This window comes from Hyla sarda, chromosome 9, assembly GCF_029499605.1.
Source record: "Hyla sarda isolate aHylSar1 chromosome 9, aHylSar1.hap1, whole genome shotgun sequence".
Classification (NCBI taxonomy): Eukaryota; Metazoa; Chordata; class Amphibia; order Anura; family Hylidae; genus Hyla; species Hyla sarda.
In genome coordinates this window covers 168,284,948-168,347,903 of record NC_079197.1, presented here as the reverse complement: position 1 = coordinate 168,347,903, position 62,956 = coordinate 168,284,948, and the positions used below count along the sequence as shown (strand labels likewise).

At 44.7% G+C, this 62,956-nt stretch overlaps 1 protein-coding gene across 1 annotated transcript; it reads left to right on the top strand.

The window, feature by feature from the left end:
• Positions 1-23,352: 23,352 nt before the first annotated feature.
• Positions 23,353-59,792, top strand: LOC130291061 (complement C2-like). The gene is given in 19 exon segments (XM_056539419.1): positions 23,353-23,513; positions 29,581-29,766; positions 29,769-29,795; positions 30,200-30,382; positions 30,685-30,858; positions 31,796-31,882; positions 34,107-34,237; positions 34,336-34,471; positions 34,575-34,712; positions 36,995-37,084; positions 38,936-39,073; positions 41,034-41,125; positions 47,094-47,205; positions 49,317-49,464; positions 51,434-51,510; positions 52,743-52,852; positions 55,479-55,590; positions 57,312-57,367; positions 59,222-59,792. Coding segments are annotated over 19 exon segments (2,274 nt in total). The 5' UTR covers positions 23,353-23,428; the 3' UTR covers positions 59,414-59,792.
• Positions 59,793-62,956: the final 3,164 nt, after the last annotated feature.

Genomic DNA, 62,956 nt, shown 5'->3' with positions numbered 1-62,956 from the left:
GCCGAGCGCTCCGGGTCCCCGCTCCTCCCCGGAGCGCTCGCTACACTCTCCCCGCTGCAGCGCTCCGGTCAGATCCACTGACCCGGGGCGCTGCGATTCCGCTTCCAGCCGGGATGCGATTCGCGATGCGGGTAGCGCCCGCTCGCGATGCGCACCCCGGCTCCCGTACCTGACTCGCTCTCCCTCGGTCCTGTCCCGGCGCGCGCGGCCCCGCTCCCTAGGGCGCGCGCGCGCCGGGTCTTTGCGATTTAAAGGGCCACTGCGCCGCTGATTGGCGCAGTGATTCCAATTAGTGTCTTCACCTGTGCACTTCCCTATATCACCTCACTTCCCCTGCACTTCCTTGCCGGATCTTGTTGCCATCGTGCCAGTGAAAGCGTTCCTTGTGTGTTCCTAGCCTGTGTTCCAGACCTCCTGCCGTTGCCCCTGACTACGATCCTTGCTGCCTGCCCCGACCTTCTGCTACGTCCGACCTTGCTTCTGCCTACTCCCTTGTACCGTGCCTATCTTCAGCAGCCAGAGAGGTGAGCCGTTGCTAGTGGATACGACCTGGTCACTACCGCCGCAGCAAGACCATCCCGCTTTGCGGCGGGCTCTGGTGAAAACCAGTAGTGTCTTAGAACCGGTCCACTAGCACGGTCCTCGCCATCCCTCTCTGGCACAGAGGATCCACCTCCTGCCAGCCGGCATCGTGACAGTAGATCCGGCCATGGATCCCGCTGAAGTTCCTCTGCCAGTTGTCGCTGACCTTACCACGGTGGTCGCCCAGCAGTCACAACAGATAGCGCAACAAGGCCAACAGCTGTCTCAACTGACCGTTATGCTACAGCAGTTACTACCACAGCTTCAGCAGTCATCTCCTCCGCCAGCTCCTGCACCTCCTCCGCAGCGAGTGGCCGCTCCTGGTCTACGCCTATCCTTGCCGGATAAATTTGATGGGGACTCTAAGTTTTGCCGTGGCTTTCTTTCCCAATGTTCCCTGCATCTGGAGATGATGTCGGACCTGTTTCCCACTGAAAGGTCTAAGGTGGCTTTCGTAGTCAGCCTTCTGTCTGGAAAAGCCCTGTCATGGGCCACACCGCTCTGGGACCGCAATGACCCCGTCACTGCCTCTGTACACTCCTTCTTCTCGGAAATCCGAAGTGTCTTTGAGGAACCTGCCCGAGCCTCTTCTGCTGAGACTGCCCTGTTGAACCTGGTCCAGGGTAATTCTTCCGTTGGCGAGTATGCCGTACAATTCCGTACTCTTGCTTCAGAATTATCCTGGAATAATGAGGCCCTCTGCGCGACCTTTAAAAAAGGCCTATCCAGCAACATTAAAGATGTTCTGGCCGCACGAGAAATCCCTGCTAATCTACATGAACTTATTCACCTAGCCACTCGCATTGACATGCGTTTTTCCGAAAGGCGTCAGGAGCTCCGCCAAGATATGGACTCTGTTCGCACGAGACGTTTCTTCTCCTCGGCTCCTCTCTCCTCTGGTCCCCTGCAATCTGTTCCTGTGCCTCCCGCCGTGGAGGCTATGCAGGTCGACCGGTCTCGCCTGACACCTCAAGAGAGGACACGACGCCGCATGGAGAACCTCTGCCTGTACTGTGCTAGTACCGAACACTTCCTGAGGGATTGTCCTATCCGTCCTCCCCGCCTGGAAAGACGTACGCTGACTCCGCACAAAGGTGAGACAGTCCTTGATGTCTACTCTGCTTCTCCACGTCTTACTGTGCCTGTGCGGATGTCTGCCTCTGCCTTCTCCTTCTCTACGGTGGCCTTCTTGGACTCTGGATCTGCAGGAAATTTTATTTTGGCCTCTCTCGTCAACAGGTTCAACATCCCAGTGACCAGTCTCGCCAGACCCCTTTACATCAATTGTGTAAACAATGAAAGATTGGACTGTACCATACGTTTCCGCACGGAGCCCCTTCTTATGAGCATCGGATCTCATCATGAGAGGATTGAACTTTTGGTCCTCCCCAATTGCACCTCGGAAATTCTCCTTGGACTTCCCTGGCTTCAACTTCATTCCCCAACCCTGGATTGGTCCACTGGGGAGATCAAGAGTTGGGGGCCCTCTTGTTCCAAGGACTGTCTAAAACCGGTTCCCAGTAACCCTTGCCGTGACTCTGTGGTTCCTCCAGTAACCGGTCTCCCTAAGGCCTATATGGACTTCGCGGATGTTTTCTGCAAAAAACAAGCTGAGACTCTACCTCCTCACAGGCCTTATGATTGTCCTATCGACCTCCTCCCGGGCACTACTCCACCCCGGGGCAGAATTTATCCTCTCTCTGCCCCAGAGACTCTTGCCATGTCTGAATACGTCCAGGAAAATTTAAAAAAGGGCTTTATCCGTAAATCCTCCTCTCCTGCCGGAGCCGGATTTTTCTTTGTGTCCAAAAAAGATGGCTCCCTACGTCCTTGCATTGACTACCGCGGTCTTAATAAAATCACGGTTAAGAACCGCTACCCCCTACCCCTCATCTCTGAACTCTTTGATCGCCTCCAAGGTGCCCACATCTTTACTAAATTGGACTTAAGAGGCGCCTATAACCTCATCCGCATCAGAGAGGGGGATGAGTGGAAAACGGCATTTAATACCAGAGATGGACACTTTGAGTATCTGGTCATGCCCTTTGGCCTGTGCAACGCCCCTGCTGTCTTCCAAGACTTTGTTAATGAAATTTTTCGTGATCTGTTATACTCCTGTGTTGTTGTATATCTGGACGATATCCTAATTTTTTCCGCCAATCTAGAAGAACACCGCCAGCATGTCCGTATGGTTCTTCAGAGACTTCGTGACAATCAACTCTATGCCAAAATGGAGAAATGTCTGTTTGAATGCCAATCTCTTCCTTTTCTAGGATATTTGGTCTCTGGCCAGGGACTACAAATGGATCCAGACAAACTCTCTGCCGCCTTAGATTGGCCACGCCCCTCCGGACTCCGTGCTATCCAACGCTTTTTGGGGTTCGCCAATTATTACAGGCAATTTATTCCACATTTTTCTACCGTTGTGGCTCCTATCGTGGCTTTAACCAAAAAAAATGCCGATCCCAAGTCTTGGCCTCCTCAAGCGGAAGACGCCTTTAAACGACTCAAGTCTGCCTTTTCTTCAGCTCCCGTGCTCTCCAGACCTGACCCTTCCAAACCCTTCCTATTGGAGGTTGATGCCTCCTCAGTGGGAGCTGGAGCTGTTCTTCTACAAAAAAATTCTTCCGGGCATGCTGTCACTTGTGGTTTTTTTTCTAGGACCTTCTCTCCGGCGGAGAGGAACTACTCCATCGGGGATCGAGAGCTTCTAGCCATTAAATTAGCACTTGAGGAATGGAGGCATCTGCTGGAGGGATCAAGATTTCCAGTTATTATTTACACCGACCACAAGAACCTCTCCTACCTCCAGTCTGCCCAACGGCTGAATCCTCGCCAGGCCCGGTGGTCTCTGTTCTTTGCCCGATTTAATTTTGAGATTCACTTTCGTCCTGCCGATAAGAACATTAGGGCCGATGCTCTCTCTCGTTCCTCGGATGCCTCAGAAGTTGAACTTTCTCCGCAACACATCATTCCTCCTGACTGCCTGATCTCCACTTCCCCTGCCTCCATCAGGCAAACTCCTCCAGGAAAGACCTTTGTTTCTCCACGCCAACGCCTCGGAATCCTCAAATGGGGTCACTCCTCCCATCTCGCAGGTCATGTGGGCATCAAGAAATCTGTGCAACTCATCTCCCGCTTCTATTGGTGGCCGACTCTGGAGACGGATGTTGTGGACTTTGTGCGAGCCTGCACTATCTGTGCCCGGGATAAGACTCCTCGCCAGAAGCCCGCTGGTTTTCTTCATCCCCTGCCTGTCCCCGAACAGCCTTGGTCTCTGATTGGTATGGATTTTATTACTGATTTACCCCCTTCCCGTGGCAACACTGTTATTTGGGTGGTCGTTGATCGATTCTCCAAAATGGCACATTTCATCCCTCTTCCTGGTCTTCCTTCAGCGCCTCAGTTGGCTAAACAATTTTTTGTACACATTTTTCGTCTTCACGGGTTGCCTACGCAGATCGTCTCGGATAGAAGCGTCCAATTCGTGTCTAAATTCTGGAGGGCTCTCTGTAAACAACTCAAGATTAAATTAAATTTTTCTTCTGCATATCATCCCCAGTCCAATGGACAAGTAGAAAGAATTAACCAGGTCTTGGGTGATTATTTGCGACATTTTGTTTCCTCCCGCCAGGATGACTGGGCAGATCTCCTTCCATGGGCCGAATTCTCGTATAACTTCAGAGTCTCTGAATCTTCCTCCAAATCCCCATTTTTCGTGGTGTACGGCCGTCACCCTCTTCCCCCCCTCCCTACCCCCTTGCCCTCTGGTCTGCCCGCTGTGGATGAAATTTCTCGTGACCTTTCCATCATATGGAGAGAGACCCAAAATTCTCTCTTACAGGCTTCATCACGCATGAAGAGGTTCGCGGATAAGAAAAGAAGAGCTCCTCCCGTTTTTTCCCCTGGAGACAAGGTATGGCTCTCCGCTAAATATGTCCGCTTCCGTGTCCCTAGCTACAAGTTGGGACCACGCTATCTTGGTCCTTTCAAAATTTTGTGTCAAATTAATCCTGTCTCTTACAAACTTCTTCTTCCTCCTTCTCTTCGTATCCCTAATGCCTTTCACGTCTCTCTTCTTAAACCACTCATCCTCAACCGTTTTTCTCCCAAATCTGTTCCTCCCACTCCTGTTTCCGGCTCCTCGGACATCTTCTCTGTCAAAGAAATCTTAGCTTCTAAAAAGGTCAGAGGGAAAACTTTTTTTTTAGTGGACTGGGAAGGTTGTGGTCCTGAAGAGAGATCCTGGGAACCTGAGGACAACATCCTAGACAAAAGTCTGCTCCTCAGGTTCTCAGGCTCTAAGAAGAGGGGGAGACCCAAGGGGGGGGGTACTGTTACGCCGAGCGCTCCGGGTCCCCGCTCCTCCCCGGAGCGCTCGCTACACTCTCCCCGCTGCAGCGCTCCGGTCAGATCCACTGACCCGGGGCGCTGCGATTCCGCTTCCAGCCGGGATGCGATTCGCGATGCGGGTAGCGCCCGCTCGCGATGCGCACCCCGGCTCCCGTACCTGACTCGCTCTCCCTCGGTCCTGTCCCGGCGCGCGCGGCCCCGCTCCCTAGGGCGCGCGCGCGCCGGGTCTTTGCGATTTAAAGGGCCACTGCGCCGCTGATTGGCGCAGTGATTCCAATTAGTGTCTTCACCTGTGCACTTCCCTATATCACCTCACTTCCCCTGCACTTCCTTGCCGGATCTTGTTGCCATCGTGCCAGTGAAAGCGTTCCTTGTGTGTTCCTAGCCTGTGTTCCAGACCTCCTGCCGTTGCCCCTGACTACGATCCTTGCTGCCTGCCCCGACCTTCTGCTACGTCCGACCTTGCTTCTGCCTACTCCCTTGTACCGTGCCTATCTTCAGCAGCCAGAGAGGTGAGCCGTTGCTAGTGGATACGACCTGGTCACTACCGCCGCAGCAAGACCATCCCGCTTTGCGGCGGGCTCTGGTGAAAACCAGTAGTGTCTTAGAACCGGTCCACTAGCACGGTCCTCGCCAATCCCTCTCTGGCACAGAGGATCCACCTCCTGCCAGCCGGCATCGTGACAGTAGATCCGGCCATGGATCCCGCTGACGTCCCTCTGCCTTATATCTCTGATATCACCACGGTGGTCGCCCAGCAATCCCGACAGATCGCCCATCTAACCCACCAGCTGTCGGAAGTATTCACCATTGTGCAGCAACTTCAGTCACAACTTCAGCAGCAATCATCTCCTCCGCCAGCTCCTGCACCTCTTCCGCAGCGAGTGGCCACTCCTAGCCTCCGCCTGTCCTTGCCGGACAAATTTAATGGGGACTCTAAGTTTTGCCGTGGCTTTCTTTCGCAATGTTCCCTGCACATGGAGATGATGTCGGACCAGTTTCCTATATGTATATAGGAGCAGTATTATAGTAGTTATATTCTTGTATATAGGAGCAGTATTATAGTAGTTATATTCTTGTATATAGGAGACAGTATTATAGTAGTTATATTCTTGTATATAGGAGCAGTATTATTATAGTAGTTATATTCTTGTACATAGGAGCAGTATTATAGTAGTTATATTCTTGTATATAGGAGCAGTATTATAGTAGTTATATTCTTGCACAAAGGAGCAGTATTATAGTAGGTATATTCTTGTATATAGGAGCAGTATTATAGTGGTTATATTCTTGTATATAGGAGGAGTATTATAGTAGTTATATTCTTGTATATAGGAGCAGTATTATAGTGGTTATATTCTTGTATATAGGAGGAGTATTATAGTAGTTATATTCTTGTATATAGGGGCAGTATTATAGTAGTTATATTCTTGTATATAGGAGCAGTATTATTGTAGTTATATTCTTGTATATAGGAGCAGTATTATAGTAGTTATATTCTTATATATAGGAGCAGTATTATAGTAGTTATATTCTTGTATATAGGAGCAGTATTATAGTAGTTATATTCTTGTATATAGGAGAAGTATTATAGTAGTTATATTCTTGTATATAGGAGCAGTATTATAGTAATTATATTCTTGTATATAGGAGCAGTATTATAGTAGTTATATTCTTGTATATAGGAGCAGTATTATAGTAGTTATATTCTTGTATATAGGAGGCAGTATTATAGTAGTTATATTCTTGTATATAGGAGCAGTATTATAGTAGTTATATTCTTGTATATAGGAGGCAGTATTATAGTAGTTATATTCTTGTATATAGGAGCAGTATTATAGTAGTTATATTCTTGTATATAGGAGCAGTATTATAGTAGTTATATTCTTGTATATAGGAGGCAGTATTATAGTAGTTATATTCTTGTATATAGGAGCAGTATTATAGTAGTTATATTCTTGTATATAGGAGCAGTATTATAGTAGTTATATTCTTGTATATAGGAGCAGTATTATAGTAGTTATATTCTTGCACAAAGGAGCAGTATTATAGTAGTTATATTTTTGTAGTCATGACTAGCACTGCTGGAGAGTTCACTGGAAATATCACACAGTGAGAACTCTCCATTTTCTGCGGTTTATAATCTCCACCATAGCTAAATATTTAATGTTGGTAGATTTATTATACAATGACATGGAGGTCTGGATATATTTTATAATATGAGGATGTAATCCTTGTGGAGAAGGTACATTTGCTTAGTAAAGCTGCAGGTCCTGCACCTTTATATGGGGATTTCTGTTTTCCATGGTTCATGATGCAGAGTTTACATGTAACCTTATGGATAAGGCTCCTTTCACACTATAAAAATACTTCCGTTATGAAAAGCCTGGAAATTGGCAGTTATACGGCCGGTACAAAATCACTAACGGCCATTAGAGAATCCCATTATAGTCTATGGGCCTTTTCTAATAGCCTTTTTATAGGCTGTTAGTGATTTTGTACCAGCCGTATAACTGATGATTTCCAGGCTTTTTATAACGGGCGTTCATAACGGAAGTATTTTTATAGTGTGAAAGGGGCCTAAATCAGGCCATGGCTGGTGACATACAGTACCATATCTTTTCTTAAAGAAGCTGCCATGTTTGGACCATTTTTGGGCCCATAGCTGATTTTCCGTAAGTAGTATAGAATTGCACATGTGGACAATTTCACAACCAAACATGTCTAATAGGGAAGTCTTCTTATATTACTCAAGAAGTTTTAGATCTTAAAACATCCTCCAAAAATGCCAGATAAGCAGTGTTGCTGCAAGAACCAGTCCCTCCACCCAAAGGCTGTTTACAACCATATTTTGTTCCGCTAAATCTAAAATGTATTATACTCCAGAGCTGTACTCACTATTCTGCTGGTGAGGTCACTGTGTACATACATTACATTACTTATCCTGTACTGATCCTGAGTTATATCCTGTATTATACTCCAGAGCTGTACTCACTATTCTGCTTGTAGAGTCACTGTGTACATACATTACATTACTTATCCTGTACTGATCCTGAGTTATATCTTGTATTATACCCCAGAGCTGTACTCACTATTCTGCTTGTAGAGTCACTGTGTACATGCAAGGTAAGTTATGTGATAAATGTACATAGTGACCCCACCAGCAGAATAGTGAGCATAGCTCTGGAGTATAATACAGGATATAACTCAGGATCAGTACAGGATAAGTAATGTAATGTATATACACAGTGACCTCACCAGCAGAATAGTGAGTACAGCTCTGGAGTATAATACAGGATATAACTCAGGATCAGTACAGGATAAGTAATGTAATGTATGTACACAGTGACCTCACCAGCAGAATAGTGAGTACAGCTCTGGAGTATAATACAGGATATAACTCAGGATCAGTACAGGATAAGTAATGTAATGTATATACACAGTGACCACACCAGCAGAATAGTGAGTACAGCTCTGGAGTATAATACAGGATATAACTCAGGATCAGTACAGGATAAGTAATGTAATGTATGTACACAGTGACCTCACCAGCAGAATAGTGAGTACAGCTCTGGAGTATAATACAGGATATAACTCAGGATCAGTACAGGATAAGTAATGTAATGTATGTACACAGTGATAAGTAATGTCTGACCTTACAGTACATAAACAGCCTATTGACTAAATAGGAAACATGTCATTCTTAATTTTTCCTGTGGCGGCGCTACAGGATAATTGAACATCCTTGTTGAGATCCTTGTTGAGATCCTTGTTGAGATCCTTGTTGAGATCCTCTGTGTTTTCTTTCTTAATAATAAGGAGCCTAACAGTAAGACATGTTGTGGTCAATTAATAAGGGATTATCCAAAGTGGACGCCCCCCCATTGTGTCCCTGAGGTTATTTTGTGAAGGAATCTTTTATCCAGATATAATCTGGCATTGTGACATACACCCATCAGGGGGTCGCTAGTTCCCAAGCCCGATCTTTGATCATAGTCCAAATGACATAAAAGTGCAAATAATTTTAACCTTATTAAACCCTTACATAAACAATTCCCGTAAGGTCCATCTTATCAGCCACTGCTGACCTCGACAACATTACGGTAAACAGATGAAATCGGAGAAAAGAAAGTGAGAGTAAGAATGAAACTGTACACATTCCAGAGAATTAAAATAAAAAAAGAATGGTTTAATAGTTAAAAATGGTTTAATCTGTTAAAAATAAATCCAAAGTTTCCGCTTTAAAATTTATTGCGGAAAATTCTGCGCTACTTTCCTGCAAACCGTAGTCCACAATTTCCCAACCAGGGTGCCTCCAGCTGTTGCAAAACTACATCTCCCAGGATTGTGGAAAATTTTGGGCTACTTTTCTGCAAACCATATTCCAGTGTTTCCCAACCAGGGTGCCTCCAGCTGTTGCAAAACTACAACTCCCAGCATGCCCGGACAGCCAACGGCTGTCCGGGCATGCTGGGAGTTGTAGTTTTGCAACAGCTGGAGGTGCCCTGGTTGGGAAACACTGGCTTCTTTAGATGATTTGGACAAATATGTGCACCTAATCTGCAGCGTGTAAATTCACCCTTAGCGGTTCCTTAATAAAACTTTATTTGTAGTTGCCTAGCAACAGGCACTGTCGGTACCCTTGGTCTAAGTGCACTTCATTATGGTGATTCAACAAGTGGCAGAATTTTTTCATGCATAATTGTCCATATACGCAGCAAAATGTGGGGATTTTGTTGCAGATTCACTGTAGATCTCTTCCCTATACACAGCTGTGTGGATTTACCCAAAGGAGAAAAGGGCACAGCATGGTGGCAGCAACTACATAATTTTTTTCTACTCATTGTAGTGTTGCCCCGCCGCCCCATCAACATTGGTGCCCTAGACAGAGGCGTAGCTTGTAGCTTATGGGCCCCGATGCAAAATCTGCAACAGGGCCCTGTATGCCAATTATAATACTGGTCTCTTAAGGGGCAGATGTGCTTTGGGGCCCCCTTAGGCACCAGGGCCCGGTGCTACCTCTATAGCTACGCCTCTGGACATAGGCACAGGCCAATGGGTGGCCAAAGAACGGGTGCAGGGTGTCGGTGACAATCTTTTGGAGACGTGTAGGTGTCACAAGCATTTTAGGTGATGGCATATACTGAGGCTCCATCAGAGAAACATGGCGGCCTGAATGATTTAAAGGGGGCTTTGAAAAGGGATTTGTATTTTCTTCAGGTGCAGGTCTTCTGTCAGGTGTCATTTTTTTGACTGTTTATCTTTATCCAAGGGTACATGTGACATGAGGAGTTGTTTGTGTAATGCTGGAGGTCCTACAGGCATACTGCTCTTGCCGTCTGGCCCACCATGGCCTGTGTTCCTCCTCAGAAATGAGGTGACCGGAGTCACTATCTGACTCTGGCTCATTCAAATGAATGGAGTGTGGTGGGGATACGGCAGAGGAAATTTTTTTAATTCTCCCACCGGATCAGGCAGTGGGATCCCCCAAAACGTGGTGTGAATGCACCCTAACATTGATTCCTACAATGCTGTCCCATGTATGGTAGAGGGTGTGATGCAAAGGGCAGATGGCACTAACACCTTGTATTCGTGACGCCAGGGCATATATTTTTTTTAGTACCGCTCCACAGTTCTGATACATTTTAGAGTTCTTAGTAAAGAATCACGGCTAAAAGCCGGGCACATACACTTACGCAAATGGTTACAAATAAACTTCTTGACAATTTCGTCAGGCACTCCTTTTTAAACATTGCATAACCTGTAGACAACAAAAGTACTTCACAAAGTAAAGTTAGTGACACATAGCAAAGCAGATTCTTCAACCTGGAAACTTGCCATCCCAGCCTCGCCGGTTGGACTGCTTCCGAGGCTGGGATATGTAGCGGGGTGCACGGGGCTGTGCCTCCTCCATTGGACTCACTCGGGTGTTCCATGACAAAGTGGACTCTGTACTGATGGGGCTGATGGTGACCACCATTTGTACATCAGTAGCTTGCGCCATTGGGGGAACAGCAGTTGGTGCCTGCTGGGCTGGCCAAACCTCCTCTGTGGGAGTAGGCTGAGGCACTTCAGTTGGTGCCCGCTGGTTAGGCCAAACCTCCTCGACCACAGGAGTAGACCTGGGTACATTCACAGATGACTTAGGACGGTATTTTGCTGCCACAACAGGTGCCTCGGGCATGTAGATTTCTTCCTCTGGATGCGACTTCCTGAGTTGAGGAGGTAGTAACCCGAAGGGATCTGCATCCCAATCATCAGAGCAAAAGTATGCAAAAGGAATCTGCGTGGGGTTCTTCAGACGGGTCACCACTGCTGCCCACTCTCCTCGCATGCTCTGTACAGGAGTATACTCCACGATCTCCCTGCTCTCTAGAGAATTCAATGATGGGGGAAGATAGTCTCTCTGCACTGCCCGACGATTGACCAAAATAGTCCCTCAATGATGACAGTGCATGAGAGTCCCAAACCCCCGCAAAATTTATGACCATTTACATTTTATGTGGTGGCTCTCCCTCTTGGGGATGTGCTGCAGACTTCTGGACCTGGGGGGTTTCCTCTGGGATAGGGGTAGGAAGAGGGGTACAGAAAGCAGCCTCAGTCGGGGTACTCACTTCTGACTCCTCGGTGTGGATTTCGGCCTAGGACCCCCAGGTCCGGTGGTGAGGGGACAGCCTCACCGGCGATGATCCGCGGGAAGATGCCGGCATGCCCTCCATCGTCCTCGGGCAGCGGGACTTGGTAGCAGGCCTCTTCGGCCCCGATGGAGATCTTCTGGAGATGGTCAGCTTACTCTTGCAACATGTGCGCCGCTGCGGCTTTCCCGGCCTCCGGCGCCATCTTGGGACTCTCTGCACGCTTGCTTGCCTATGTTGCTCCACTTGTTGAATTCCGGCAAACTGGGAGGTCCCGGCAGCGCTGCTCCTTTTATGCAAGGCTTCAGGAAAATGGCCGCTGGGCGGAAGTGCATCAATGCTGCAGGACTGACTTCCGCTCCCCCGACAACAAGGGGCAGATCTTTACAGTTCCACTTTGGCATCAATACAGCAACACGGTTTCCACGCCCAGGGGCGGAACACTGACCAGCATTGACTAGACAGAGTTGACTAGACAGATGACTTTGACATGACTGACTTGTGACTGACAAGACTGTGACTGTGGCTTACTTGTAGGTTTGTAGCTTGTGGCTGCAGACTGGACTTAAGGCCTCCTATGACTCTGCACACACACTTAGGCACAACTTGACTGGACCTCAGCAAAGACTAAGAGAACATGCAGAGGCTCCACCCAGGGCTTATATGGGGGGAGGCTCTAGTGAGGTCCCATTGGTCACCCCCAGGTCACCTGGTCACTGATACTTCCTGGGTAACAATCACATGACAAATCACATGGTAAACAGTCTTTTTATATAACTGTTTACTTTTATATTTTATAAACAATTTTTCATTTTAACAGTAAGGAAATCAAAAAAGAATAAACAGACATTGAAAACAAATAAAAAGAAAATATATCGGTATTATCTTAATCCGAACCAATAAATTGTTAGTCCTCTAATTGTATAATTCACTTAGACATGTCTTGTAATCATAACTTTCAGTTTCATGAAAGTACATATCTAATTACAATAAGGAATAAGATTTGGCAGATCACTATATGATACAGCAAGGTTGCCATGTGATGATGCCTTTCAAAATTATTAACAGTGTTCATCCAACCTAACCATTATTCTCTATAACGGTAATAAAGAACATATTATATATGCAAATAGAAGTATAATCCTCTCTATCATTTATAACAAGATTTATAATGGACTTGTCACGATTCGGCTGGCTGGAGGTGGATCCTCTGTGCCAGAGAGGGATTGGCGTGGACCGTGCTAGTGGACCGGTTCTAAGTCACTACTGGTTTTCACCAGAGCCCGCCGCAAAGCGGGATGGTCTTGCAGCGGCGGTAGCAACCAGGTCGTATCCACCAGCAACGGCTCAACCTCTCTGACTGCTGAAGATAGGCGCGGTACAAGGGAGTAGACAAGAGCAAGGTCGGACGTAGCAGAAGGTCAGGGCAGGCAGCAAGGATCGTAGTCAGGGGCAACGGCAGGAGGTCTGGAACACAGGCTAGGAACACACAAGGGAACGCTTTCACTGGCACAATGGCAACAAGATCCGGCGAGGGAGTGCAGGGGAAGTGAGGTATACATAGGGAGTGCACAGGTGATAACACTGATTAGGCCTGCTGCGCCAATCAGTGGCGCAGTGGCCCTTTAAATTGCAGAGACCCGGCGCGCGCGCGCCCTAAGGAGCAGGGCCGCGCGCGCCGGGACAAGACAGACGGGGAACGGGTCAGGTACGGGAGCCGGGACGCGCATCGCGAGCGGGCGCCTCCCGCGTCGCGAATCGCATCCCGGCTGGGAGTGATATTTCAGCGCACCTGGTCAGCAGATCTGACCGGGGCGCTGCGAATGAGAGGATGCTGCGAGCGCTCCGGGGAGGAGCGGGGACCCGGAGCGCTCGGCGTAACAGGACTGTGGATAAAAGAATTATAAGATCACATATTTTGGCTAAAATGTGGTTCAGAGAATGGAGAAAAAAAAAAGGGGGGGGGAAGATAACAGTAGAAAAATTATAGTTAGAAAGACAGACAAATTAAGAAACATAAGATACTATAATGAAAAGTATATCATGCAAGCTCATGTGGTAGTATCCGGACCTCCTCTGCCGCACCGGGGGATGGTATTCTCCATAAAGTCGTCCCAGTCCTTCCATATATTGTTAAACGTGGGTAAGGGTGGGTTCACACTACGTTTTCTCCCATACGGGAGCGCATACGGCAGGGAAGAGCTAAAACCTCGCGCTCCCGTATGCCACCGTATGCGCTCCCGTATGTCATTCATTTCAATGAGCCGGCCGGAGTGAAACGTTCGGTCCGGTCGGCTCATTTTTGCGCCGTATGCGCTTTTACAACCGGACCTAAAACCGTGGTTGACCACAGTTTTAGGTCCGGTTGTAAAAGCGCATACGGTGCAAAAATGAGCCGACCGGACCGAAGGTTTCACTCCGGCTGGCTCATTGAAATGAATGACATACGGGAGCGCATACGGTGGCATATGGGAGCGCAAGGTTTTAGCTCCCCCCTGCCGTATGCGCTCCCGTATGGGAGAAAACGTAGTGTGAACCCAGCCTAAGTCTATTTTCAGAAATCGTTGATAAATATTCCATTCGTCTGACCTCAAGGATTCTATCAGTAAGTGATTGGGCTGATGGGGGTTCGGATTTTTTCCATTTTTGAGCCAATAAACATTTAGCTGCGGTAAGTATGTAATGGAAAAGCCTAAAATTATGTTTTCTTACACCTGGAGGTGGGACGTTCAGAATATAAGTAAGAGGACATAAGGGAATATGTATCCCTATAGTCCTCGCTACCAGAGATTGAACTTCCAGCCAATAATGGCGAAGGGATTGACAATCCCAAAATATATGTGGCAGGGTTTCGGAAACCGAGCCACATTGCCAAACATCTTGACGATACCTGTGGGTAAAAACGGTTCAGCACATCTGGTGTATGGTACCAATGGAAGAGAATCTTATATTGATTCTCTTTGTGCGTTATACACGAAGAGGATTTCACAGCTTGAACCCATATATTCCGCCAAGTAGACATAGAAAGTGAATTCCCTAAATAATCCTCCCATTTCTTCATGTAGTTATGTTTCGGGTTGTCTTGGTATACGAGGGAATTTAATATGCTATAAATGGTTGAGATTAATCCCTTCGTAGATACTTCCCCCCTACATTGTGTCTCAAAGAGAGTTGGTTTAGAAACAGGGATATCGCTTGTTGGTAAACATGAATGTAGTAAAACGTCCTGATATTAGCAGAACTAGGGAGGTGATGTTTATCTTTCAAGGTGTGGAAGGGAAGAATTGTCCTCCTGATAGGGTCCACTAAATCCGCTAGGTGAAATAATTTAGCATTTACCCAAGGGGATATCGTATCTATGTCGTCACTGTTAGGAAAGGAAGGATTAAATATGAAAGGAGTCAGTAGAGCGTTAGCCGATTTTAGGGAATATTTAGTGTTGGCTAGTTCCCAAACCTTCAAAGTTGCTCTCATAGGACCTAGTAGGTTCCTTGAAAGATTAGGAGGGTTAGGACTCCAAATTAGAGCACATAAATGAATGGGGGCCGACCACAGCTTTTCCACATCCGTCCATTTCTTATACGCTAAGAAGCGTGACCATGAGAGAACTGCTCTAAGATGTGTAGCGTTATAATATTGGTAGACATCTGGCAAAGCCAGACCTCCAAAATTTATTTTCGCTGTTAAAACAGATACGGCCAACCTGTGGCGACCCCCCTTCCAAATTAATTTAAGTATGGATGATTGAAACTTTTTCAGAGCCCTTTCAGGTATCAACACAGGTAGAGTTTCTAATAAATACAAACATTTCTAATAAATACAAAAAATACAAAAAATGGTAAACAGTCTTAAAGATACAACACTCTTATATATATAACATAGGGATTATATACAATTACAATAAACAGATGCAGGGGGGCAGGGGACACTGCAGGGGGCTGCCAGACAGGGCAGCAAGGGTACGGGGTGTCCATAAATATAAGGCAAAATGATACCCATGAATACATTGTTACGCCTAGCGCTCCGGGTCCCCGCTCCTCCCCGGAGCGCGTACGGCGTCTCTCTCTCCGCAGCGCCCCGGTCGGTCCCGCTGACCGGGAGCGCTGCACTGTCATGGCCGTCGGGGATGCGATTCGCACAGCGGGACGCGCCCGCTCGCGAATCGCATCCCAGGTCACTTACCCGTTCCCGTCCCCTGCTGTCATGTGCTGGCGCGCGCGGCTCCGCTCTCTAGGGCGCGCGCGCGCCAGCTCCCTGAGACTTAAAGGGCCAGTGCACCAATGATTGGTGCCTGGCCCAATTAGCTTAATTGGCTTCCACCTGGTCCCTGACTATATCTGACCTCCTCCCATGCACTCCCTTGCCGGATCTTGTTGCCATTGTGCCAGTGAAAGCGTATTGTGTGTCTAAAAGCCTGTGTACCAGAACTTCTGCTATCCACCCTGACTACGAACCTTGCCGCCTGCCCCCGACCTTCTGCTACGTCCGACCTTGCTTCTGTCTACTCCCTTGTACCTCGCCTATCTTCAGCAGCCAGAGAGGTAGAGCCGTTGCTAGTGGATACGACCTGGTCACTACCGCCGCAGCAAGACCATCCCGCTTTGCGGCGGGCTCTGGTGAAAACCTGTAGTGACTTAGAACCGGTCCACTAGCACGGTCCGCGCCAATCCCTCTCTGGCACAGAGGATCCACCTCCTGCCAGCCGGCATCGTGACAGTAGATCCGGCCATGGATCCCGCTGAGGTCCCTCTGCCTTATATCTCTGATATCACCACGGTGGTCGCCCAGCAATCCCGACAGATCGCCCATCTAACCCACCAGCTGTCGGAAGTATTCACCATTGTGCAGCAACTTCAGTCACAACTTCAGCAGCAATCATCTCCTCCGCCAGCTCCTGCACCTCTTCCGCAGCGAGTGGCCACTCCTAGCCTCCGCCTGTCCTTGCCGGACAAATTTAATGGGGACTCTAAGTTTTGCCGTGGCTTTCTTTCGCAATGTTCCCTGCACATGGAGATGATGTCGGACCAGTTTCCTACTGAAAGGTCTAAGGTGGCTTTCGTAGTCAGCCTTCTGTCTGGAAAAGCCCTGTCATGGGCCACACCGCTCTGGGACCGCAATGACCCCGTCACTGCCTCTGTACACTCCTTCTTCTCGGAAATTCGAAGTGTCTTTGAGGAACCTGCCCGAGCCTCTTCTGCTGAAACTGCCCTGCTGAACCTGGTCCAGGGTAATTCTTCCGTTGGCGAGTACGCCATACAATTCCGTACTCTTGCTTCTGAACTATCCTGGAATAATGAGGCCCTCTGCGCGACCTTTAAAAAAGGCCTATCCAGCAACATTAAAGATGTTCTGGCCGCACGAGAAACTCCTGCTAATCTACATGAACTCATTCATCTAGCCACTCGCATTGACATGCGTTTTTCTGAGAGACATCAAGAGCTCCGCCAGGAAAAAGACTTAGATCTCTGGACACCTCTCCCACAGTCTCCACTGCAATCTGCGCCTAGGCCTCCCGCCGAGGAAGCCATGCAAGTGGATCGGTCTCGCCTGACCCTGGAAGAGAGGAATCGCCGTAAGGAAGAGAATCTTTGTCTGTACTGTGCCAGTACCGAACATTTTTTGGTGGATTGCCCTATCCGTCCTCCACGTCTGGGAAACGCACGCTCGCACCCAGCTCTCGTGGGTGTGGCGTCTCTGGATGCTAAGTCGGCTTCTCCACGTCTCACGGTGCCTGTACGGATTTCTACTTCAGCCAGCTCTTCCCTCTCAGCCGTGGCCTGCCTGGACTCTGGTGCTTCTGGGAATTTTATTCGGGAGTCCTTGGTGAATAAATTCCGCATTCCGGTGACCCGTCTTGTCAAGCCACTCCACATTTCCGTGGTCAACGGAGCCAGGTTGGATTGCACCGTGCGTTACCGCACGGAGCCCCTCCTAATGTGCATCGGACCTCATCACGAGAAAATTGAATTTTTTGTCCTTCCCAATTGCACTTCCGAAGTTCTCCTTGGACTACCCTGGCTTCTACACCATTCCCCAACCCTGGACTGGTCCACTGGGGGGATCAAGAGTTGGGGTCCCTCTTGTTCCAAGGACTGCCTTAACCTCTTAAGGACCCAGGACGTACGGGGACGTCCCCGCACCCTGGGCCTTAAGGACCCAGGACGTCCCCATACGTCCTGGCGTTTTCCGGTCTCTGCCGCTCGCCAGGCAGAGATCGGAACTGGATGCCTGCTGAAATCCTTCAGCAGGCATCCAGGGCAAACGCCGAGGGGGGCCATGTAGGCCCCCCATGTCGGCGATCGCCGCAAATCGCAAGGGAAATCGCCCTTGCGATCTGCGGCGATACCGGGCTGATCGGGTCTCTGGGACCCGACCGCCCGGTAATTTCGCATGATCCCGGCTGTCACAGACAGCCAGGACCACGCTGAAGTATCGGAGCGAGGTGGCAAGCCGGCCACCTCCTCCGATCCCCTGCGATCTGTCGGTTAGTGAACCGACCAATCGCAGGAGGGGGGGCGGTTACTTCCTCCCGCCCTGCCCGGCCCCTGAAAGTCGGGACAGGACGGGAGGAAGACCGGAGGACGCGGCGGGGGACGGGGGAGTGCTGGGGACCGGCCCCGGTACTTACCTCGTCCCTGAAGACCCGGATCCCGGCGAGGAAGATGGCGGCGGCGGCGGCGACAGGTGAGTTGATCTTCAGCCGCGGTCGGGCCCTTTACAGCAATGCACGTCGCCGTAAAGCGACATGCATTGCTGTAATAGGACCCTGTAAACTACAACTCCCAGCATGCCCAGACAGCCCTTGGCGTCTGGGCATGCTGGGAGTTGCAGTTTTGCAACATCTGGAGGTCCACAGTTTTTGGACCACTGTGCCCTTCCAGATGTTGCAAAACTACACATCCTCAGCATGCCCTTACTGTCCAGGCATGCTGGGAGTTGTAGTTCTGTAACATCTGGCCCTTCAGATGTTGCAGAACTACAACTCCCAGCATGCCTGGACAGTTTTGGCATACTGGGAGTTGTAGTTTTGCAACATCTGGAAGGGCACAGATTGGGAACCACTGTATTAGTGGTCTGCAAACTGTAGTCCTCCAGATGTTGCAAAACTACAACTCCAAGCATGCTGGGAGTTGTAGTTCGGCAACATCTGGCTCTAAAGATGTTGCCGAACTACTACTCCCAGCATGCCTGAGAATGTTTGGGAGTTGTGGTTTTGCAACAGCTGGAGGCACACTGGTTGGGAAACATTGTTTCCTAACTCAGTGTTTCCCAACCCGTGTGCCTCCAGCTGTTGCAAAACCACAACTCCCAAACATTCTCAGGCATGCTGGGAGTAGTAGTTTTGCAACAGCTGGAGGTCCCCCCCCTGTGAATGTACAGAGTACACTCACATGGGCAGGCGGCTTACAGTGAGTATCGGGCTGCAAGTTTGCAATGCAGCAAATTTTGCGCGGCAGCTCAAACTCGCTGTAACCCCCCCCCCGCCCGTGCGACTGTACCCTAAAAACACTACACTACACTACCACAAAATAAAATAAAAAGTAAAAAACACTACATATACACATACCCCTACACAGCCCCCCTCCCTCCCCAATAAAAATGAAAAACACCTGGTACGCCACTCTTTCCAAAATGGAGCCTCCAGCTGTTGCAAAACAACAACTCCCAGTATTGCCGGACAGCCGTTGACTGTCCAGGCATGCTGGGAGTTTTGCAACAGCTGGAGGCACCCTGTTTGGGAATCACTGGCGTAGAATACCCCTATGTCCACCCCTATGCAAATCCCTAATTCAGGCCTCAAATGCACATGGCGCTCTCACTTCGGAGCCCTGTCGTATTTCAAGGCAACAGTTTAGGGCCACATATGGGGTATCACCGTACTCGGGAGAAATTGACTAACAAATCTTGGGGGGCTCTTTCTCCTTTCACCCCTTATGAAAAGGTGAAGTTGGGGTCTACACCAGCATGTTAGTGTAAAAAAAATAAACTTTTTACACTAACATGCTGGTGTTGCCCTATACTTTTCATTTTGACAAGAGGTAAAGGGGAAAAAAGCCCCCCAAAATTTGTAATGCAATTTCTCCCGAGTACGGAGATACCCCATATGTGGGCACAAACTGCTCTGGGGGCACACAACAAGGCCCAGAAGGGAGAGTGCGCCATGTACATTTGAGGTGATTTGCACAGGGGTGGCTGATTGTTACAGCGGTTTTGACAAATGCAAAAAAGAAAAAAAAAACACATGTGACCCCATTTCGGAAACTACACCCCTCACGGAATGTAATAAGGGGTGCAGTGAGAATTTACCCCCCACAGGTGTCTGACGGATCTTTGGAACAGTGGGCTGTGCAAATAAAAAATGTTGTACAGCCCACTGTTCCAAAGATATGACAGACACCAGTGGGGGGTAAATGCTCACTTTACGCCTTCTTACGTTCCTCAAGGGGTATAGTTTCCAAAATGGTATGCCATGTGGGGGTTATTTTGCTGTTCTGGCACCATAGGGGCTTCCTAAATGCGACATGCCCCCGGAGCAAAATTTGCTCTCAAAAAGCCAAATATGACTCCTTCTCTTCTGAGCATTGTAGTTCGCCCGTAGTGCACTTCAGGTCAACTTTTGGGGTACCTCCATACTCAGAAGAGATGTGGTTACAAATTTTGGGGGGTATTTTCTGCTATTAACCCTTGCAAAAATGTGAAATTTGGGGGGGAAACACACCTTTTAGTTATTTTTTTTTATTTTTTTTTTACGTATGCAAAAGTCGTGAAACCCCTGTGGGGTATTAAGGCTCACTTTATTTCTTGTTACGTTCCTCAAGGGGTATAGTTTCCAAAATGGTATGCCATGTGGGGGTTATTTTGCTGTCCTGGCACCATAGGGGCTTCCTAAATGCGACATGCCCCCGAGCAAAATTTGCTCTCAAAAAGCCAAATATGACTCCTTCTCTTCTGAGCATTGTAGTTCACCCATAGTACACCTCAGGTCAACTTATGGGGTACCTTCATACTCAGAAGAGATGGGGTTACAATGTTTGGGGGGTATTTTCTGCTATTAACCCTTGCAAAAATGTGAAATTTGGGGGGAAACACACATTTTTGTGAAATTTTATTTTTATTTTTTTACATATGCAAAAGTCGTGAAACACCTGTGGGGTATTAAGGCTCACTTTATTCCTTGTTACGTACCTCAAGGGGTCTAGTTTCCAAAATGGTATGCCATGTGGGGGATTTTTGCTGTTCTGGCACCATAGGGGCTTCCTAAATGCAACATGCCCCCCAAAAACCATTTCAAAAAAACGTACTCTCCAAAATCCCCTTGTCGCTCCTTCGCTTCTGAGCCCTCTACTGCGCCCGCCGAACACTTTACATAGACATATGAGGTATGTGCTTACTCGAGAGAAATTGGGCTACAAATATAAGTATACATTTTCTCCTTTTTCCCCTTGTAAAAATTCAAAAATTGGGTCTACAAGAACATGCGAGTGTAAAAAATGGAGATTGTGAATTTTCTCCTTCACTTTGCTGTTATTCCTGTGAAACACCTAAAGGGTTAAAACGCGGACTGAATGTCATTTTGAATACTTTTGGGGGTGCAGTTTTTATAATGGGGTCATTTGTGGGGTATTTCTAAAATGAAGACCCTTCAAATCCACTTCAAACCTGAACTGGTCCATGAAAAATTGTGTGTTTGGAAATTTTGTGAAAAATTGGAAAATTGCTGCTGAACTTTGAAGCCCTCTGGTGTCTTCCAAAAGTAAAAACACGCCAATTTTATGATGCAAATATAAAGTAGACATATTGTATATGTGAATAAAAAAAAAAATTATTCGGAATATCCATTTTCCTTACAAGCAGAGAGCTTCAAAGTTAGAAAAATGCAAAATTTTCAAATTTTTCATAAAATTTGGGGATTTTTCACCAAGAAAGGATGCAAGTTACCACAAAATGTTACCACTATGTTAAAGTAGAATATGTCACGAAAAAACAATCTCGGAATCAGAATGATAACTAAAAGCATCCCAGAGTTATTAATGTTTAAAGTGACAGTGGTCAGATGTGCAAAAAATGGCCGGGTCCTGAGGTGTAAAATGGCTGGGTCCTTAAGGGGTTAAACCAGTTCCCAGTACTCCCTGCCGTGACCCTGTGGTTCCTCCTGTATCCGGTCCCCCTAAGGTCGTTATGGACTCTGCCCGCCTTAAGAAGTGCCTCTCCCCCCCTCCCAGTCCAGTCAGTCAAGCCTCGGTGCCTCCTCGTGGCCCTCGTCCTGGTGTCACACTGCCCCGTGCCAGGCCTCGCCCCCTGCCCTCCCTCCCCATTCCCACTCCTGCTGTACTGCCTGCCGTTGAGGAATCCCTCCATCCTTTCCCGGTGTCCTCATCCCAGGGGGGGCAGTTACCGGACAAAGAGAAGGGGAGACCTAAGGGGGGGGGTACTGTTACGCCTAGCGCTCCGGGTCCCCGCTCCTCCCCGGAGCGCGTACGGCGTCTCTCTCTCCGCAGCGCCCCGGTCGGTCCCGCTGACCGGGAGCGCTGCACTGTCATGGCCGTCGGGGATGCGATTCGCACAGCGGGACGCGCCCGCTCGCGAATCGCATCCCAGGTCACTTACCCGTTCCCGTCCCCTGCTGTCATGTGCTGGCGCGCGCGGCTCCGCTCTCTAGGGCGCGCGCGCGCCAGCTCCCTGAGACTTAAAGGGCCAGTGCACCAATGATTGGTGCCTGGCCCAATTAGCTTAATTGGCTTCCACCTGGTCCCTGACTATATCTGACCTCCTCCCATGCACTCCCTTGCCGGATCTTGTTGCCATTGTGCCAGTGAAAGCGTATTGTGTGTCTAAAAGCCTGTGTACCAGAACTTCTGCTATCCACCCTGACTACGAACCTTGCCGCCTGCCCCCGACCTTCTGCTACGTCCGACCTTGCTTCTGTCTACTCCCTTGTACCTCGCCTATCTTCAGCAGCCAGAGAGGTAGAGCCGTTGCTAGTGGATACGACCTGGTCACTACCGCCGCAGCAAGACCATCCCGCTTTGCGGCGGGCTCTGGTGAAAACCTGTAGTGACTTAGAACCGGTCCACTAGCACGGTCCGCGCCAATCCCTCTCTGGCACAGAGGATCCACCTCCTGCCAGCCGGCATCGTGACATACATATCCTGGTGGAGGTCCTGGGATGACGCCACCCAAACACTGTTTTGGAATTGCACCTTCTTCAGGATGTCCACTCCTAGAAGCAAGGTAGTATCCCAGATCCTTGTATGTGGGAAGAATGAAAACCAGGGGACCACTTAGGGAATGCCCTTTAGGAGTTGCTCAAAGTCACACTGGTTAGGTGGCATGGAGGGTGTACGCTCAATGGTCATTACATTTTGGTGGGGTTCTCAGACCGTAGGGAGGTATTAGCTGTCCATGTACTGCCTGTAATGTGGAGAGCAAACTAGGGTCACTGGGTAATCTCTTTCCAAAAATAACCAAACAGGGTCAGAGTTGATCAACATTTGACTCTTTAACCCTATAGCACAGTGGTCTTCATCCCAGTCCAAAATTACCCGCCAACATTCCAGTATTTCCAGTTACTTCATTGGAAACCCTGGACTTTTGGTGGGCCTTGAGGACTGCAAACCCTGGACTTTTGGGGGGTTGGAGACTGCTGCTATAGCACACCAGCTTGTCAGAAGAGACATAATACTAATATCCTGTGGGGGCGACACATTTTCTCTTTACCCCCCATATTACAGTTTACTCTGCAGCTTTTCTTCCTCAGTTCCTTGTGGTTCACTCCTCCCCGGAGGTGTAGTCTACACTGCACTATTCTCATTGCTCTGCAACCCGTACAGCAGAGCTGAGGGACACTCGAGGCTGAAATGAGGCACAGGCTACAGGCAGAGTATATCTCCTCAGGTGGCCACCTCCAGGTCCTCCTCCTTTTGGGGTTAATATTTGTCGCAGGTATGTACACACCTTTATATATTTGGCTTTTTGTTCTTTTTTGACCCTTAATTTGATGACAATAAGCCGGGGATACTGCAATAACAGTGTGTGTCAGAAATGTGACCCACACGTGTACCCCAATAAGGGGTTAATTAAACATTTCACCCGTGTTTGGACCATCTTCATCTGGCATGCTGGGAGTTGTAGTTTTGCAACAGCTGGAGGCACCCTGGTTGGGAAACACTGCCCGATTTAGATGAATTGGACAGTCGGAGAAATATCTGCACTTAATCTGCAGCGTGCAAATTCATTCTTAGAGGTCCCTTAAAGGGGTACTCCGCTGCCCCAGTGTTCGCCCCATCCCATTAATTTTCATTGAGGGGGCGTGGTGTGACATCACAACCCCGCCCTCCACACTCAGCTGCACAGTGATTGGGGGGGTCTCAGCAGCAGGACCCCGGCGATCAGACATCTTATCCCCTATACTTTGGATGGGGATAAGGGGGAAGATTCATCAAGAACTGTGCAGAGGAAAAGTTGACCAGTTGCCTATAGCAACCAATCTGATTGCTTCTTTCATTTTTCAGAGGCCTTTTCAAAAATGAAAGAAGAGATCTGATTGGTTGCTATGGGCAACTGATCGACTTTTCCTATGCACAGCTTTTGATACCTGTGCACAGTTTGGAGTACCCCATTAATAAAACGTAATTTGTAGTTGCTCAGCAACAGTCACTGTCCGCAGGGCCATATTTCCAGCTTGTGCCGCCCTAGGCCCTTCGACTGAATGCTGGGAGTTGTAGTTTTGCAACAGCTGGAGGTGTAAAGTTTTGAGACCTAGAATCTAAAATACTAGAAGAAGAAGGCTGACATGACTGCTTATCAGGGATTACCCTAGAGTACCACATGGCTACCAAATGGGGGGAATAGCTATGTTTGAGATTCTGAGACATATGGATAACAGTCTGTCCCATTGCTAATGGGTGACTTTATGCCACTTCTGGTACAAAAATTTAGGTAGCTCGGCTTTGTTTGATGGCTTGTGACCAGGAGGCGGATTAGAAATTCACATGCCTTATCTGGCTGCACAAAATGAAATGTGAATGAGCCATTCCTCTAGATCAAATTCCAGAGGTTTTATATGGGGTTCAGGTATGGAAATTCGTCAGTCCATGAGAGGGTCTTGATCTGGTGGTCCTCCTCCATCCACACCTTGATTGACCTCGCTGTGTGACAAGATGCATTATACTGCTGAAAAAAACAAAAACAATTCTCATACTTGGGGGACACTGTCAAAGCAGATGGAAGCCGTAGTTCTTCCAGGATGTGTCCTTCACAAAGACAAATCTGCCCGATCCAGCCTTTGGAGAAGCATCCCAAGATCACTGATCCTTTACCAAATTTCACAGTGAGTGTGAGGCACTGTGACTTGTAGGCCTCTGTATGTCTCCATCTAACCATTAGATGACCATGTGTTGGGTAAAGCTGCAAATTTGACTTGTCAGAGAAGATGACCTTACTCCATTCCTCTATGGTCCAATCCGTATGGTCTTTTGCAGACTTGAGCCTGGCCAGTCTTTGCTTCTCATTGATGAAGAGCCTTGCATAAATTGAGCCCTCCCCCTAAGGGCTTCACCGTTCTTCTTGTAGGTCACTTGATGTCATCCTACAGTTGTTAAGTGACATTCGAATGAGTTGGCTTCACCTTGGCCAGTGGACAGTCATTTTTGCCTTCTGCCAGTCTGTAGCTTTGATGCCCCTAATGTCTGTTACTTGACCTAATTTTTATGGACTGTGTGTACTCTAACACCTCCTTAACACCAACGTGCAGCTAGGCACCTATTGTGATAACCAATAAATAACTGACACAACAACTTTTTAACTTTGTTGGACACGGGGGTCGGCCACAGCTTTATTTTAAAACAGTAAGTTAACAATGGTGTAAATACCGCCTAAAGGTTGTGTGGTGTCCCAGTACCGTATTGCATACCGTACCTAGTGTAGAGGTCCCCAAGTCAGAGTAACTATGTTCAGGTAGGGTTCCTCAGGTGGGACAGCCCCTAATCGTCTCTCTTTAACCCCTTAAGGACCCAGCCAATTTTCACTGTAGGACCCGCCCATTTTTTGAACATCTGACCACTTTCACTTTAAGCATTAATAACTCTGGGATGCTTTTACCTTTCATTCTGATTCCGAAATTGTTTTTTCGTGAAATATTCTACTTTATGTTAGTGGTAAAATTTTGTCGATTCTTGCATCGTTTCTTGGTGAAAAATTCCAAAATTTGAAAAAAAAATTGAAAATTTTGCATTTTTTTTTTACTTTGAAGCTCTCTGCTTATAAGGAAAATGATTATTCCAAATAAATTATATAATGGTTCACATATACAACATGTCTACTTTATGATTGCATCATAAAGTTGACATGTTTTTACTTTTGGAAGACATCAGAGGGCTTCAAATTATAGCAGCAATTTTCCAATATTTCAAAAAATTTTCAAAATCTAAATTTTTCAGGGACCAGTTCTGTTTTGAAGTGGATTTGAAGGGCCTTCTTATTAGAAATACCCCACAAATGACCCCATTATAAAAACTGCACCCCTCAAAGTATTCAAAATTACATTCAAAAGGTTTGTTAACTCTTTGGGTGTTTCACAGGAATAGCAGCAAATTGAAGGAGAAAATTCAAAATCTTCATTTTTTTACACTCGCATGTTCTTGTAGACCCTGTTTTTGAATTTTTACAAGGGGTAAAAGGAGAAAAATCTTCCTAAAATGTGTAACCCAATTTCTCTCGAGTAAGGAAATACCTCATATGTGTATGTCAAGTGTTTGGTGGGTGCACTAGAGGTCTCAGAAGGGAAGGAGTGTCAGTGGGATTTTGGAGAGTGAGTTTTTCTGAAATGGTTTTTGGGGGGCATGCCGCATTTAGGAAGCCCCTATGGTGCCAGGACAGCAAAAAAAAACCACATGGCATACTATTTTGGAAACTACACCCCTCAAGGAAGGTAACAAGGGGTACAGTGAGCCTTAGCACCCCACAAGTGTTTGACGACTTTTCGTTAAAGTTGGATGTGTAAATTATTATTATTTTTTTTTTCACAAAAATGCTAGTTTTCCCCCAAATTTACAATTTTTGCAAGGGGTAAAAAGAGAAAATGCCCCCCAAAATTTGTAACCCCATCTCTTCTGAGTATGGAAACACCCCATATGTGGATGTCAAGTGCACTGCGGGCACACTAAAATGCTCAAAAGAGAAGGAATCACATCTGTCTTTTGCAAAGCAATTTTTCCTGAAATGGTTTTTGGGGGGCATGTCCCTTTAAGGAAGCCCTTATGGTGCCAGGACAGCAAAAAAAAAACCACATGGCATACTATTTTGGAAACTACACCCCTCAAGGAACGTAACAAGGGGTACAGTGAGCCTTAACACCCCACAGGTGTTTGACGACTTTTCGTTAAAAGTTGGATGTGTAAATTATTTTTTCTTTTTTTTCAGTAAAAAGCTAGTTTTCCCCCAAATTTTCAAGTTTTGCAAGGGGTAATAGGAGAAAATGCCCCCAAAATTTGTAACCCCATCTCTTCTGAGTATGGAAACACCCCATATGTGGACGTCAAGTGCACTGCGGGCGCACTACAATGTTTAGAAGAGAAGGAGTCACATTTGCTAATTTTGCTGAAATGGGGGGGGGGGAGCATGTCACATTTAGGAAGCCCCTATGGTGCCAGGACAGCCAAAAAAAAAACACACATGGCATACTATTTGGAAACTATACCCCGCAAGGAACGTAACAAGGGGTACAGTGAGCCTTAACCCCCCACAGGTGTTTGATAATTGTTCATTAAGTGGGATGTGAAAAGGAAAAATTTGATTTTTTTACCCCAAATTTTTCATTTTCACAAGTGGTAAAAGGAGAAAATGTCACTGTAAATTTGTAAGTACATTTTTTTGGAGTAAGGACATACCTCATGTCTGGGCGTAAACAGCATGCACACCGGTCTCAGAGGTGCCAGAGATCAGTCAGGGTCCTTGAGCTGTGTATTTCTCCTATGGAGCCAGAACAGTGGGACCCCCTCTCAAGGGGCATTACATGGGGTAAATAACTGGGGTACATTAAATAACTAAAATGGGGTACAGTGGGACATAAAATTATAAAACAGGTTATGTTCCCAGAATGATGATCCAGAGCATAGCCAAAACTAAAAAATATGCCCACGCCAAACCCTATGCTCCGAATCATCATTCTGGGAATGTGATGTGTGTGGCCGTCCCTAACCTGTTGCCTCAAATGCGCACCCGCTCAAGTGGAGAGAGAGCGCTGCGCATTTGAGGCAACATAAAAAGTCCCCGATGATAGTGACTCAGTGACCCATGACCCATTTTTTATAAAAAAAATACCCCCAGAGGTCTTATCAGTTTTTTTTTTTATTAAACATTTTTTTTTGGGCAATTTAGTGGTTTTATGGGGTTAAAACTTGGAATGTACTCTGGACTTGGTACATTGGGGTCAAATTGTGGAAAATTAAAATGAAGAGGGAAAATTTAGTACTGCATGGAAGTGTGATACTCCCTGAAGCAATCCTTAATGCAGAGGCCCGGCTGATCGGGGCAAGTGTCACATTGAGTGATGGTATCCTTCCGGCGGTGTTTGTGTGTGTGTGGGGGGGGGGGGGGGGGGGGGGGGGTGGTGTTACTATGTATAACAGTGTGTGATTGGAAATCACACACTGTTATATGGGGGGGGGGAAAATGCTGCAGCCCAAAAAAAAAATGGGGGGGGGGGGGGGCTAATGCAGCGCCCTGAACCCACAATAGGGCCCGGGTCACACTGAAAAACTGCAGAAGACCCTTGGGGACCTATTAGGGGGTCGGGGGGGGGGGGGAAATGTTTTTATTTTTTTAATACTTTTTACCCTACCTTTCCCTGGATTGTATTCTTTCCCTGATCTATGGGGGGCTTCTTTTCTTCTGTGGGGGCTCCGATCTCGGCAGAGGGGGGTCCCGGTCTTCCTCCAGCAGCTCTGACCGCTGACTGAACTCAGCCAGAGGCGGGAGCTGCGGGAAGATGCTGTTAACCCCTCCCCTGCCGGCTGCTATTGTCCAGCCAATAGCAGCGATCCTGGGGGGGGGGGGGGGGGGTGACGAAATCGCCACCTCCCCATAGATACAGTGGGTGATAGGGGGTGTATCATACACCCCCGATCACCTTGTATCTCCGGGTCAGCGGGTCACACGATCGCCGACATGGGGGGTCTGATGACCCCCCTGGGCATTTGCACGGGATGCCTGCTGAACGATTTCAGCAGGCATCCCGGTCCGATCTCTCACATGTTACCCACAAATCTCTGTAATGGTGATTGACATCAGTAATGGACCAATTAGGGTTAGTCCAGCCCCCTGCCCATATAAGGGAGCTGCATCCAATTATCGCTCTCTTGGGTTGCTGCTCTCGTGGATGCCGGACTAACAGGACGGTTTTCTGCGCAACTTTCAAAGACACGCTAGGCCTCAAAACCTACGGCCTCAGCAGGACCAAAATCGTGAGTTCAAACCTAAATTCCTGCTAATGCAGGTTTATTGAGGAGCCCTCACCCTGACGTCACGAATATCAAGGGTTGACAAGCACCCTTTGATTACCACACAGCTACACTCCCCATACCCTACACCCCCCCCCCCCCAGGCTATCACAGTTGACCATCAGGGGAAGCACACAGTCAGCCGCCAACGGCCTAACAGCCTTCCACCTCCGCTTACAATGATTTTTCTCTCCTGTACCGCCACAGGAGGAGCTCAGAATCCTCATATTGAGCTCCGACCCCCACGCATAATGTAAAGGGCTTGTTCAATGCCATCTTGTAGACCCGATAAAAATATATCTAGGCCGATGTCATTTAGGTGCCTAACAACCACCCCGCTCTAGCCCTAACATAACGGATTTCCCCTTCAACATTACCACATTACCACTGTAAGCAGTGGATCTTGGAAGTGTAATGGTTGCTATATGTGTTGTCACCTGTCACTGAGCTAAACAGTATTTTTAGCAGCTTGTTAACCCTCTAATACTCTATTCTCTTCCAATCTCATATAGTGTGCAAATCCGTGGTTCACTGCCCCCAAAACCTTGGCAACAAGATCGCTACTGTTGACTTTACAAATGGACTGAATGTGGGAAGCACTGCCAAATTCCATTGCCCCTCAGGGCAGTATGCCTGGCCCCAAAGCAGCCGCATATGCCAAGAAAACGGCAAATGGACAGATATTAAAAACAGCTCTGGAGGAAGATGAGAGAAATATCATGCAAAAGTATGTAATAATGAATATACAGTATGTTACAGTCCTGTAGTAGTAGAAGATTGAATAGATATAAACAGTTACTGGGAATAGTAATGGCAATAAACTCTTGGTTCTTAAGAATGTAACATACTTTTACTGTGGATGGTAAATGGCATGGAAATGGGCACAGATTCTGTAGATAAACAATTACTAGAGGTTTAAATTGATATGGTGATTGGTCACATAGTTAAGAAGGTAGCGTCACAGAATTATTACCAAGTCAGTGTCGGGGACCGCTATGGGTACTTACCTTAGTCCATGAATTTCCCCTTTATGAGTAGACCTGATTAGTAATGATTATTAGTTTAGTTTATTAGCTTTCATACTGACACATATTTAAACCTTACACTTTTAATATTCTGTTGTATTTTTAGAAATCAGATGTCCCGATCCTGTTGTGTTTGAAAATGGAGAGTTTTATCCTAGAGGGCCTTTTCATGTGGGCTCAAATATTACCTTCATGTGCAATGATGGGTACATTCCCAGGGGATCTATGGTTAGAACATGTAAGCAAAACGGAAAATGGAGTGGAGAGACAGCAATCTGTGATGACGGAGGTGAGTGTGTGGGTACCATAGATGAATGGTTGATAGATGAACTCATATAAAACACATATACAAAGAGGAGATAAATCAATTGGAATGGGAGAGAATGCTTTGGATTTTCCCAAAGGCCGGGCACCGCAATATAATTGAGAAGCATTCAAGTATAAAATATGTGGGCTCTTAGAGGAGCATGGAAGATATGTGAGCAGTAGGGTCAACATGTTGTTGACATTGTAATAGAAAAATATGGCTTATTATAGGAAATAAATATAATGGTTTATGATATTTGCATTAAGTAGTGTTTTGCTCTACAGCCGGCCACTGCCCTGATCCAGGTTTACCCCCAGGGGCTATGAAAACAGGTATTCGATATGATGTGGATGAAAGTGTCTCATACAAATGTGTCACCGGCCTTACTCTGATTGGATCATCCAAAAGAACCTGTTTAGAGAGCAGGCGATGGAGCGGGACGGAAGTCAGCTGTAATTGTGAGTACTGAGCACAAGAATATCCCAAGAATAAAGCAGTATAGGTGAGGAGTAACTAAATCCAGCGATTGGACCCCCTCACTGATCAAAACAGCATAGGAACTCTGTCTCCTAAATACATGGAGAGGCAGCACACATGCTTGGCCACTACTCAATTCACTTTCCATGGGATTCAAGAAGATAATCAAGTGCAGCACTCGGCTATCTTCTGAATTCCCAGAGTGAGTGAATGAAGCTGAGCATGCCAGATGCCGCACTATTCAACAGTGCCCCCTGACGAAGCCTCTGTGAAACATCCGTTGGGGTTTGTGGGTGCATAGTGGTTGACAACACACATGGCAGGTATTAATGCTTTGCTCCCTTCCTTTTGAGTTCTTTCTCTCTGTGTAGGTGTTGTGTTGCTCACTGTACATTATTGTGTGTCATTCTTTGCCCAGCTATCTTTTTGGTTCTGGTCTTTCTGAACATCGCTCTGGCCCCTATGACATTTTTTCAATATCCTGTGATGTATGTACTGGTCCAAATCCATTGTGTGTACACTACTAGCATCATCATATCTTCCTTACCAGTAACCTTAGTGACATATCTTCATTTTGTGTCTTTTTATTGATGTTTATATCTATTTGTAGTAAGAAATATTTTGCACATGACTTGGTGACTGGTGTCTATATTTTGGGATGTTGGACTATTCGACAGGTGACAAGGGACCCATGATATCATAAACAATTCTCGGCCTAATCAGATGCATATCACTTATCCTGTGGATAGGACATATGTTTTAATCTCAAATAACCCCTTTACAGTAGATCCATAGAATGCCTTTTATCTTAACCCATCATCACAACTACCCACTGCTCTCTCTTTCCCTTCCACTCATGGTAGACTATATATCTCCTCTAGTTGTCCATAGCACATGACCTTCTCTTTCTTTTACCAGTTCCTTATACGTTTGACCTCCCGGAGGAAGCTGGAGAATACTTTGCAGGGTCGCTCTCTGGAATCCTGAGAACTTCTGAAAAGACAGGTAAGTTGCCTATTACAAAACCAATGGTGACATCCCATTAAGTATATGGAAACCGGTGATGTCTGTACCAACGACAGTGATGGTAGTTGGTTCTGTTTCTCATTATAGTTTGCTATTATTATTTGCCTTTTTAACCAGGTCACTTTGATGCAATTTGGCCTTTGAACAGTCCCATCCCTCCTCCTGGTTCTCCTATGACTGTCCTCAGGAGGGGAATTTTACAAGACTGTTCATTAGGCTATAACAACAGAGACCATAATTCTTAGTATCATGATGGTCAACAGTGATGATACAAAGTGTAAAGAGGGTTACAGACAACCATTTTTACTATTGCCATCCTACATTATTATTAAAGAGCCTGACCATGGGCATCTCTTGTCCTAAAATAACCAGATGTAAATCCACAAGTCCTAAGATCTGCAGGCCAGTGACTGCTGCCCTTAATGATCAAGGCCCATATGTGGGGCAGCATAATTATGACATATTGAATGCATCATCCTAAGAGCATTTATGTCCTGGGGGTTTTCTTAGTCTTCTACACGATATAAATGCTAGTACAGAAGACAGGATAGCACTCACCATACAACGTGGCTTTATTCAGGCGTTCCAATGGTGGCAAGCAGGTGGAGTAGTGGAGGTGAGGGGCAGGACCGGGACAGACTGTTTCACGCTTTCACAGCGCTTCCTCAAGCCAGTATGCGACGTCCGCCTGTAGCATGACATCATAAATAGGCGGCACGGACAGCGGCGTCATCGCCAAGAGTCAAAACAATGTGAACATGTGACCAAAACATGTGATACAGAGATCATGTGACTTAAAGTTTCTTCTACACAATATACGCTTTGGGTGATGACTGGTAGAATCCAGTTTTGCACAAAACCTTGAATATAAATGTCAACAATGCAGATTTACATAGCACACATAGTCTGGGGAAAGTTGGGTGCTCTTGCCAATGACAACTGTAATGGCAGCCATTAGTAAGGGTGACCCATCATGTGTTACTCGTAAGGACCAAAGTAACTAAGAAATAAAGAAGAATATTGCAAAAAAGAAAAAAAAGGGAACAATGGGGGCGCTATCTAAGTGCCGTAAATGATGGTAATTCTGATGGATGAAATACAGTGCACGTACAAAAGTTGGTTGATTGAGCAAAAGTGTGATTGGCACACTCACCTTGTTGTGTTGCGCAAGCTCAGGCACAACACTGGTGTTCGCTTAAAGGGGTACTCTGGTGAAAACCTTTTTTCTTTTAAATCAACTTTTGGCAGAAAGTTAAACATATTTGTAAATGACTTCTATTAAAAAATCTTAATCCTTCCTGTACTTATTAGCTGCTGAATACTACAGAGGAAATTCTTTTCTTTTTGGAATGCTCTCTGATGACATCACGAGCACAGTTCTCTCTGCTGACGTTATTATAATAATAATAATAATGCTTTATTTATTGTTGTCCTTAGTGGGATTTGAACCCAAGTCCCCAGCACTGCAAGGCAGTAGTGCTAACCACAGAGCCACCATGCTGCCCTTAGCATACATCTGCTATGCATGGTTGCTAAAATGGACAGAGATGTCATCAGAGAGCACTGTGCTCGTGATGTCATCAGTGTTCCAAAAAGAAAGGAATTTCCTCTGTAGCATTCAGCAGCTAATGAGTACTGGATTACAAATATGTTTAATTTTCCTCCACCAGTTGATTTAAAAGAAAAAAGGTTTTCACCGGAGTACCCCTTTAATGAGTGCATGCACTCTGTGTGTTCCTCTGGGCTGCCGAGCATCTGTCCCGATGTCCCGTGGTGTCAGTCTGGTCAATAGTGGTGTAGGTGCTGGAGAACCTCCGCAAGGTGCTTGTCCAACCCTGGTAAAGTTGATGCTTCTCTGGGGCACCTCAGGATATGCAGGTATTCAAACCTGTATCCGACTCAGGCTTGGGTTACGGAAGGATGATGCAGGAGCAGATCTTGATCTGATGAAGCAAGGGACCCCTTGCGAAACGCATCGTCTAAATAAAGCCTTTTAAATCTATATCTGCTCCTGCATCATCCTTCCGAAACCCAAGCCTGAGTCGGATACAGGTTTGAATACCTGCATATCCTGAGGTGCCCCAGAGAAGCATCAACTTTACCAGGGTTGGACAAGCACCTTGCAGAGGTTCTCCAGCACCTACACCACTAAAGAAGAATATTGAACACACAGTCATCTTCTGTCATATCCATTTGTTTGCAGGTGTTGGAAGAACAGTAAAGATAAAGAAGGATGGGATCCTCAATGTGTATATCCTCTTGGACGCCTCTCAGAGTGTGGGGGAAGATAACTTTAAGCTCTTCAAGGAGTGTGCAGAGATTCTTGTCAGCAAGGTATGTGATGGTCCAAATCTGTAGAATTGTCCTTGTAGCTTTATTATTCCAAAATGATCAAACATGGCACCTCCGTCCCCTTGTTCTTCGCCCACTAGCTCGGGGTGTTCGATATGAAGATTCAGTTCGGCATAATATCTTTCGCCACGGAGCCGAGAGTTATTGTCAGTATTTCTGACAATGAAGACGTTGATGAAGTAGTGGATCACATAAGAGAAGACATGTTATACAGCAGTGAGTGAATACCATATAATGCACAAATAGGGAAAAACCTTTACAGTTTGCAAATTAAACTATTTTAAATGATAAATTATTATTTATTTTCCTTCACCTTTAGGCCACAAGGACAAGTCGGGGACAAATACGTATGCTGCCCTGAGAAAAGTGAATGAGATGATACTTCTTCAAAAGGCGGCCTATGCAAACCCAACGGAGTGGAGTTCTATTCATCATGTCATTGTGCTATTGACCGATGGTGAGAGAGATGAGGAATTAACTGCACTGGGTTTATTTAAAGGGCTACTCCACTGGCAAGCGTTTGGAAATTAATGTTCCGAATGCTGTTTTCGCGCTGCGGGGGTAAACCACGCCCCCTCGTGACATAACGGTCATGCCCCCTCAATGCAAGTCTATGGGAGGGGGCGTGACAGCCGTCACGCCCCCTCCCATAGACTTGCATTGAGGGGGTATGGCCATGACATCACAAGAGGTGTGGTCGACCCCCTGCCCCGCGTAAAAACAGTGTTCTGAACATTTATTTCCCAGCGCTGGCCAGTGGAGTACCCCTTTAAAGATGGTTATACACATTAGATTAAATCTGCTGATCTCAGCACGATTGAGCAACTATCTAAGGTGTATGTATGGCGGCCTATCCACACTCACCTTGGGGGAGAGAAAAATTGGGTATACTGGATTTCATCATGCCCTTTTATTCTCTGGTAATAAGCCACGGCTAGAGGTGTCTGATTGCGCCTTTCTCCCATTTCTCCAATGTGAACACATGCCAAGCTGAGGCTGAGCCAAGCACACATATGTATGGGCGTTTAGGAATAGTGGGATGACAAGCCAACAGATATATTGGTATGGAGGGATGAGTGGAGGCCTAGTAGTGGCCTCATTTGACATCAGACAATCCAAGGCTTTATCTGGCAACTTGGTATAACATGTAGGTGAGAAATCTGAGGCACAATTCTTTACCCGATATGCCGATGCTCCAATAGGAAGATATTAAAGGGGTTATCCAGGAAAAAACTTTTTTATATATATATATATCAACTGGCTCCAGAAAGTTATACAGATTTGTAAATTACTTCTATTAAAAAATCTTAATCCTTTCAGTACTTATGAGCTTCTGAAGTTAAGGTTGTTCTTTTCTGTCTAAGTGCTTTCTGATGACACGTGTCTCGGGAAACGCCCAGTTTAGAAGCAAATCCCCATAGCAAACCTCTTCTAAACTGGGCATTTCCCGAGACACGTGTCATCAGAGAGCACTTAGACAGAAAAGAACAACCTTAACTCCAGAAGCTCATAAGTACTGAAAGGATTAAGATTTTTTAATAAAAGTAATTTACAAATCTGTTTTACTTTCTGGAGCCAGTTGATATATATATAAAAAAGTTTTTCCTGGAATACCCCTTTAACTAAGTAGTTTCTGCATTAAAGTTGGGGGAATCATCTTCCTGTGCACATCCACACCAGGCCTTTTTCCCGAATTCCCAAAGACAAGGGACTAGGTACCTTAGGAACACCAACACTGGCCAAAAGTCTGCTTGTTAACTCGCTCCAGAACTACGACTCATTTGTGAAGGAATATGTTGTTTTTCCATGTCTGACCTTATCTATCCTCCTGACCATCATGGACATCCTGAAACTCCATTAGCCCAGACACTACACAGGGTGTGTCCTGGGGAGACATTATTACCATCACCAGTGATACAGCTAACCCCCCCCCCCCCTTACACTGTGCCAGCCTAGGGGTAGTGTGCGAGGTCTAGTGGAACCATTTAAGGCACTGTGACTATACTGCGATCACTAAAGACTACTACCCAATCATCTCTGTAATTCCAACTGGGCCACCAGTCATTGCCCACTTTACCCCCAGGCTGCTGCATAAGAAATGGTTGAGAATAATATTGCTTAGCCAGTGACTGCACCCATTAACAGCCTCCTAAAGCACCCTCATAGTCACCCTCAGAGCCAACCTCAGTCTTCTGAAGAAACACTAAAGATGCCCATACACATTGGACAATACTGAACTGAAATTGTCCATTTTGGCAGTATGGGCCAGCTAAGCCCTCAGGGCAGATGTTAGCTATAACAAGGATTGGGCATGGTAAAATCCAACATGCCTGATCCTTTGATAAGATAAACCACTGTCAGAATTTACACATAGAGATGTAATGAACCTCAGTGCAAAACCTGTAACAGGGCCCCCAATTATTTACATCACTAATAGTACTTTTATGGGACACAAGGATCTAAGAAAAGTCAAGACGTATAGATGGATGAGGCCTAACCCTGTCATAGACACTAGAACCGGCAAACAAGCAGGTTCATTCCATAGGGGTCTGGGGCATAACAGTCAGCGAGACATCTCCGGAGGAAACATACAACAAACTATTCCCAGTCCACAGCTCCAGGGTCATGAGATTGTCAGCAGCAGATTCACTTCATTTACTTGTCCAGAATAGACCACGACTTATTGTACTGAAGGACTAAGTCATAAAACCACAGCAAATACATTATTATTCATAACAGGAAAAGCCAATATGGGAGGGCGACCTGTGCAAATGATCAGGAACATCAGAAGTGATCTGGACATCACAGACAGAAGGGAAGATCATCTAGGTGAGATCTATTTATTTATCTATCTATCTATCTCATATCTATCTCATATCTATCTCATATCTATCTATCGCATATCTATCTCATATCTATCTCATATCTATCTATCTCATATCTATCTATCTATCTATCTATCTCATATCTATCTATCTATCTCATATCTATCTCATATCTATCTCATATCTATCTCATATCTATCTCATATCTATCTCATATCTATCTATCGCATATCTATCTCATATCTATCTCATATCTATCTATCTCATATCTATCTATCTATCTATCTATCTCATATCTATCTATCTATCTCATATCTATCTCATATCTATCTCATATCTATCTCATATCTATCTCATATCTATCTCATATCTATCTCATATCTATCTATCGCATATCTATCTCATATCTATCTCATATCTATCTCATATCTATCTATCTATCTCATATCTATCTATCTATCTCATATCTATCTATCTCATATCTATCTCATATCTATCTATCTCATATCTATCTCATATCTATCTCATATCTATCTATCTCATATCTATCTCATATCTATCTATCTATCTCATATCTATCTATCTCATATCTATCTATCTATCTATCTCATATCTATCTATCTATCTATCTATCTCATATCTATCTATCTATCTATCTATCTCATATCCATCTATCTATCTATCTCATATCCATCTATCTATTGTTACAGCCTGCGCTCCAGCCGCACATGTCGGCCATGAGCGCATTGTCCCTGCTCCCGGCATGGCCGGGATTCGCATCGCGGGATGCGCCTGTATGCGAGTCCCGGCCTGTCACTTACCTCGCTCCTCTGCCACTTCCTCCACTGTGTCTCAGCTTCAGCGCGCGTGTCCCCCGTCTCTTAGGGCGCGCGCGTGCTGGACCTCTGAAATTTAAAGGGCCAGTGCGCACATAATTATGCGTAACACCTGACACTACTCTATAAGTCCCTGCACCTCCCACACTTCCCTGCAGGATCTTCAGTGCCATTTGCCTGAGAGAAAGCGTTCCCATTGCCTGTTTTGCCATTCCCGTGTATCCAGACCTTCCTGCTATGTTTTTTTGCCTACCTTTGCCGCCTGCCTTGACCTTCTGCTACGTTTGACTACGCTACTGCCTTATCATTTGGTACCTCGCCTTGCCCAGTTACCTGTTTGGTCGAGCCGTGTCAGGGATAGCGACCTGGGTGTCGCCTGCCGCAGCAAATCCATCCTGCCTTGCGGCGGGCTCTGGTGAAAACCAGCGGTACCTTAGACTCGGCTCCCCGATACGGTCCGAATCATCAGCCACACAGGTGGAGGAACCACTTCCAGCTCCGTGACAGCCTCCACCCAGGTGCGTGACATCTATCTCATATCTATCTATCTCCTATCTATCTATCATTTATCTATCTATCTCATATCTATCTATTTATTTATCTATCATCTATCTCATATCTATCTATTTATTTATCTATCTATCTCATATCTATCTATTTATCTATCTATCTATCTATTTATCTATCTATCTCATATCTATCTATTTATCTATCTACCTACATTATTGGATTAGGACATCCCATTCTGAATTCATAGACAATCATATGGAATTGGTTCCACCTTTGCACAGATAACAGCTTCTAATGTTTTGGGAAGATGTTCTATAATATTTTAGTGGTTTCTGTGGGATTTGTGAGGTCAGACAGTGATGTTGGAGGAGAGGACGCGGCTCAGTCTTATTATAGATCATCCCAGAGGTTTTGGATGAATAAGAGTTGGGGTCAAATATTCTCCATTCCTCATTTCTCTCTATATAACCCACATGGTAATATTCACCCATTATTCATGTTCTCCTCAGATGTCTATGCCTTTGGCGTTGGTGAGGACACAGATAAGACCGAGCTGAGTGAACTGGCGTCTCAGAAGGAGAATGAAAAACATGTTTTTATCTTGGAGACTGCAGAAGAAATGAAGAATACATTCGATAAAATCATAAGTAAAGTGCTGCTCGTTCCATCTACTTTATGACAATAAGACACCCAATGAGTAATGCTGGGCATAAACATGGGCTCCTGCCTGCCAGGCATGTGGGAGCCGCTTATCTCCTGATCCTTATTGGCAGATGTTTTACTGTGGATTATGTGATGTAAGAAGAAATAAGCCTAGAAATCAATAGATCATATTTAGACCCTACAGAAGACATAAGATCATATAAAGACCCTAAAGAAATCAATAGATCATATATATAGATCATAGAGAGGACATTAGGGGTGACATCCTCCTGCGCTGTGCGGCACTTCCGCGCGACGTCAGGGGACATCACACATCTCTCCAGCAACCACGCAGCTCCCGCAAAGTAGCCGCGGCCATTCCCTGGCCAATGCATGGCCATTATTTGTCAGTGCATTGCGTACCCCTGCACAACCGGTTGAGAACCCCTGCATTAGATCATATATGGACCTAGAGAAGACATTAGATCATATATAGACCCTAGAGGAGACATTAGATCATATATAGATCCTACAGGAGACATTAGATCATATATAGACCCTAGAGGAGACATTAGATCATATATAGATCCTACAGGAGACATTAGATCATATATAGACCATAGAGGAGACATTAGATCACATATAGACCCTAGAGGAGACATTAGATCATATATAGATCCTACAGGAGACATTAGATCATATATAGACCCTAGAGGAGACATTAGATCATATATAGATCCTACAGGAGACATTAGATCATATATAGACCATAGAGGAGACATTAGATCATATATAGACCCTAGAGGAGACATTAGATCATATATAGACCCTAGAGGAGACATTAGATCATATATAGATCCTACAGGAGACATTAGATCATATATAGACCCTAGAGGAGACATTAGATCATATATAGACCCTAGAGGAGACATTAGATCATATATAGATCCTACAGGAGACATTAGATCATATATAGACCCTAGAGGAGACATTAGATCATATATAGACCCTAGAGGAGACATTAGATCATATATAGATCCTACAGGAGACATTAGATCATATATAGACCCTAGAGGAGACATTAGATCATATATAGATCCTACAGGAGACATTAGATCATATATAGATCCTATAGGAGACAATAGATCGTATGTAGACGACTCGTATGTAGAGAAAAACAGGGCACTCACCAGGATGATATCTTGCTTCAATGTTCATTTATTCATGATAACTTCAAGTACAAAACAGTGACACAAAACAGATGAACAACAAGGGGAGGGGGGGGGGGGGGGTTTCTCTCCGGGCACGGTGCTGTTTCACGCTGAGTTTGCGCCTCATCTGGTCCACCCACCACCCCCAGAGAGAACACCCCTTGTCTGTGATGTCTTCTATAGACCCTATCTTCTATAGATCACATATAGACCCTACAGAATACATTAGATCATACATAGACCCTACCAAGGACATAAAGATCATATATAGATCCTACAGAGGACATACGATAGTATATAGACCCTAATGAAGACATGAGATCATATATAGACCCAAGATAAGGACAACATTAGAACAACATGTTAGGAAAAAATGTTCTTCCATACACAGTTCATCCATGGTAAGTCCAGGTTCACACTACGTACATTGCCGTCCTCATAAACATCAATGTATTCCAGGGGGATTGCATTGGGAGAATGTGCAAGATCACCCTTTGGGCAGCAGAATTTCAGCGATGGAATGACCACAAAAATTCCAGCTATGGGATTCTGCAGTACTGAAATTTCTAAATAGAATTTTAAGGCAAAATTCCACTCAGAAATTCTGTAGTGTCAACATAGCCTAACTGTCTGTGAAGGTGTATCTTCCCTTAAATTCACAGTCCCGACAAGATCATTTATTGTGTTAAATAATTTTAATCACTTCTACCAATAAAAGACCATGCGCGATCTGTTGATTTTTTTTTCTCTACAGATATAACCAATTACGGGGAAATGTGTGGCCTCAATGAGGAGAGCGAGGAATCTGAAGATAGTTTTCACCATCCTTGGAACGTGAGAATTAGAGTAAGTGAAGGCTGATTTCTGAAGTATCCCATCTTTGTATCTGCAAGCAAGGTGTCATGAGACCCATTTTCGCCCTTCTGATTGGGTGACTGCTTGCAGAGGGGGAAATATGACATGGTATATGCAGCCCCTGAGGGGCACTTTGGTTCACTGGGTGAACCCTATTCTGGTTCTGGTTTATTAAAATAATTTTGGGTACATGAATACATTTAATGTTACATATCAAAACATTTTTGATTGACTCTTAAGCAGCCACATTTGTAATGCTGATACTGGATACTGGTATCACATTGTGTGTTGTAGGACCCACGACGCAATATGTACAATAAGCATGGCGTTGAGGGGAGTGTCACCAAATTATGCAGGTCTAAAAAAAAAAAAAAAAAAGGGTGTCACCAACCTAAAAAGTTTAGAAAGTTCTTCTTTAGATGGTCGGCCAATCCTGCCAAAATTAGTGGGTTAGGCTGATACATGTCTAATCACCGAAAAAAACACTTACGGTAACCTTTAATAAATCACTTAAAAAGGATCCAAAAAGGGTCCTGAACCATCAAAAACACACATATGTGTGTTGATAGAAAGTACTTTTTCTCAAACTCATGCCCAGTATCCCCAATCAGGGTCTAGGCCAAGAACAAGTAAACAATTAATAAAAGATAATGCAGCAACAAAATGCACTTGCTCAACCGGTCTAGATGACAAAAAATAATAATACAAGCATAAAATATGTTGATTATAATCTCCTGACTAAAGGTAGGGTAGAGGTAAAGGAAAGAGAGGCGAGGGGACTAATAGGAGTGATGATTGCCAATGTGATGTGGTTGGCTGCTACCTCACAGTCACCCTAATTCACCCTCTCTCTAAACCTACCCCTAGGCGGAGTTGACTCCCTGATAAGGGCGGACCCGCTCCGGAACCTAGTCCTTCTCTGTTCCTATACACCCTACGATAAGGGATAAGTAGGAATGGAGGCTCTATGTCTCACTGGGGTACCCTGAGTAGCTGTTTGAATAGGGAAGGATAACCCTGATATATAGACAAAAAGCAGTGTACAAAAAGAGTACGCCAGTGAGCACCCACAGTATGTATGTAAATCCGCTATGCAGTACACAAAGAGTGATGTACACTCCAACAAATGTTATAAATCTGATACAGCGTGCAAAAAAGTGGCCCAAATAATTACTCTAAGATAACTAATGAGTATAGCCCTTGGTCATAATGTAATAACATCCAGATAATGGGGTGATATTGTTGTATACAAATGATGTTAACACCCTATAGACAAAAACATATCTGGGCCGGACCATTGTCTCAGGAAATGGTTCGGTCACAGAGGCTGTGGGGATCTATGTGGACAAATTCCTCAGGGAATGTGTCACGGCATTGCCATCGTATGTCTGTAACACAACTGATTTTTTGCAGAGAATTGACGGCATCAATGTAGGCCAAGACATCCTGTTGGATAGCATCGATGTCGAAGCTCTTTACAGCTTGATACCTCACAATTACGGTCTTATGGCAGTTGAATATTTTTTTTAAATCTCAAGGTAACTATCTCCAGGCTCATAATTGCTTTGTCATCTCACTTATGCGCTACATATTTAACCACAATTATTTTTTGTTTGATGGGAAGGTCTACCACCAGCTCAGGGGGACTGCTATGGGGAGCCCTTATGCCCCCACATATGCAAATCTCCTCCTGGGCTGGTGGGAAGACACTATAGTCTTCCTACCGGACGTATGTACCTGGACCCGTTTTATCATCTTGTGGGCCAGGTACATTGATGATATTTTTGTGTTATGGTCTGGCACGTGTGAACTTTTTCTCAGCTTAATGGAGCACCTGAATAATAATATTTTGGGATTACTTTTACCTATGAAATCAATGTAAAAACCCTGGCTTTTTTGGATGTTCAAGTTTCCAAAAACACGGAGGAGGGTCTATTTTCAACGTTATTCCGCAAATCAACCGCAACCAACAGTCTGTTACACTGGACCAGCTTTCACCCGCCTGCTCTAAAAAAGGGTATTCCCAAGGGCCAATATCTTCGGGTCTGAAGGAATTGCTCCAAAGATCAAGAGTTCTATCAAGAGGCCGGTAAGCTCCGGGACAGATTTCACAGAGGAGGTTATCCAGCAGACATACTCCGGGATGCTTTCCATTTTGTCCAGGATAAAAATCGAGTGGATTCATTGACCCCCACGCCACCTTAACCTATGGATGGCCCTATGAGGATCATAGGCACTTTTGACACTGGAAAAAGGAAATTCTTAAGATCCTTCACAAGAACTGGTCCATATTGCAGGCAGATCCCCTTTTGGATAGAGCCAATTTAGACCGCCCCCTAGTTACTTATAAGAGGGGTCTGAATCTGGCAGATCGTCTCACCCACAGCCACTACTCCCGTCCTGTTCAACCGGGTACTTGGCTTGACCATCGGGTCATTGGTAATCATAGATGTAGTGGCTGCAAAGCATGTAGTTTTATGCCCAAAACAAAGACCAATGTTAGTTTCACCACAGATGAGGTGTTTGTGGTAAGAGATTTTGTCAACTGTAGGACTATGGGTCTGGTCTATTTGTGCCAATGTGCCTGTCCCAAAGATTACATTGGCAAGACCATTAGGGAGTTTTGCCGCCGGATATGCGAACATGTGAATGACATCTTGCACCAGTGGGATACACCCCTAGCACGTCATATACATCTTGTTCATGGGGGAGACCCCGGTACTTGTTCTTTCTCTGCCTTGGAAGTTATTCGCCCATCCCCAAGAGGTGGTGATTTGGACAAACGGCTGTTACAGAAAAAGACTTTATGGATCTACAAATTCATATCAGTGGCCCCTCAGGGCCTCAAAGAGGTCCTGACGTTTACCCCTTTTATTTAATATACAGCTGGTTATTTACTCTTTGTAAGGTTCCCCATTGTTCTTTCCCCTCTTCCCTCTCCCCCCCCCCCCCCCCCAACCCCATCCCTTCTGTTCAATTTGATTATCTGGTCCATGTCTTCTTACAGTCATTTAAGTCCTTGGTTGGGATGTCACCATACATCCCATCCTCATACATCTTTGGACTTTTTTCTGTGCCCAAAACTCTGTCTCTTATAGGCACGATAGTGCTCCCTTGTTTATGGTTGTGGGAAATTATGACCCACATAACATCTTATGGTGCCAGTGCACGGTCGCCATTTATGGATATGGCACTCCACTGACTATTTATTGGACCAGACTTATTTTATTATGTCTGGCCCGACTCTTTTTTCTTATTGTGAGCTATTGCATTGGAGATATCTTTATTGATGGTTTTGTCTCACTATGCCTATAGTGCCCGTTTTCCTCCTTTTTGATTTTGAGGGTCTTTTTATTTATTTTTTGTGTTGGGCCCTGAGTCTGCCCTGACTATATATACATATTAGCTCCATTATGAATTATCATTTTCATCAGACCTAAAAACTGAGCTACTGTTGCTTTAAGCATCTCTTTTCTGTATCGCTTACCTATACCAGCGTCTTCCGTTGCTGTGGTTACATTAGGTATGTTACGGGTCACGATGACGGCTTCAGAACGTGACCTGTGTTTACATCATGTGATTGCGCACGTGACTTAGTTCATATGATTGCAACCAGGTCCGGACCGGAAGTCTGCATAGCAGCGGCGAATTTCCCGCATTAGGGATATCTCTGCAGACCGGAAAGGACGCACTGGGTCGGCATCTGACGTGGATTCCGGTTCAATACCAGGTCAGTCAGTTACGTGTCTATTCTAGCATTTTTATCCAATGACCTAGGCTCTTTTTGGAAGTTAAGCATCATATTGGATGGATTGAAAATGGGGCAGATACCTCTTTCTGTATTTAATCCGGGTACTCTGGCATAAAAACATGGCCACCAGCAGCTCTCTTTCATCCATTTTTCTCCTCATCTGGCCATCAGAAGGATTGTCTTCCATCTTCATCCAGCCCCCTGATGAACAGGGGGGCATGAAATGTGTTGAGACACCCTACAATCTCTCTTGCATACCGGTCAAGCTGATTGATAAGTATAATTTTTGTCTTTTTTAGTCACCCACTGACTGGGTTGAACCTGCTGTGCTGGTTTATTTGGCAGTTTGATATGTTATGTTACAGCATTTTTTGCCATGGATCGCAGGGCTAGTGCAGATATATGTTTTTGTCTATAGGGTGTTAACATCATTTGTATACAACAATATCCCCCCATTATCTGGATGTTATTACATTATGACCAAGGGCTATACTCAATAGTTATCTTAGAGTAATTATTTGGGCCACTTTTTTGCACGCTGTATCAGATTTATACAATTTGTTGGATTGTACATCACTCTTTGTGTACTGCATAGCGGATTTACCTACATACTGTGGGTGCTCACTGGCGTACTCTTTTTGTACACTGCTTTTTGTCTATATATCAGGGTTATCCTTCCCTATCCAAACAGCTACTCAGGGTACCCCAGTGATACATAGAGCCTCCATTCCTACTTATCCCTTATCGTAGGGTGTATAGGAACAGAGTAGGACTAGGTTCCGGAGCGGGGCCGCCCTCATCAGGGCATCAACTCCGCCTAGGGGTAGGTTTAGAGAGAGTGTGAATTAGGGTGACTGTGAGGTAGCAGCCAATCACATCACATTGGCAATCATCACTCCTATTAGTCCCCTCCCCTCTCTTTCCTTTACCTCTACCCTACCTTTAGTCAGGAGATTATAATCAACATATTTTGTGCTTGTATTATTATTTTTTGACATCTAGACCGGTTGAGCAAGTGCATTTTGTTGCTGCATTATCTTTTATTCATTGTTTACTTGTTCTTGGCCTAGACCCTGATTGGGGGTACTGGGCACGAGTTTGAGAACAAGTACTTTCTATCATGTTTGCGCACATGTGTGTTTTTGGTGGTTCAGGACCCTTTTTGGATTCTTTTTAAGCGATTTATTAAAGGTTAAGTCTTAATGTTTTTTCGGTGATTTGCTTCTTTTGATACACTAAAAGTATCTGTTTACGGTGATTACTTGATACATGTCTAATGTGTATGGCCAGCTAAACATATTTGTATGGCCAGCTGAACACAGCCATAGGCCCCCATTGACCTGACAGTGGCCAAAAGTGTGTTTTTCAGATACTCGTCCTTTAAATAGGCACTCTCATTAAAACTAATTTTTGCTATTGCACTCCTTATGGTAAATAAAAAATCATTCTAATGTACTTTGTTTAAAAAAATGAAGTTTTCTATGTTTTATTTGTGTTTAAAAAAGCTGCCACTAGGTGTTTCCCTATTTGTCCAGAGCACATTCCCCCCATCTCTTGCACAGACTTTGGACTCCTGCTGGCCTGGCAGAAGACCAAAATCAGGAACTGCAGTCTGGAGTGCTGAGGGTGTGTGTGCAGCCTTAGCCAATCATAGCTCATTTCACACTGAACTGCTCTGGGCTGTGTGTAGCAGAGTGAGGGAGGAAGTTCTCCCCTGTATGGCTTCAGATGATGTCACGCCTGCTGGGGAAGGCCCCTTACCAGTCTGTGAATCTGACTGAGACTGAGCAGAAAATACAGAGCAAAATCAAGGTAGAAAACAAAAAAATAATAAAAATAAAGGCAGGGGGTGGTTTATCATGATGGGGGTAGTGACCTGGGAGGATTATAACATTTAACAAGATCATGAGAGGTACTCTTTAAAATAGACAATTACATTTCAGGAGATAATAGGGTATGTTCTGGTTTCTTTTACCTTTTCCCAAATGACATTGTAGGGCCATATGCAGCTAATACAATGGCTTCCATTATTTGAGAACACTCAAGTTGCCCCTGTCAAGAGCTGCAACCACCACTGAAAACACTAGTAATGCGGTTGTTCGATGAGAATAGTCACCACAGCCCCTAAGAGTCGGTCATGAAGGCTCAGAGTGAAAATGGCGTAACCACAATGGGCACTTATCTGCATATAACTATTCTCTTTCCTAGTCCCAATCCTCGAGCCCGTGCTTTGGGTCCCTAATTTCCAGCAGCTGGGTCCTTTCTGCCGCCCATTGTTTCAAAGATATTGATAAAGCAGAGGCCTACATCTTCGAAATTGGTAAGTAAATTCATTGGGGGAGATTTATCAAAACCTGTCCATAGGAAACGTTGCTGAGTTGCCCATAGCAACCAATCAGATCGCTTCTTTCATTTCTTAAAGGCCTTTTTAAAAATGAAAGAAGCCACCTGATTGGTTGCTATGGGCAACTCAGCAACGTTTCCTATGGACAGGTTTTGATCAATTTCCCCGGCTTTTAAAGGGGTTATATAGGAAAAAGGAAAAAGATTTGTAAATTACTTCTATTAAAAAATCTTAATCCTTTCAGTACTTATGAGCTTCTGAAGTTAAGGTTGTTCTTTTCTGTCTAAGTGCTCTCTGATGACACGTGTCTCGGAAACCGCCCAGTTTAGAAGCAAATCCCCATAGCAAACCTCTTCTAAACTGGGCGGTTCCCGAGACACGTGTCATCAGAGAGCACTTAGACAGAAAAGAACAACCTTAACTTCAGAAGCTCATAAGTACTGAAAGGATTAAGATTTTTTAATAGAAGCAATTTACAAATCTGTTTAACTTTCTGGAGCCAGTTGATATATATATATATATATAAAAAAAAGTTTTTTCCTAGATAACCCCTTTAATGGCAATGTATGCATGCTATATGTCAGTAGTTTAACCTTAGAATCGTGCCGGTCATTTTAGGTAACAAAATAGACAAAATAGAAATAAAAAAATTACAAAAACACAAACTTTAGAATTTGATTGACCCTTTAAAGGGGTACTTCGGTGGAAATTTTTTTTATTTTATTTTTTTAATCAGAAAGTTATACAGATTTGTAAATTACTTATATTAAAAGCTCTTAATCCTTCTAGTACTTATTAGCATCTGTATACTACAGAGGAAATTAATTTCTTTTGGGATTTCTCTTCTGTCAAGATCACAGTGCTCTCTGACACCTCTGTCCCTTTTAGGAACTGTCCAGAGCAGCATATGTTTGCTATGGGGATTTGCTCCTGCTCTGGACAGTTCCTGACATGGACAGAGGTGTCAACAGAGAGCACTGAGGTCGTGACAGAAAAGAAATCCCGAAAGAAAAGAATTTCCTCTATAGTATACAGCCGCTAATAAGTACCGGAAGGATTAAGATTTTTTTTTTTTTATAGAAGTAATTTACAAATCTGTTTATCTTTCTGGCATCAGTTGATTTAAAAAAAAAAAAAAGTTTTCCACCGGAGTACCCCTTTAACCCCTTCCCACGGAACATATCATGGGTAGGTTCACCTTACGGCAGCTCGATGAACTTGTATGTAATGGTGATCACCTGACGCCGTCCCCCATCACTAAAAGTGCCAATTCACCTCCAATAGCTTTCTGACAAACGTTCATTCAGCCAATGGCCAATTCATACCGATTCCCCCTTACACACTTGACTCGGCAGATGGGAAAAAGGTAAATAAAGTTACGACATAAAAGAACAAACACACTAAACGTAATCATATATATATATATATATATATATATATATATATATAAAAGAATTAAATAGGCATATCACGAATCCCTAAACTCTTGATAATCTATACAGTAAAGCAGTGTTTCCCAACCAGAGTGCCTCCAGCTGTTTCACAAAACTACAACTCCCAGCATGCCCGGACAGCCAACGGCTGTCCGGGCATGCTGGGAGTTGTAGTTTTGTGCAACAGCTGGAGGTACCCTGGTTGGGAAACACTACAGTAAAGTAAAACTAAAAAGATTGACAAATCATAGTGGGAGAGATAGGTGTCAGCTGAATATATATATACGGCTATCCTCCCAATTAGAGATGAGCGAACTTACAGTAAATTCGATTCGTCACGAACTTCTCGGCTCGGCAGTTGATGACTTATCCTGCATAAATTAGTTCAGCTTTCCGGTGCTCCCGTGGGCTGGAAAAGGTGGATACAGTCCTAGGAAAGAGTCTCCTAGGACTGTATCCACCTTTTCCAGCCCACGGGAGCACCGGAAAGCTGAACTAATTTATGCAGGAAAAGTCATCAACTGCCGAGCCGAGAAGTTCGTGACGAATCGAATTTACTGTAAGTTCGCTCATCTCTACTACCAATATATACGGCTATCCTCCCAATATATACGGCTATCCTCCTCATAATGCATTTTATTCCATCTCTTGTAGGTGAAGAAAAGTATGCCGCAGAAAACATATTAATTCATGACTGCTACAACATACACCGAAAATCGGATAGAGGGATAAATCAGGATTTTGACTACGATGTGGCTCTTATAAAACTAAACAAGAAAGCAAAATTTTCCAAGAGCGCCAGGTAAGGCTGCATTCACACCACGTTTTTGCAATACAGTTCCAGTATCAGGTTTTTGATGAAGAACGGATTCCTCAAAACCTGACAAAACTGTATCAAAACGTGTGTACAAATGTTAACCCGTATACGCTTTGAAAAATTGCAGTTGCATCAGTTTTTTTAAGAAAAAAACGTATATACGTCTTTAACTTTTCACTCCATTATGAATAAAGTTTAAAGGGGTACTCCCGTGGAAAACTTTTTTTTATTTTTTTTAAATCAACTGGTGCCAGAAAGTTAAACAGATTTGTAAATCACTTCTATTAAAAAAAATCTTAATCCTTCCAGTACTTTATAGGGGCTGTATACTAAAGAGAAATCCAAAAAAGAAATGCATTTCCTCAGATGTCATGACCACAGTGCTCTCTGCTGACCTCTGCTGTCCATTTTAGGAACTGTCCAGAGTAGGAGAAAATCCCCATAGCAAACATGTGCTGCTCTGAACAGTTCCTAAAATGGACAGCAGAGGTCAGCAGAGAGCACTGTGGTAATGACATAAGAGGAAATGCATTTTTTTTTTATTTCTCTTTAGCATAAAGCCCTAAAAAGTACTGGAAGGATTAAGATTTTTATATAGAAGTAATTTACAAATCTGTTTAACTTTCTGGCACCAGTTGATTTAAAAAAAAAAAAAAATTTCCACGGGAGTACCCCTTTAACTTGTTTGATTGAAATTCCAAGAAAAAAAAACTGTGCAAAGTTGAAAACCGGTACGGGTCTATTCACACGGCAGAATTTCCGTTAGCAGAATTCCGTCTCAAATTAAAGCCCAAAGACTTCTATGGAATTCCGCACTCCCATTCGCACTTCTGAAATTCTGAAAAACACTTCTGAAAAATATAGCGATCTAGCCATAGTAATTCTGTATGCTTACAATCCGTTGGTGCACTGGGGGAGGTCGCCTGGACCACTCCTGTCTCCTATAGTCCCAACCGGACCACCGAGCTTGAGCCGCCCCTCAGCAATGACGTGGAGCCAAGGCTGATGCCAGTCCTGAACTCAGTATCTGACGAAAGGGATTTAGGGGTCATTATGTCAGAAGACTTAAAGGGGTACTCTGGGGGGGATTTATTTATTTATTTATTTATTATCAACTGATACCAGAAAGTTAAACAGATTTGTAATTTACTTCTATTAAAAAAAATCTTAATCCTTCCAGTACTTATCAGCTGTTGTGTACTACAGAGGAAATTCTTTTCTGTTTGGATTTCTTTTCTGTCTGACCACAGTGCTCTCTGCTGACACCTCTGTCCATGTCAGGAACTGTCCAGAGCAGGAGAAAATCCCCATAGCAAACATATGCTGCTCTTGACAGTTCCTAAAATGGACAGAGGTGTCAGCAGAGAGCACTGTGGTTGTGACAGAAAATAAATCCTGTCCAGTGGGGCTGCAGGAGGAGAGGGGACGGACTGTAATACACAGAATAACTATGTCTGGATCTCTAGGGCAGTATATGTAGTGTGACTTTTTCTTTTATTCGGTGCTTATTTCCTTGGCATATTGCCACAAAAATTAGCACTAATTCCGCATAATTTCTGCTTTATTTACCTGGAGTCCCAAGAGGAATTAAGCGAGTAATTTTTTCTTGCTAATTCCGTAGTGTGAACATACCTTTACGTGTGCGCCATGGTTATTTCACTAGGGGACATAGAGGAAGGTCAGTGAGGAGTTTCTGTCGCGGAAATTCCGTAGTGTGAATGGTGCAGCAGAATTCCGCTCTGAAAATACGTAGGGTAAACGGGCCCTAGGGGTATGTGGAGTGTATGCGGTATGTTTATGCAAGTAGAGGAAATTTAGTGAGGAAATACTGGTGTGTGCAGAGACCCTCGGCCCTGGCTACTGGGTGGAGCTCATAGACGAGAGGTTCCTCCCCCACCAGACACCCTCCTTAATGAAAATCACTAGTAAATCTGTCTTGTTTTGTGTGTGACAGGCCTATCTGTCTCCCCTGTACGGAGCCCGCCAACAGAGCCATGAAAAAAAAGCCAGGCGCAAGCTGCGAAGAACACCGTAAGATCTCCTCTGTGTGTCCTGTCCATGTAAATCAGTGTTTCCCAACCAGTGGGCCTCCAGCTGTGGCAAAACTACAACTCCCAGCATGCCTTTGGCTGTGCGGGCATCCTGGGAGTTGTAGTTTTGCAACAGCTAGAGGTACCCTGGTTGGGAAATACTGATCTAGTACAATTACAAGCAAATATATATATATATATCATATATATAATATATTGTATACACACACACACATCAAAAAAACTGAAAAATACACAAAAAAAACATCAGGTCTCCCAGATCCAAGTATATGCACTGACAAAACGGGAACCTCTATAACTTCACTTGTATTATTCCTACTAAAACTATGTTACCCTGTCTGATTCTACCCTCAGCGCGCTCCATTTTTAACTGGCATGTTAACTTATTTCTGCGGGTCGGTATCATTAAAGGGGTACTCCAGGGAAGAGGGAAACTGCTCTATATAGCTAATGAATGATATTTAGAAAAGTACATGGGTTGGTGAGAGGGAAAGGATGGGCTATGGGTTTAGATCCCCCTGGAATACCCTTTAAAATAATACACATTTATAACGTTTTTGTCAAGTTTTACCTACATTTTTTTTTTTATAAAAATAAATAAATAACAAATAATCACTTAACATTACACCACTGTTGCTATTGATCATGACATATATGGGGTCAAACGACCTACATTGGACTGAATTCCCATGCCGGGCACTGACAGTGGGTGTCAGCTGCAGATAGCAGCTTGTACCCGCCAAGTCTAATTCATACTTAGTTAACACCCACTTCCTGGACATTTCTGTAATGTGGGCAATAACAGGTTGTTAGGCAACATATCACAAACAATCAGACTTACTGCATTCACACTAAGTTTTGTCCATACAGGGACCGATCTCATTCATTTGAATGAGCCGACCGGAGTCAGATAGTGACTCCGGTCGGCTCATTTTTGACTCATATCCGAATTTTCTGGCCTGACTAAAACAGTGGTATTCTGCAGTTTTGCAGCAGTACGGGACAAAAAATTAGCTGACCGAAGTCACTATCTGACTCCGGTCGGCTCATTCAAATGAATGAGATGGGGGCCGGGTCCGGCTGGAATAGGAGCGCCCATTTTTCACATCCAAAGCCGGATCCGGTCCCTGTATGGACAAAACGCAGTGTGAACCCAGCCATAAAATAGACTTATGGGACCCTTGTATGTTACTTGCCTCTGTATCATCTCAGGTGCCTCCCTACTGGATAAAAGTGATATCCCGGCTGGATTTCTGTCCAAAGAAAAAAAAGACAGCGATAATCTGAAAGAGCTGCACGTCATTATAAAGGAAGACAATCATGTGAGTCCTGATATTAATGTGATGTAACCTATGACCCTCCTCCAGACATCAGTATATACCTGTACACCAATAACAGTGGAAGCCTTATTATATCTTTGTAGTAGTTGAAGTTTTTTTTCCTGATACAAAGTTCCAAAGCTCCTGCTTTCAATGATAACATGTGTTCTTCTTGCAGCCACATGTAGGGGGAGCTCAGGAGCTAACTGTATACTGTGTTTTTATTCATTTTAATAGATAAACAGAATCTCACAGAGAGAAAAGAGAGTCTTAGAAGACAACCCCTGACACCCCCAGATCAATATAATAACGCGTTGTACGGATTTATGTCCTGCTGCTTTATTTAAATCGGAACACATCCTCATGTTTATTTCAGTGCTGTTTTATGAATTTATTTTGGTGACTATCCACATAAAAATATTAGAGCTATCTTAATAGATTGACTCTGTTTTCTGTAGCCCCCTTTGCTGTACAGACTGAGACAGGATGAGCAGAGTCATATCACAATCATCAACCTCTTCCCGCTATAGGACGTATGCATACATCCTGATCATCTCCTGCTCTGCGCACACAGCAGAAGATTTGGGGGTGGGACCTGGCTGTCAATCATACGGCTGGGATCGAGTCGCAGCTGCCAAGACCAAGATTTCGCTGGTCTCGGGAGCATTAAAGGGGTTCTCCACTGCTTTAACCTTATTGGGGCAGTTAGGTAGTACTGTGGCTATATGTTATTACCCCTTTGTTTCCTGCTGGTAACGCTACTGTAGTTGGGTTATTTTTTACCTTATTTTCAAACCCGGAAGCTGGTTACTTCATTAGTTTGCTGGCTTTTTTCGACCACTGTTTTTTTTTCAGCCGCTGCCATCTTTCCATCGCTATGTCACCCTGCAGGGTGTTGTGTTGGAGGCCGGCCTGCCCCACGCTCCGTACGTGCCTGCCTCCCGCGCTGATGAATATTCCACAGTCATAATCGCAGACCTCCTTCCTTTCAACTTCTTATAAGCTGATTGCGCTGCTTGCGGCGAATCGCCTCTGTTGTTGGGCGCATGCGCAGTTCGTCCTCGGTCGGGAGGGTCATCTGCCAGAGAGCGCCTAGCAAACCTTCGGGAGCTGTCCAGCACACAGGGACTCCCCTCTGGCAAGGTTAGTGTTAAGAAAACCCCAGCGCGTCAGTCCCGAAGCGGAAAACACAATGGCACATGCGCAGATGACCCTCCCGACCAAGGACGAACTGCGCATGCGCCCAACAACGGAGCCGATTGGCCGCGAGCCGCCCAATCAGCAATCAGCTTATAAGAAGCTGAAAGGAAGGAGGTCCGCGATTATGACGGTGGAATATTCTTCAGCGCGGGAGGCGGGCACGTACGGAGCGTGGGGCAGGCCGGCCTCCAACACAACACCCTGCAGGGTGACGTAGCGATGGAAAGATGGCGGCAGCGGCTGAAAAAAAAACCGTGGTCGAAAAAAGCCAGCAAACTAATGAAGTAACCAGAAAAGAAGGTAAAAAATAACCCAACTACAGTAGCGTTACCAGCAGGAAACAAAGGGGTAATAACATATAGCCACAGTACTACGTAACTGCCCCAAGAAGGTTAAAGCAGTGGAGAACCCCTTTAAGGCTGGGTTCACACCACGTTTTGTTAAATACGGTTCCCGTATACGGCTGGGAGGAGGGGGGCGGGGCTTAATCGCGGCACCCGCACTCAGCCGTATTCAGGAACCGTATTTAATGCATGTCTATGAGCCGACCGGAGTGAACCGCAGCCTCCGGTGGGCTTTGTTTTCTGCCGTATGTGGTTTCCCGACCGCAGGCAAAAACGTGGTCGACCGCGTTTTTGCCTGTGGTCGGGAAACCGCATACGGCCGAAAAAGCAGCCGACTGGAGGCTGCGGTTCACTCCGGTCGGCTCATAGACATACATTAAATACGGTTCCTGAATACGGCTGAGTGCGGGCGCCGCGATTAAGCCCCGCCCCCTCCTCCCAGCCGTATACGGGAGCCGTATTTAACAAAACGTGGTGTGAACCCAGCCTAACTCAGTACAAACCACAGTATCTATAGCAGTGGTCTTCAACCTGCGGACCTCCAGATGTTGCAAAACTACAACTCCCAGCATGCCCGGACAGCCGTTGGCTGTCCGGGCATGCTGGGAATTGTAGTTTTGTAACATCTGGAGGTCCGCAGGTTGAAGACCACTGATCTATAGGATTGACAGGGTGATCCCACAATGTGACTGCCATGGTTGTCATGGCAGCAGGAGGTCAGCTGATGGCCTCCCATCTGTTGAGTACAGAAGCCTGTGAGGTCCAGCCATAGGCCATCAGTTTTACTAACCCAGAGAACCCTTTCAAAGACACTAATAATCGAATACACTGTCTCTATAGACAATACATGAAGGAAGGATATGTCTCCAACATGGCCGCCCCAGAAGAGTTGTTTAAAAATATAAAATCTGCACCAAAATTATCAAAAATGGCACAGGCCAGGAAATACATCTGCCACAATACACTTAGGAGACTTCTTGACTCTGCATCATTATTGATTGTAAACTCTATTGAAAACAAAGAGGTTCTGCAGGATCTGGGCTGTCACTGTGATAACTCTATTGTAACTCTATTGTCTCATCCAGAGAGAAGCCTGCCTGTCAGCCATTCAAAGCTCTGACAAGTATAAAAACATCTCCGTCCATGAATTGGTGTCGCCGCGCCACCTCTGTGTACAGGGACAAATGTCTTGTAAGGGTAAGTGCCCCCTCCAGCGATACGGGAAGTGCCGAGACCCCCGACTTAAAGATGTACATTACCCGACAGCAATAGTGTAAAGGGGGGATCATCATCAGATTTTCCCAGACCCTTCACCTGTGAGTTCTGTATACTGCTGCTATCTCTATGGGATCAGGATATATAGTAGTTATACACCTCCCCTCCAGCTCTATCTGTATACTGCTGCTATCTCTATGGGATCAGGATATATAGTAGTTATATACCTCCCCTCCAGCTCTGTCTATATACTGGTACAATGTCTATAGGATCAGGATATATAGTAGTTATATACTTATCCAACAGCTCTATCCATATACTGCTGCTATCTCTATGAGATCAGGATGTAGCACAGTTATACACATCCCACTTCAGCTTTATCTGTATACTGCTGCTGCTATCTCTATGGGATCAGGATTAGAGATGAGCGAACTTACAATAAATTCAATTCGTCACAAACTTCTCGGCTCGGCAGTTGATGACTTTTCCTGCATAAATTAGTTCAGCTTTCAGGTGCTCCGGTGGGCTGGAAAAGGTGGATACAGTCCTATGAGACTCTTTCCTAGGACTGTATCCACCTTTTCCAGCCCACCGGAGCACCTGAAAGCTGAACTAATTTATGCAGGAAAAGTCATCAACCGCCGAGCCGAGAAGTTCGTGACGAATCGAATTTACTGTAAGTTCGCTCATCTCTAATCAGGATAAATAGTAGTTATACCCCTCCCCACCAGCTCTATCCATATACTGCTGCTGTTATCTCTATAGGATAAGGATGTAGTGCAGTTATACACCTCCCCTGAGGCTGTGTTCAGGTGTTGCATTTTTGCAGCTTTTTTCTGTGTTTTTGCTGTGATTTACCCAAAAATAGCGGAAATTTTTTTAGTTTTTTATTGCTATTTGGACAACTCAAAGCAGAAACACAGCCATAATGCAACACGTGAACACGGCCTGAAGGCATCTAATCTTCATAAGATGCCTCAGTTGTGATTAGAAGCCTCATGGCAACTAAGAAAATGCACATAAAATAAAATGCATTAAAACTGCATGTAATGCGAACTGACGCCAACCCACGTATAAATCTTACCTGGCTGAGGATTCATGAGAAACACAGACAGCATGAGAACATAATTTTTAGTGGGGAAATACAAATCTATGCCTGCCACCTCATCTAAAACATGTAAGCAGAAGGTGTACACAAGAACCTGTACATTCTTGTGTATTCTAGATATATAGGTTATTAATAATAATATATATAATTTTTTTTTTTTTATGTATGTATATATATATATATATATATATATATATATATATATATATTCCATATAGAGATGAGCGAACTTACAGTAAATTCGATTCGTCACGAACTTCTCGGCTCGGCAGTTGATGTCTTTTCCTGCATAAATTAGTTCAGCTTTCCGGTGCTCCCGTGGGCTGGAAAAGGTGGATACAGTCCTAGGAGACTCTTTCCTAGGACTGTATCCACCTTTTCCTAGGACTGTATCCACCTTTTCCAGCCCACCGGAGCACCGGAAAGCTGAACTAATTTATGCAGGAAAAGTCAGCAACCGCCGAGTTGAGAAGTTTGTGAAGAATCAAATTTACTGTAAGTTCGCTCATCTCTAATTCCATACAATTCCAACAACTATTGGTGCATTATTTATTTATTTATTTTTTAATGTGTATCACATTTCCTTCTCTTATAGGAGAATCTGGAGGATCTCTCTTTGTGAATATACGGGAAAGGGCGAGATTCTTCCAGGTGAGATATAAAGGAATGCGTCGGTAGGAGAGAGACCCTTACATCAGTCTGTATATCAGGGTTTTCCAAACATTGTGTCCCCAGCTGCTGCAAAACTACAACTCCCAGCATGCCTGGACAGCCTTCGGCTGTCCAGGCATGCTGGGAGTTGTAGTTTTGCAGCAGCTGGAGACACACTGGGGGAGATATTAAAAAACTACTGTAATTTCTGTTACAGCGATATTAAAGGGTACCTCTCATCAAAAAAACTTTTGATATATTATAGATTAATGTATGCAGAATAACTTTACAATTGCATGTTATTAAAAAATATGCTTCTTTCTATTTAATTTTCCACTTTGAAGAAATGACCACTAGGGGTCTCCCTACCAGTCCTGGCAGCAAGCATTTCAGACTCATGCTGGAGTCCTAAACACTACGAGCTGCCAGTCTGCTTTGTTCACAAAGGAGAACACTCAGAGCTGCCAGCCTGCTTTGTTCACAGCCTGTTTGGCTGTGAACAAAGCAGGCTGGCAGCTCTGAGTGTTTAGGACTCCAGCATGAGTCAGAAATGCTTGCTGACAGGACTGATCGGGAAAAACACAATAGAAAGAAGCATATTTTTCATTAACATGCTATTGGAAAGTTATTCAACATTCATTAATCTAAAATATATCAAAAGTTTATTTGATGAGAGGTACCCTTTAATTACTTTTTTTTTTCTCCTCACATTTTTAAAGGTCTCTTGTGCTGCTTTGAATATATTTCAGAGTCCATTTTCGTGGCACTTTAATTTTTTTCCGTACCAAAAATTGTCAAATTTCGCTTTTTTTTTGCCGCCATATTAGATATTTTTTTTTTGTGCCAAAATTGCAGATTTTGGCGGCAAACTTTACATCCCAAAATGTTCTGGCAGAAGCATCACATGTAAAATTCTATGATTACTAGCGCCCAGACAAGTGATAAAACATTTCTAGGGCTTAAAGGGGTAAAATTTATTTTAAATCTACTGGTGCCAGAAATTTATACAGATTTGTAAATTTCTTCTCTTAAAAAAATCTTAATCCTTCCATTACTTGTATGCTCCAGAGGAAGTTCTTTTATTTTTTTAATTTCCTTTCTGTCTGCCCACAGTGCTCTCTGCTGACACCTCTGTACGTGTCAGGAACTGTCTGGAGCAGGAGAGGTTTGCTATGGGGATTTGTTACTGCTCTGGACAGTTTCTTACAGGGACAGAGGTGTCAGCAGAGAGCACTGTGGTCAGACTGGAAAGAAATTCAAAAAGAAAAGAACTTCCTGTGGAGCATACAGCAGCTGATAAGTACTGGAAGGATTAAGATTTTGAAATAGAAGTAAATTACAAATCTGTTTAACTTTCTGGCACCAGTTCATTTAAAAAAAAAAAAATTCCACTGGAGTACCCCTCTAAATGTGAGTTCAGGTGCAGAATTTTTTTATTTTTTTATTTTTTTTTATAACATCTTCCAATATTTATTTTTTAATAATTGATTGAATAATAATCCTTTTCCCCAAAAACTAAAAGAAAACAACAAAAAAACTACAACAATTTTTGTGATTTCTACGCTAGCGAAAAGCTGGTGTGAAATTTTTTCCTGCAAAATGGACTCTCACCCCTTTGAAAATATCATGTAAAACATGACATTTGCATAGCCACGCCCACATTCTCATGTAAAAACACTTTTAAAATATGATGTAAATTTTTTTGCGCCAAACACTGGGAAATGCATTGCCGTCTATGAAGACAGCGCCTTTCCGAGCGGTCCTAATGCCCGCACATTCTCCGGACAGGCATTCTGCAAATTATGGTGTGAACATGGCCTAATGGGATTGTCTTATTTCTCATCCTCTTCTTAGGTGGGGGTCCTCAGTTTTGGTACATTTAACCCTTGCCTAACAGCTTTAAGGAAAACCCCCGATGTAAGCTACGCTCGGGATTTCTATGTTAACGTCCTGGAGGTCCTTCCCTGGCTTCGCCAAAATCTCCAAGGAGAAATAAAATTTCAACCCGGCATAAAGGACTACAAGGAAGTCGTCTGTCCTACATGACGTAACACCCGTCCCTGACCGCCGGTCAAACAGCGTCCGCCCCCCATAGGACACCGGGGACGCGCTGTATAAAGGCACTTATTTAGGTTACAAAAAAAAAACAACACATCCAGATACGAGCTACATGGAGTGTCAGAGTCCTGTTCTGTAGATCAAGCCGGGTCCCAAAAGTCAGACCCTCCATCATCAGACACTTATTTCCTATCTTGTAAATAGGGGATAAGTTGTTAGGAGCTGGAATACCCCTTTAACTTCTTTTATTGTAATGATAGTGAATGTGGAATATCTTTTCTGTCACAATGACTACTGTTTCTGGAATTAATGATTTGCATGTGAAAACACATAAAGTTACTTGTAGATTATCAGCTCTGCAATAACAAACTTTTTTTTATAAATTCAAGTCATGTATTGGCTTTACTGATTTATTTTAAATTCTGTATCTAATAGATTATAAGGTGAAAGGGGTGTTAGCCCCTCTCCCCCAAATTCTTCCTTAATAATCAGGCAGACCATTAACAAATTGCTGCACATGACGACAAGAGCACAGTCCTCTCTCTCCCTGCTCAGCACTGATCTACAATAGAGAATAAAGTGTTCACAGGAGAACAGTCCTCTCTCTCCCTGCTCAGCACTGATCTACAATAGAGAATAAAGTGTTCACAGGAGAACAGTCCTCTCTCTCCCTGCTCAGCACTGATCTACAGGATGCTAGTGAATGGTGTCCACAGGAGCACAGTTCACTCTTTCCCTGCCCAGCACTAATCTACAGGATGATAGAAAAGACAGTGTTCACAGGAGCACAGTCCTCTCTCTCCCTGCTCAGTACTGATCTACAGGATGCTAGTGAATGGTGTCCACAGGAGCAGTTCACTCTCTCAATGCCTAGCACTGATCTACAGGATGATAGAAAAGACAGTGTTCACAGGAGCACAGCCCTCTCTCTCCCTGCTCAGTATTGATCTCCTGTGAACACTTTATTCTCTATCATGTTTAACAGTCCTCTCATTTCCTGGCCAGCCCTGATCTACATTATGATAGAGAATAAAGTGTTCCCAGGAGAACAGTCCTCTCTCTCTCCCTGCTCAGCACTGATCTACATGATGCTAGTGAATGGTGTCCACAGAAGCAAAGTTCACTCTCTCCCTGCCCAGCACTGCTCTACAGGATGATAGAAAAGAAAAAGTGTTTACAGGAGCACAGTCCTCTCTCCCTGCTCAGCCCTGATTTACAATAGAGAATAAAGTGTTTACATGAGAACAGCCTTCTCCCTGCCGAGCACTGATCTACAATAGAGAATAAAAAGTGTCCACAGGAGCACAGTCCTCTCTCTCCCTTCCCAGCACTGATCTACAATAGAGAATAAAGTGTCCACAGGAGCACAGTCCTCTATTCTCTATTGTAGATCAGTGCTGGGAAGGGAGAGAAAGTGTTCACAGGAGAACAGTCCTCTCTCCCTGCTCAGCCCTGATTTACAATAGAGAATAAAGTGTTTACATGAGAACAGCCCTCTCCCTGCCAAGCACTGATCTACAATAGAGAATAAAAAGTGTCCACAGGAGCACAGTCCTCTCTCTCCCTGCCCAGCCCGGATCTACAATAGAGAATAACGTGTTCACAGGAGAACAGTCCTCTCTCTCCCTACCCAGCCCGGATCTACAATAGAGAATAACGTGTAACGTGTTCACAGGAGAACAGTCCTCTCTCTCCCTGCTCAGCCCTGATTTACAATAGAGAATAAAGTGTTTACATGAGAACAGTCCTCTCTCTCCCTGCTCAGCACTGATCTACAGGATGCTAGTGAATGGTGTCCACAGGAGCACAGTTCACTCTTTCCCTGCCCAGCACTAATCTACAGGATGATAGAAAAGACAGTGTTCACAGGAGCACAGCCCTCTCTCTCCCTGCTCAGTATTGATCTCCTGTGAACACTTTATTCTCTGTTATCATGTTTAACAGTCCTCTCATTTCCTGGCCAGCCCTGATCTACATTATGATAGAGAATAAAGTGTTCCCAGGAGAACAGTCCTCTCTCTCCCTGCTCAACACTGATCTACAATAGAGAATAAAGTGTTCCCAGGAGAACAGTCCTCTCTCTCTCCCTGCTCAGCACTGATCTACATGATGCTAGTGAATGGTGTCCACAGAAGCAAAGTTCACTCTCTCCCTGCCCAGCACTGCTCTACAGGATGATAGAAAAGAAAAAAAGTGTTTACAGGAGAACAGTCCTCTCTCCCTGCTCAGCCCTGATTTACAATAGAGAATAAAGTGTTTACATGAGAACAGCCCTCTCCCTGCCAAGCACTGATCTACAATAGAGAATAAAAAGTGTCCACAGGAGCACAGTCCTCTCTCTCCCTGCCCAGCCCGGATCTACAATAGAGAATAACGTGTTCACAGGAGAACAGTCCTCTCTCTCCCTACCCAGCCCGGATCTACAATAGAGAATAACGTGTAACGTGTTCACAGGAGCACAGTCCTCTCTCTCCCTGCCCAGCCCGGATCTACAATAGAGAATAAAGTGTTTACATGAGAACAGCCCTTTTCTGTCTGGCAACAGTGCTCTCTGCTGACATCTCTGCTTGTCTTGGGAACTGCACAGAGTAGAAGAGGTTTGCTATGGGGATTTGCTTCTAAACTGGGCGGTTCCCGAGACAGGTTTAATCAGAGAGCACTTAGACAGAAAAGAACAACTAAACTTCAGAAGCTCATAAGTACTGAAAGGATTAAGATTTTTTAAATAGAAGTAATTTACAAATCTGTTTAACTTTCTGGAGCCAGTTGAGATATATATATATATATATATATATATATATATATATATATATATATATATATATATATATATATAAGTTTTTTCCTGGATAACCCTTTTAACCTGTAAGGATAAATAAAGTCCACAATCTGATGCTCTATACTATTGGATTACAGAAAAGCTGTACACAGCTTCTTACTATACTGCAGTGTTTCCCAAACAGGGCAACTATAGCTGTTGCAAAACTACAACTCCTAGCATGCCCAGACAGCCAAAGGCTGTCCGGGCATGCTGGGAGTTGTAGTGTTGCAACAGCTGGAGGCACCCTGGTTGGAAAACACTGCTATACTGTATCAATCACCTGTCGTCTTCTATGTACATAAAGAACAGGGTAGAGGGAAAATAGCAGAGAATAGCGAACAGTAACGATGGGAGTAGTAGTACACTTTTATTATACAATATTTCACATTTACAAGATACAATGAAAGCCGTTTAGATTACAAGACAAATGACCTTACAGGGGTCTTCACACTAGGTTTTTGTGGACTTGTTCATAGGACAGGTCATATACATCACTAACCGATTTCATGCCCCCCTTTGTTGAGAATCAGGCCAAGTGCTGTCGTCCATTTTCCTGCATTTGTGGTGTCTCAGCAGACTGATACCATGGAAGGAGTGTGACAGGAGGCACACGTGGATGCAACACGTATATTTATTCAGGTACGGTCACAGGATGCAACAAAGTCTACAAGCCGTTTCACGCTATACACGCTTATTCATGACCTGGGTCA